We start from the raw sequence: 72,089 nt of genomic DNA on the forward strand, positions 1-72,089 counted from the left end.
ACGAACTGTTACCTGTTCCTACAGATTGAAACGATGTTATATTCTCGTAAAGAAATGAAAATAAGTGATCAACTCGATGAATGGCTACAGTCTATCCTTGACTAAGTACAGCTACACACACTGATTAACCAGAACATTTTGACCACCTACCTAATAGCCGGTATGTCTATCTTCACCACAGATAACAGTGACGATGCATTTTTGCACCGAATCAATGAAGCCTTGATAGATTGCTGGAGGGAGTTGGCACCACATCTGCACACACAAGTCACCTAATTCTTGTGAATTCTGGGGAGTGAGCTGATGCCACATTCAAGTACAATCACATGTCAGTCTGTGTGATGGGGAAAATCAAGTACGTCTGTATGATCACCCTGTGTGAACGAGTTCTTAAATGCAAAATTTAGGACTTCTGCCTTTCTTTTGCCCTCTTCTACAGAAAGTAACCAGCTACAACTCCGAGTCGGGCCTTTATCCGGATTATATAGCAGCCATGACAGTAATTCAGAGTTAGGTGAAGAAGAAGAAAATGAAAACGAGGTAAAAAATGAAGAGGTGTTGGAAAAGGTCATATTTTGATCTAGCACTTATCAGGCATTGGTCCTACATAGGTCTCCAAAACATCTGGTCATTCCATGTGATGGGTAATATTTTCAGAGAAATTCTTAGGGCAATGAATGATTTTTTCTTCTTTCTGTGAATCCATCAGAGGTGGGATACAGGACTGCAGCTCGCTTCAAATTCTTGTGAAAAACCTTGCACCAAAGAGCTGTTTTTCTTTTTATAAATCCTTTACTATATGCAACTAGTTTCGGCATCCCATTAATCTTGAGGCTATATGTAAACCACTGGATAAATATATCACATAGTTGGTCTGCATTGTGCAGGTGCCACCAGTTTTTTTACTAGATTCCATGGACTTCTTCAGACTGACGTGGACACCTCAGTCATAAGACAACTAGTTATATTTCTACAATTATATACAAGGTATCCATTCTTTCAGACATCCGAAAGAACAGTCACCATGCATATAATTGTATCTATACATAGCCTAGCTTGGCATTGGGGAACTTTCTTCAGTTCAGATGCACTCATATACTCAGAGCCATTTGCAGGAATATCTCACGGATAGGGTGAGTGAGATGGACTGCTGTAGTGAGGGTACTACTGCAGTAGTAGTGACATATGGAATTTGGGGTCGGATGGGAGACTTGCTGAGGTAGTCCGCATAGTCGAGGTGGGCACTGTGTCTGGGTAGTGAAGTAGTCAGTGCAACTGCCTTGAGAGCAGGAGACACAGGTTAAATCCCAATCCAGTAAAAATTTTCTTGTGTCACCATTGATATAGCCCAACACAGCAAGAAAGCATTTAATAAAATTATGATAATACTTTTATGTCAGAGGCATCCACATGGAACTGACGGAGACATTAACAGAATCTAATAAAAAACTGTTGGGACCTGCACAATGCAGACCAAACTGTGTAGAGATGTTTATCTGGTGGTTTGTATACAGCCTTAAGATGGCTGCCATTGGGTCACCGAAACTACATGCATGTAATAATGGATTGGTCGTAGAAAAACAGCTGTTTGATACAAGGTTTTTCACAAGAACAAATGAAAAAATTCTGAAAAACCAGACTATTTCTCCAACAGAAAATACCTGATTGGTGATATACGTCATGCAATTTAAGGCACTCTTGAGATTATTATCCTATTCAGCTTTCTTAAAGTAAAAATGTATTTATGATGATGCCTGCACAAGTTTATCTTCTTGTCAATCTTTTTGATAACTTTTGCAAGCTTTATAATAAAATTTATATGAAAAGTTTTCTGTACCTGTTTACTTATCCTGTAACTACAGCTAATTGATGCATAACATAGTGCTATTGTGATGGGTTTACTCATATGTTAATTCAACTGACAGGTTTGGTTCTTAAGGTTTCAAGAAAATATAAGATTTCCATATATTATGCACATGTCAGAACCATTTCAATGTAAACATTTAAATTATGGTGAGGAGTATGTGATTTTTAACATGCTTCACAAGTTTGATTTTAATTGCTTTAACCAAAGAAAACTAAGTCGAACCTCTTGCACAGCCCACTTTTGTATATTATCCCTTAACTGTCACAAAGTTGCCAGCAGTCATGGCAGATGGCTCTGCTGTGGCTGGTGTTGGCCTCACAGCACTTACCATTTTAAGTAATTAGCAGACATTAACTGAATTATTGGGCAAAAACATTCCATTAAAGGAAAATTCCGCTGACAGACATTAGAATTTTTGCTGCACTTTTTAAACAAGACTTCTAGATGCATATACTTCATGCTCATGGTCCCGAAAAGCTGTTAACACATCAACTGCAGTATTGTCACTACAAGCCACCCACCTGATGCCATATGCCTGGTGACAAAACATCCATCACCAAGCATGTCGTAACCGACATGTTAAATATAGAAAATTAGACCAAGAAAGTCAGCAAAATAAATTCTCGGGGACTGTTTTAATATAAAAAATAATAACTGGAAATGAATAAACAATTTTCAGCTTGTCCAAGCAGATTTTGCTTTTTGACTTCATTCAGTTGTCAACTAGAAAACATTTGTACTGGAGGATTCTGGTGAATACTCATACTTTACCTGTGAAAAATAGCGAAACCATTTGAAATGACTATGTACATAGTCCAATTAATGTTATAGTTTAGTAGATATTTCAGTTACATTTTGTTAACTATAAGCAATAGGATAAATGAGTCAAAACAAACACACAAACAGTGACATTTTCTTCATTAAGAACACTCGGATTTCCACATCACCCGAAGGTACCGAGTATGATGCGTTACTCATTCTTTTACATGGCGAGTTTCCCCAGTAGGCTTATAAACCATGATACACAAACATACACACACAACTGTAGGACAGATAAATTTAATTCTTAGAATACGTGTGATCAAAGCCAACATGTACACTAAACACTTCACTGTCAGGTTGCACCAAAGCACTTGCAACATTTTTTTCAGCCAGGATTGGTTTACCAAAGACACTTTTTGGAGTGAAGTTCTGTTTATTAGATGTTCGTTGTACTGGCGCCTTCTCATTGCTGGCACAGTGTTGATCTTCTTTCTTGGAGCGAGAGTTAACAAGTGACAGCAAGTTCTTACCACAGCTTCAGAATTTGCTCACTATCTCCCAGTGCAGTACAACAGTGCACCAGATGACTGAATGCACAAAGAATGAAATTCTATAGTTTTACTCGAAACATTCCTACTATTGAATAGTAAAAACTAATTATTATACGGTGTTTCTAACCGTCCATTGACTGGAATACAATCTTTTCATCCGCAGTTCGAACCATGTGCTTTTTCTCCATATGTGCTCTCAAACTAGCCAATGTATTGAAGGAATAGCTGCAGTCATCTTGTGGGCACTTAATCTCACCTTCTGTATTTGGCTCTACATCATGCATTTTCCTGATGTGCGTGTATAAAGTTTTTCGAAGCTGAAATGCTTTATCGCACACAAAACACGTGTTGGAATCTGCCATTATAGACATAGTCCTAGAACAGCGAAGTACTACAATGAGTTAGCCACACAACATATCGACAGACATATGGCCTCTTTTAAAGAACAGTGCGTTTCAAAAAGAGAAACGATCTGGATTGGCTGGTGTGGGAGACGTCATGGCACGACGTGGCCAATCAGCAAGCCCAATTCCTCGGCGTCCCCTAAACGCAAGTGAATATGAAAGTCATGCGCTGGGAGTCGTTAACATGGCTGGTAATCGGCCGACGTAGGAGCTACGTCGATCATCTTTTTGGGGTACTGTGGGACCGACGTAGGAGCTACGTCGCTCGTCTAGAAAGTGTTAAAAAGGGGTTTAACGGCACATTTCAGTCTCTCTGGAAAAATGCCTTGACTTAGTGATACATTACATATTTCAGACAATACCAGACTTATTATATGGAAACAAATCTTAGAATACTCTATTGGAAACACCATCAAAACCAGAAGAGCTTTTATTCTTGAGCAAATATATGACCCTCTTAATTTCAGAAGTAGAAGTTGGTGGAACATTCATATGATGTAATATTATGAGAGTTACTTCTTCAACATATTGCTGCAATCTTTCTCTTGAACAGTTGATCCATATGCTTTCTACTATGTTTAAGAAATGATTATTAAATACATTTGCTATCGGTGACTTGTCATTTATAACCCTTCCATTCAATTCAACAATAATGTTATCCTCTTCTATGGTTGGTTGTCCTGTCCCTTGCTTCACTATATTCCATATTGCCTTAACACTGTTGTCAGACTACTGATTTCTGACATTATGTGTATGTTTCTTGATTTTTTAATAACCTTTCTTAGTAATTTTGAGTAGTTTTTGTAGTGTGTAACTACTGCAGGGTCTCTACTTGTTCTTGCCAAAGGATACATTTCCCTTTTCCTTTCACAAGGTACTTTAGTCCCCTTAGTGTTCCATGTTTTTTTACATGGCTGTTTAGTGTCCCTTCTGATCAGCTTATGCAGAAAGCAATTTTCAAATACTGATATGAATTTATCATGGAATAGATTAAATTTTATATTGGCATTTGGTTCTTTATAAATTTCATCCCAGGTTGTTTCTTTTAAACTACTCTCAAAGACATTTGCCCTGTAGTCATTAATGATTGTGACTGACGCCCACTGAGGTGTATCCACACTGTAAGGCACTATGTCATTTATCCTGACTAACTGTGCATCATCACACTATTAGTAGCCGATCAACAATCAATCACACATCGTGCTGATTTTTAAAGTTGCTTCCATCATTAAGATAATCCCGTCTTCCCTCTTGCTTATCATATAAAACAAACAAAATTTAATCATTTATGAAAGAGAGGAGGCATTATGACAAGTACTCTGCTATCCAAGGAGTTGCTTCCTCTGTGTAGTGCATAATTCTCCACTCCACAGCACACGTCCAGAAATCTACAGCAAAGACCATCATATAATGGATGGAGCCTCTAATTGAGAACTTCCCCTCATCTTCAAACCAAAAATCCCTTTCATTTCTGGGTACGATAATGCAAAATGTTAAGTTCTTCTTGCACTTCTTAACTGAGGCTGGCAGTCTTCAACATTTCTGCTGGTTGCTTGTATGAAATGACATGCGTCATTTGTGCTGTCATAAACCGCAACTCGAACATGACTGTTCACCGCACCCTCAAGAGCCCCAGGCAGGAGTCCCCTCCACATCTTGGATGAGCCACACATACTGAGCTCACATTGCACTTCTTTCCAGCACAGGACACTATTTCTCTAAGAGGCTCTATAACATGCCTAACATTTGAGCTCCTGATAACTAGCAAACTTGTCCCTCCATATGCTTGCACACATCCTACTGAAGGAGTGGCCACTTGTTCAGTTTTAGAGTGAATAACCAAGGCCAGACAAAGTTTACAACAAAGATAAATCATATACTAATTCAATGCAAGATCTTCATGAAATGGAAACCTATAAATTTTTTTGGTTTCTGAGTACCACTGAAACTAGATTTAATTTTGTCAACTCTTTCTGTACATAAACTGCTTTTTTGATATTAATGTAGAATAGATGTCCCATCAGATAAACCAAAAATTCTGCTTATCAGCACACACAGCTGCTGCGAGTAATTTTGTTTTTTTGAGTATATGAACTGTGTCTGAGATTGCGACCGCCACAGCTTAACAGAAGATCAGCGAATAGAGTGTGTAGCACACAACATTTACATAGATGCTTAATGACATTCTTGATAATATAGGTATTTTTCTTGAGACTCTTGGGCGAGACAGAGTCCCAGGTCAATTGAATTGTTAGTAGCAAGCTTGGCATTGGTGATATTGGGGCAAAGGCTCATCTGCCCTGCAAGCTAAAGTAGAAATTATTTTAATCACCTGATAAATGCCACAGACCTCCCTTTGTGTCATCAGGGAGAAAAAGCTCTTACTGACTTCTGCTGAAATATTGACATTGTCAGATTCACTCATCTAAAGATTACTTGCCAGTAAATGGCAAATTATTTGCTTAAACTACTGAAACTCAGTTCTCAATAAATTGATTCTCTACTCTGTGATTAGATTTCTGTGCATGATTAGTAGATGCGTTTCATCAAACTATGCAATGCTGACTTATCTGTGGGAACAGCAGTTGTTCATTAAGTGCAATCAGTGTATCCCTTACATTTTCTTCCAGCATTAGTTCCTTTTTAGGCAAACAAGCCAGTAGGCTTATCCTATTGTTAACTTCTTTACTGTTCGTTAAGAGATTTGAGGATGTATATGGAGTTGTGTAAATTGATAAGTTGTTTACTATGTGCTCAAATGTTTCAATAAATCCCACCCAACATTCATGTTGTGAACTTGCGTATGTTCATACTAAACAATTAATTCTCTGAAAATATCTTCAATCAAGTCACCTTGCAGGTGAAATTTTGATATCAAAATGTGTTTCATATTACAATACTGTAGGAAATCTTTCCTTTTTTGTTTGTAAAGTTTGAAGCATTATCTGTTAGGAATGCAGTAGACTTACCAAAGGTCCGTTTTGTAGTCCCTAAGAATTCTTCTGATGATGGTAAATAATGTTGTCATCTTTGTGGCATACAGCTTGACATATTTCGGAAAAAGATCATAAAGGCCTACAATTCCACGTCATGCAGAGGGTACTAGACCAGCAACATCAACAGATACTACTCGCCAGGGTTGAGTTGCTAATATAAGGCATAGTTCTGTATAACAGCATTTGTTTGTGGATTTCATTCTGTCACAGATTTGACAACAGTTCTACATTTCTCCACATATTATGAAAATAAAAATGAATATTCAGCTTTCTTAGACATTTTGATGCTTTGTATGCCAAACTAAAGTGTTTGTGCAAGCTTCAGGTATACACACACCAATTATAATTTTTACATCTGTAAAACAATACATTGTTTTGCATTTTGTAGGATTGTATGAATTGTTCACTTGGATGTTGCGTGAGCAATGTCTTGACTTCATATCATCGGAGATGTGCATCTTTTAGCATGGCCTTGTTAGTACACCTGTTTAAATAGTATTACCTAACATGTGAATCTTTCATTACAAGAATTCAGTAATCAGCAGTTTGGTCAGATAAGTCAGCAAGATCAGTCACTCCTAGTATTGTATTGTATTTATTGGTCCTGTTGTCTACGAAAGCATCTTTTGCACAAGACAAGTTATAAATATACTTCTGAAAGTGTTTCCTGGGCATACTTATTTAAGGTTACAATAAAACACTTTATACATTAAGTATTTATATAAAACACTTCATAAATTTAAATATTCTTCAACGAAGTGAAAGCAATGATGCTGTAAATACAAGATTAGAGATTTTCCAAAGATTTCGATCTCAGTAATAGGTTTTATATTCTCAGGAACTTTGTTATAAAGTTTAACTCCCGTACGGAAAGTACCTGTTAAGCACAGAGATTTTTTGATTTGGATTGTATGTAAATTTTTGTTTTGTCTGGTGAAGTGATAATGTATATCACAATAGCTTTTTCGTTTCTTTTTTTTTTTTTTTTTTTTCCAGTCCTCACTTATTACATTTATTTTAAAGAATATATGGGTCTCCATAATGTATACACATGGTAATGGAGGGATACCATGTCTTAAATGGAGGTTTACAAGAGTCTCTAGGTTTGCATCCAAATACGATTCTAATGGCCCTTTCTTGTAGTTTGAAATTGCTATTAGCTGTTTTAGAGTTTCCCCACAAACTGACTCCATATTTAAGACAAGACTGGAAGGATGCACAACGTGCTTTCAATACTCTCCTCTGGCTTTAGTGAACAAAGGAGGTAACATGTCTTGCGCAGTACTGTTTTAAGGTATTCAATATGCTTATTCCATTTTACATTGCTCTGCAGCCAAAATCCTAGGAATTTGGTTTCAGTAGTGTTACTAATTAGTTCGTTGTTGATAGAGACCAATGGGATAAACATGTTCTTGTTTGGAGCATTGTGGACTTTTGGTGCTATGGTTTTTTTACTATTTATTACACACTGCTTATTCTGTGCCCAGCTACCAAGTTGGTTCATGACAGTGTTTACTGATTGCTGTAAGTGTTCTTTGCTGTCTCCTGTTAGCAGAATTGTGATGTTATCTGCAAATATAATTGTTTTATGGGCATCAAAATTTAAGCTGGGGTCATTTATATACAGAAAGAACAGAAGGGGGTGTCATTACTGATCCTTGGGGTATACCATATTTAATTTGTTTATGGTCTGGTAAGTGTACAGGTACAGTTTTTCGGAGGATATTTGTGTGCTTGATGCATGCTGCCTGCATATGATTGCTCAGGAAGGAACTGATCCAGTTGTTGACCAGACCTCAAACATCATATTTTTCAAGCTTTAACAGTAGAATCTTATGGTTCATCATGTCAAAAGCTTTGGCCCAGTCAATAAACCTCCTATTGATTCCTGTTTCTTTGCATTAGCTACTTAATCTTGTGAGACAGAAATGATGTACATTGACTCTCTGTGGTGAAACAAGAGCTGTATCATTTGAGAAATACAGAGGCAAGCGAGTGTGCTGGGATTTACCCTAGTTCACTGCTAGTAGGGCCACATCACAACACGTCTGCTTTAATAAATTAATGTTTAAATTGTCAAATCTCAGATCGATCAAATGAATATTTTCCCCTAAATACGTCATTTTAAGAAAAAATAAGTGACTCTAAATAACAATGCTACGAACCCAAAAATTGGTCAGAAGGTGCAGATGTATGTCAAAATTAACTGGTACAAGTCTCAATGTGTTTAAAGCAATATTTTGGTCAGAATCCACGTTTTTAAGAAAACTTGAAGCCACTAAATATTAAACTTAGAAATATGAAAATTGGTATGATGCTTGAGTTTAGAATAAAAACATTAATTATGTAACCCCACTGAGCTACCACTAATAGTTTTCGAGTAATTTACTGAAAACTAAATTTGGAACGAAAACATCCTTCTTTGTAGTAGATTAAAGTTTTATGCTAGAAAGTTTTGGTTACAGCATATGATGGAACCTATTAAATAACAGAGCTATAACAAATTTCAAGGCCTGGATGTAAATAATAACAAATACAAGCACTCTTTAAAGTTGTAGTTCAGAGGTCAGGTTCTACTGTTAGTTCCATTCTAAAAATTCTGTAGGCGAGCTAAAACTTTTTCTGCGATGATTTTAACCAACTTAACTACACTACTGGCCATTAAAATTGCTACACCAAGAAGAAATGCAGATGATAAACGGGTATTCATTGGACAAATATATTATACTAGAACTGACATGTTATTACATTTTCACGCAATTTGAGTGCATAGATCCTGAGAAATCAGTATCCAGAACAACCAACTCTGACCATAATAACAGCCTTGATACGCCTGGGCATTGAGTCAAACAGAGCTTGGATGGTGCGTACAGGTACAGCTTCCCATACAGCTTCAACACAATACCACAGTTCATCAAGAGTAGTGACTGGCATATTGTGACGAGCCAGTTGCTCGGCCACCATTGACCAGACATTTTCAATTGGTGATAGATCTGGAGAATATGGTGGCCAGGGCAGCAGTCGAACATTTTCTGTACCCAGAAAGGCCCGTACAGGACCTGCAACATGTGGTCGTGCATTATCCTTCTGAAATGTAGGGTTTCGCAGGGATCAAATGAAGGGTAGAGCCACGGGTTGTAATACATCTGAAATGTAACGTCCACTGTTCAAAGTGCCGTCAATGCGAACAAGAGGTTACTGAGACGTGTAACCAATGGCATCCCATACCACCACGCCAGGTAATACGCCAGTATGGCGATGATGAATACATGCTTCCAATGTGCATTTACCGTGATGTCGCCAAACACAGATGCGACCATCATGATGCTGTAAACAGAACCTGGATTCACCCGAAAAAATGACGTTTTGCCATTCGTGCACCCAGGTTCATCACTGAGTACACTATCACAGCTCCTGTCTGTGATGCAGCATCAAGGGTAACCGCAGCCATGGTCTCCGAGCTGATAGTCCATGCTGCTGCAAATGACATCGAACTGTTTGTGCAGATGGTTGTTGTCTTGCAAACGTCCCCATCTGTTGACTCAGGGATCGAGACGGGGCTGCACGATCCGTTACAGCCATGTGGATAAGATGCCTGTCATCTCGACTGTTAGTGATACTAGGCCATTGGAATCCAGCACAGAGTTCGTATTACCCTCCTGAACCCACCAATTCCATATTCTGCTAACAGTCATTGGATCTCGACCAACGCAAGCAGCAATGTTGTGATACGACAAACCGCAATCGCGATAGGCTACAATCTGACCTTTATCAAAGTCGGAAACGTGATGGTGCGCATTTCTCCTCCTTACACGAGGCATCACAACAACGTTTCACCAGGCAACGCTGGTCAAATGCTGTTTGTGTATTAGAAATCAGTTAGAAAAGTTCCTCATGTCAGCACGTTGTAGGTGTTGCCACCGGTGCCAACCTTGTTTGAATGCTCTGAAAAGGTAATCATTTGCATATCACAGCATCTTCTTCCTGTCTATTAAATTTCGTGTCTGTAGCACGTCATCTTTCGTGGTGCAGCAATTTTAATGGCCAGTAGTGTACATTCATACAAAAATTACAAAGATTCTAAATTGATTCATGATATTGTTATAAAATAACAATAATCCGTTTAGAAGCTGCTACCAGGGGCATACAGCAGATAACAGCAGGGGTTCCCTTGGCTGTCCGCTGCACCACATATATAAATACAGCCCGAGAGGCAAGACTACGCTTCACCTCGCACCCAGCCACCGTACGATCCACGTCAGTCAAATGCAGGAGTATGCGCTGCCTAAGATGATGTCACAGACAGGCTGTTAATAAACGCATATTTTCAGTACAAATAGAAAGTGAAATCGCAAGGACTGTACACCGTCCTGTATTGCTTAGATTTCGCAGAAGTAACTGTTAATGTGCTGCCCATAAGGTTAACAAATCAGTGTGGCAAGTGGTGACAATTATTTTCCATTTTTCTGGTGCTGTTTAGAATAGAGAGATTTATTGTTAGTATGAACACAATGAATGTTACAATGTTGTGCATGTGAAACTTTACCAAAAATATCTAGCAATTAGAACTCAAAATCTTCATTTATAATCATAGTCCTGATCCCGCTGGGCAAACAGAGAATAGAAACATTTCTTTCAGTGGGATGGACAAGAATTTGGACTTGCAGGCTGGAGACTATGGTCAGTACGTGCTCCACTGCTTTGTGGCTGACCACAGAAATAGTTTCCACACTCTTGTAAAAGACGGCGAACAATATTCCAATATTTCCAACTTACGAGTACCTATAACATTATTATTATTATTATTATTATTATTTCTTTCTTTTCTCAGACGTTATGTCTGGTCAAAAATGGAAAGTGACGCGGACCTTGATCAAGCGTGACTTCCTTTTAGCTGTACGGTATATGTTCAATTGCATTTAGGAACTTTCGGGTAATTGAACATGTATCAATAATTACGGATTTCTGTAGTCGTATATATAAGTTTGGATGTAGCTGTATTGCATTGATGTACTGGTGGATATTGTGTGGTATGACTCCTGTAGTTGATAGTATAATTGGTATAATGTCAACTTCATCCTGATGCCACATGTCCTTGACTTCCTCAGCCAGTTGGATGTATTTTTCAATTTTTTCTCCTGTTTTCTTCTGTATATGTGTTGTATTGGGTATGGATATTTCGATTAGTTGTGTTAATTTCTTCTTTTTATTTGTGAGTATAATTCAGGTTTGTTATGTGGTGTTGTTTTATCTGTTATAATGGTTCTGTTCCAGTATAATTTGTATTCATCATTCTCCAGTACATTTTGTGGTGCATACTTGTATGTGGGAACGTGTTGTTTTATAAGTTTATGTTGTAAGGCAAGCTGTTGATGTATTATTTTTGCTACATTGTCATGTCTTCCGAGGTATTCTGTATTTGCTAGTATTGTACATCCGCTTGTGATGTGATCTACTGTTTCTATTTGTTGTTTGCAAAGTCTGCATTTATCTGTTGTGGTATTGGGATCTTTAATAATATGCTTGCTGTAATATCTGGTGCTTATTGTTTGATCCTGTATTGCAATCATGAATCCTTCCATGTCACTGTATATATTGCCTGTTCTTAGCCATGTGTTGGATGCGTCTTGATCGATGTGTGGCTGTGTTAGATGATACGGGTGCTTGTCATGTAGTGTTTTCTTTTTCCAATTTACTTTCTTCGTATCTGTTGATGTTATGTGATCTAAAGGGTTGTAGAAGTGGTTATGAAATTGCAGTGGTGTGGCCGATGTATTTATATGAGTGATTGCTTTGTGTATTTTGCTAGTTTCTACTTGTTCTAGAAAGAATGTTCTTAAATTGTCTACCTGTCTATAATGCAGGTTTTTTATATCGATAAATCCCCTTCCTCCTTCCTTTCTGCTTAATGTGAATCTTTCTGTTGCTGAATGTATGTCATGTATTCTATATTTGTGGCATTGTGATCGTGTAAGTGTATTGAGTGTTTCTAGGTCTGTGTTACTCCATTTCACAACTCCAAATGAGTAGGTCAATATTGGTATAGTGTAAGTATTTATAGCTTTTGTCTTGTTTCTTGCTGTCAATTCCGTTTTCAGTATTTTTGTTAGTCTTCATCTATATTTTTCTTTTAGTTCTTCTTTAATATTTGTATTATCTATTCCTATTTTTTGTCTGTATCCTAGATATTTATAGGTATCTGTTTTTTCCATTGCTTCTATGCAGTCGCTGTGGTTATCCAATATGTAATCTTCTTGTTTAGTGTGCTTTCCCTTGACAATGCTATTTTTCTTACATTTGTCTGTTCCAAAAGCCATATTTACATCATTGCTGAATATTTCTGTTATCTTTAGTAATTGGCTGAGTTGTTGATTTGTTGCTGCCAGCAGTTTTACATCATCCATGTACAGCAAATGTGTGATTTTGTGTGGGTATGTTCCAGTAATATTGTATCCATAATTTGTATTATTTAGCATGTTGGATAGTGGGTTCAGAGCAAGGCAGAACCAGAAAGGACTTAATGAGTCTCCTTGGTATATTCCACGCTTAATCTGTAATGGCTGTGATGTGATATTATTTTAATTTGTTTGGATATTAAGTGTGGTTTTCCAATTTTTCATTACTATGTTTAGGAACTGTATCAATTTAGGATCTACTTTGTATATTTCCAATATTTGTAATAACCATGAATGGGGTACACTATCAAAAGCTTTTTGGTAATCAATGTGTGCGTAGTGTAGTGACCTTTGTTTAGTTTTAGCTTGATATGTCACCTCTGCATCTATTATCAGTTGCTCTTTGCATCCTCGTGCTCCTTTGCAACAGTCTTTTTGTTCTTCATTTATAATTTTGTTCTGTGTTGAATGTGTCATTAATTTCTGTGTAATGACTGAAGTTAATATTTTGTGTATTGTTGGTAGGCATGTTATGGGGCGATATTTAGCTGGGTTTGCTGTGTCTGCTTGATCTTTAGGTTTCAGATAAGTTATTCCATGTGTAAGTGTATCAGGGAATGTGTATGGGTCTGCAATGTAACTGTTAAATAATTTAGTTAGATGTGAATGTGTTGAGGTGAACTTCTTTAGCCAGAAATTTGCTATTTTATCTTTTCCAGGGGCTTTCCAATTGTGAGTAGAATTAATTGCTTGGGTGGCTTCATGTTGCAAAATTATCACTTCAGGCATTTGTGGTATCATCTTGTATGTGTTTGTTTCTGCTTGTATCCACCGCGCATGCCTGTTATGTTGTACCAGGTTTGACCATATGTTGCTCCAGAAGTGTTCCATGTCTGTTATGTTTGGTGGATTGTCTATTTTAATGTGTGTGTTATCTATTGTCTGCTAAAATTTCTTTTGGTTTGTGTTGAATGTTTGGTTTTGTTTCCTTCTATTTTCACTTTTTTTGTATCTTCTAAGTCGTTTGGCCAATGCTTGTAATTTCTGCTTCTTTTCATCTAATTGGTCTATCGCTTCTTGTTGTGAGATTTTACCTAACCTTTTTCGTTTTTTTTTTTCTGACATTTCATTTCTTATAAATTGTGTTAGCTGTCCGATGTCTTTTCTCAGTTTTTCTATTCTGATCTGTAGCCTGTGTTGCCATGCATTATTATTATTATTATTATTATTATTATTATTATTATTATTAACCCTCCACCCCATACCTCCACAAGTACTTATTTTGGTTCATTGGCTTGGGTACTCTTGTGTAAGTTTGACTGTGTCATTACCAGCAACACCTGTGAAAAAATTGCTAAATTATTCGCTACTTTGAAGGGATTTGTTACTTTTTTTGTTGTAATGTTAGTCCTTAGAATATTTCATGTTGCAACTGCAATCCAGAAACCACAGAGTAGGGATCGCCACAAACTCATGAGAGTGATTCAATGAGAGCTGCATTGTTAGAGACAAATAGCAAACATACATGAAGACTTTTTTTATTTTAAAATTAATGGAATTGAACAATGTTTCATTACACAACAAGAAATCATAAGTTATTTTTGTATTGTGCTTTTTCAAACGTTCATTTTTGTAGTGAACTGTATGAAATCTGGCTCAATTCGTGAGCACAGTTTGCAAAAGTTGACTCAAATGTTCATCACCTAGTTCATGTCAGTATTTAGATTTAATGAAGTTGAATGCTGATAAATGTGACACACACAAGTGGTCTGTAAAACTGAGTTCTCTTTTCACACTATTCTGTTTGAAGTATTTTTGTTCTGAACTTTCTTCCAGAATTCAGTACATAGCTGAACAACCTGATCGTTTTAGTCCTTTGTCCTCTTGTTCCAGTAGCCGTAATTCTACAGATGCTGAATTCTTTGCAATGGGCCAACCCACACATCAGCAATGAATGGACTTGCCAGGAATATATATGGAAGTCAGTGGCTCAAATCACTAAATATGCCATTTATTTCTTCAGCAAGATCAGGCAATTAACATAATTAATCTCTTTTTTTTTTTTTTTTTTTTTGACAGTTGAATTGACAATGAATTGATTATCTCCAGTTTGCATGAAATATTGTGTGTTTTGGAGATAACTGGCTTGGCTATGTATGTTTGCAACTACAAAAGTTTGAAAAAATTTAAGGTATGATAATCTAATTCATCTTCGCAAATGGACTTTTTAATTAAATGAAGAGGAGGTTCTAAACAATTAGTGCAATTCATAGTCATTTCGGTGAGATGGCCACAACTGCAGCTTTCCAAACTTCACCCAAGCCAGTTATTGCGGTATATACACCACTCACTCGTTATTTATGTTTCCACATGGTAATCTGTTGTTAACATAAGAGAGGGAAAAAATACAACAAAATCCATTACTTGAATAAAATATATTATTATTTGCACCCATACACTTACGATACATCCATCTTATAAAACCAAGGCCAGCAAGAGGAAAGGAAAAGGGAAGTGACAGGTGAAGGATGTCAGACAAAAGATGACAGGGTGTGTACGTGGACAAGGGAAAAAAAATCCCAGATTTTTCCCGGATTTCCTGGTTGAAAATACACTTTTTACATGTTAAATGACAGTATACTTTTCCTCGGCACTGTAAAACTTATCAACCCTTAGAATGTTTATGGTTTTCTACACAGACGTAGAATTTGCCGGCACTTTAGAAAACGAAACACGGGGGGGGGGGGGACATGTTTTGGAAAGATCTTTGATGTGCAGCAACATGTTCGTTTTACGAAGGTATAAATTCGAATTCCACTAAACACTGCATCTTACTTTCCGAAGCAATGAAATCGAGATTGCGACGCGCTTTTGTAAGCCAGTCATAGCTCATGTCACGTGATCTCAGCAGCTGATGACAGCACAGGACACGTAGCGTAGTCAACCAATAGCAAGATCACTCTTAAGTAGCGCGAACACACAAAAAGAAAAGTTAATGGTTTAAATTAATACACATAGTTTTGATAGAAGGAAAACAAAGCTTTCACAAATAATATTAGTCTCTAAGATTAATAAGCTGCAAGAGAAAGCTAAAGTTCCACATATAATGCTGATCATTTTGCGCGTGTCATTCTAAGAAACATCACACAAATGTGCCAGTAAAATTTTTAATTTCGATGTAAATGTCTAATCTTCTGGGCTCGAAATTCTTCTAGATGGTCGTCCTCAAAGAGTTGATTTTTAAATGAGAGTCAAATGCTCTGTGATTTAAGAAATTCATCGTACATTCTCGCACATAGGTCATCTTGCATAAAAGGAAATTTACTTTGAAAGTAACACTTTTCAAACCACCATTCGCAATATCTTCCCGTGACCTGTTAGCAATTGGTTCATTTCAGCAGTTGCCAGAGAGCGCCAGATAACAGGCGTCACTGCGCCTGTGCAGCTACGATGACGCAGGAAGCCCGCATGTTCGTGTAAAATATTAAAACATCTTGCATTATGTCATAAAAGAAATAAGACATCAAAGGATACTTCAGGAGCATCGGAATTTCGTGAACTATACTAAAATGCATAATTCGGCTTAAAGTGCACAATCTTATGTCCGGATTTGGATGTAAATTTTCTTGAGTACCAGTACTGTATTACCTCATGTTTGGTTCTTTATTATGGCATAATACCATGCGAGCTAGAAGATGGAAAACGTGCACTTGAAATGCAGCGAACAGTTGAAACTAGCCAACAGTGTGAAATTAAACACTTCGTTTCAAATAAATTGGCTGCCTCAGCGCAAAATATTAATAAAAGCCAAATCTCTTTAGCAAACCGACAAAAATAACTTCATTGTTCTGCAAGGTGATTAATGCTTGACTGTTTGAAAGGTGCAAATAAAACCTGAAACTAACAACATATTTTCGCCTTCCGTAATTAAGCGAACGTATTTTAATTCATTTGGTAGCTCCCGGCCACAGATATCCGTTTTGTTTTCATTTAATGTGAGAGCAATAAACGAAGAGGAAACAGCAAAATCACTAACACAGGTCACGTGGAGACTACCCACCTCCCCACTACAACTCAGACTGCTCTGTGCATGGATCTACGATATTTCCGAACTGGAGCAATTTAGATAGTGGCGCACAGCCACACATCTGTAGGCAGAAGCGGGAGAAGGTACTACTCATAGGCGACTCAACTGCTGACAAAGGCCTTAATGGCCGAAAGCTATAATGGTGTGAATCTTTTTGTTGTGCCTATCACAACTCAGCATCTCGACTATGTGGTGAGATATAATGTAAACGGATATACAAAAAAATGTACTTACTAAGTGACAGCAGAATAGGCACACAAGAGGGTTTAACTTTTACAAGCTCTCGGAGCCAGTGGGTCCTTCTTCTGGCAGAAGAGTTGAAGGGGAAGAAAGAGGGGTGAAGGAAAAGGACTGAAGAGGTTTTGGGAAAAGGGATACAGTGTACAAAAGTCAACCAGAACATATGTCAGGGGAGACTTACCAGACGGGATGAGAAGAGAAGACTGTCGGGGGACAGCAGTCTGGTAAGTCTCCCCTGACCCGGAGGTCTGGGTAACTTCTGTACACTGTAACCCTTTCCCTAAACCTTTCCAGTCCTTTTCCTTCCCCCTCTTCCTTCCCCTTCAACTCTTCTGCCAGAAGAAGGAGCCAATGGCTCCTAAAGCTAGTAAAAGTTCTCCTGCCCCTTCTTGGTGAGTAGATATTTTTACCTATCCATTTATATTATTTTGTCAATAATTGATTATTTTCATTGTTATATTTGACATCTGAATAGATATAGTTGATAATTTTCAGAACTACCTGCATAACACATGGACACTGAAAATTTATGCTGTACACACAGTATAAAGGAAGCAAAAAGGTTGCTCCTGTACTCTTGTACAGCACTGCCAAGTCAACAAGAGTCACAGTAGATTGAGTTAGAGCATAATGTGCCTAGCCCTGCCATAGAGCCAAAACATTAGCAACTCAATCTTATAGTTCAGCTACATGTGGTACGGGAAAAGCTTTTATTTAATGTAGTCTTACTTTTTTTCCCTCCATCTTAAATGATTTACCTACTAGACGATACACGATAGAATCATCTGCAAACAACCTAAAACAGCTACCCAGATTGTCTCCTAAATCATTTATATACGAGGTTTGGAACTTTAATATTGGCAACTATTTATTTACAGCTCGTACAAAAATGGCTCTGAGCACTATGGGACTCAACTGCTGAGGTCATAAGTCCCCTAGAACTTAGAACTACTTAAACCTAACTAACCTAAGGACAACACACACATCCATGCCCGAGGCAGGATTTGAACCTGCGACCGTAGCGGTCGCGCGGTTCCAGACTGTAGCGCCAGAACCACTTAGCCACCAGCGGCCGGCCAGCTCGTACAAAATAGATACGTGTTTCAAAGTTTTACTGACCTTCAAAGTAGTCACCATCATTGTATATATCTCATTGCCAGTGATGTGGTAGTCATAGGATACTCTTAGCAGTGCCAGTTCTGTTGACAGTTCGAGTGTCGCGGTCTATTGCCCGACGAATTTGTAGCAGTTCGGAAGCGAATGCCGTGAAGTGTTTTCTTCAGTTTAGAAATTGAGTTGAACTTATGAGGGCTTAAGACAGGGGAGTGCAGTACGTGGTACAGCACTTAGCAGCCCCATCAGTCGAACAAATCAGTAACAGCTTGCACTGTACGTGCTTGAGCATTGTCCTGCAAAATGATGCTCAGGTGCTGCAGAGAGTGTCATTATTTCTGTCTCTAAGCTGGCTGTAGGTTGTGTTCCAAAAATGAACAGCATAGAGACAGAACTGATGACACTTTCTGCAGGACCTGACCATAATTTTGCAGGGCAATTGTTACCGATTTGTTTGAGTGATGGGGCTGCTAAGTGCTATACCACCTACTGCGCTCCCTTGACTTAAGTCTAACTTGATTTCTAAGCTGAAGGAAACACTTCACGGCAATGGCTTCAGAACTGCTACAAATTCGTCAGGAAATAGACCGCACCACTCAAACTGTCGACACAACTGGTACCGCTAAGAGTATCCTGTGACTCCCACATCACTAGCAACGGGTTATACACAATGCTGATGACTACTCTGAAGGGCAGTAAAACTTTGAAACACGTATCTATTTTGTACGAGCTGTAAATGAATAGTTGCCACTATTAAAGTTCCAACCCTCATATGTGAAAAACAACAGAGGACCTGTAACACTACCTTGGGGAACACCAGAAATAACTTCTTTTTTTACTCTATGACTTTCCACCAGTTGTTAGGTACTGTGACTTTTCTGACAGGAAATCATGAATCCAGTTGCATAACAGACGATACTCCATAAGCACACAATTTGATCACAAGCCACTTGTAAGGTACAGTGTTGAAAACCTTCTCGAAATCTTAAATACAGAATCAATTTGATATCCCTTGTCAATAGCACTCAACATTTCGTTTCAGTAAAGAGCTAGTTGTGTTTCACAAGAATGTTGTTTTCTAGACCTGTGTTGACTGTGTGTCAACAGACTGTTCTCTTTGAGGTAATTCATAATGTTTGGACACAATATATCTTCCAAAATCCTGCTGCATATTGACATTAATGATATGGGGTTGTAATTTAGTGGATTACTCCTACTGCCTTTCTTGAATATTGGTGTGACTTGTGCAACTTTCAAGTCTATGGGTACGGATCATTCGTCGAGCGAATGGTTGTATACGACTGTTAAGTACAGGGTTGCTGCATCAGCATACTCTGAAAGGAACGTAATATTGCTAGTATTTCCATTGCTGTCCCACAGAGAAGACATTGATAGTGTCTTGCCACTAGCATACTTTACATATGACCACAATCTCTCTAGATTTTCTGCCAGATTTTGAGACAAAGTTTTGTTGCGGAAACTATTATAAGCATCTTGCATTAAAGTCCTCACTACGTTTTGAACTTCTGTAAAAGATCTTTGGGATTTTCCATTTGGTTAAATTTGGCAGGCTTTTTTGTTGTTTCTGCAACAGTGTTCTGACCCATTTTGTGTACCAAGGGGGATCAGCTCAGTTGTTTATTACTTTATTTGGTACAAATCTCTCAATTGCTGTCTATACTATTTCTGTGAATTCAAGCCACGTCTGGTCTGCACTTACGTTGTTAATTTGGAAGGAGTGGAGATTGTCTCTCAGGAAGGCACCAAACAAATTTTTATCTGCTTTTTAAATAGGTATATTTTTCGCTTATTTTTGGACGATTTGGGAATTACGGAATTCAGTCTTGCTACAACAACCCTGCACTCATTAATACCTGTATCTCTTTTGATGCTCATTACTGGCATATTACAGGAACAAGTGCTGCGCTGCGTAAATCAACCATTGTCGTACAGATGAGAGTCAACATACTTTGCAGCTAATGGACAGAGAATTTTGTCCTCTTTCCTTGCAAGGAAAAACTGCTTTACAACAACAGTGACAAAATTTAGATAAAAGAAAGTCATGGTCAATTTTGGTTCTTCAGGAACTGATATCAGAAATAAAATATTTCTGTTAAGGTTTCATAGTGGAACTTAACTATAAAATTTTGCATCACTTTCTTATGATTAATTGATAATATTTTTTATTGGTGCTTACATTTCAAAATAAATATTACACTTTATAGAATTTTTTTAAAATAACAAATAACAAAGGAATGCTAGGAAGAATAACCAATATAAATGCTTTACAGAGACTTTTCCTTCACAATGTTATCACTGCATTTTGCTGAGGATATAAAAGTTTTTGTGTCACCATTTTCCAGTTTCCCTCCTGGTGATTCACTGTCAAGCTGCCCAGAATCTGCAATAGAAGTACTAGAGCTCTGCACTTGCCTCCATGGATTCCAGTATTGCAAGACAACTGGCTGAATGAAGCGGTACCATATAAATAAGAAGAAGGGTACTACAATACAGGGAATGCAAACCATCCCTGTAAAAAGGCAAAACAGAAATACAACCGATTAAATTTTGCACAGACTGTTAGAATTACACTAATGCTAATCTATGAGCAGTAGGGCAAGCCCCAGCACATAACATCATAAAAATTTTTGCTGACTTGACTAATGCACTGTATGTATATATATAAAAAGCAGTTTAAACAATTCAATATAAATTACAAACTTGTTTATTAATGGCATTAACAAATATCCTTCCGTATAAAAATTTAGACAAGTTAATAAAGAGATAAAGAGGAAGAGTAGGAAACCCATTGTTATACACCAAGTTACAGACAGAAAAAATAGCTGCACATCTGAGCTTTCAGCCAAGAGGCCTTTTTCTAAAGTAGAAAACACACACACACACACACACACACACACACACACACACACGGCCAGTTTCTGGCTGCCGAGGCCAGTCTGTATACAGCTACTTTGGCATCTCCATCCATATCAATCCTACCAACCACCAGCAATACCTCCATATCGATAGCTGGCGCCCATTCCATACCAGGAAGTCCTTTTCACAAAGTCTGACCATCTGTGGCTGCACCTGTAGTGACAAGCAGCCCCTCTCCAAATATACCAAGGGTCTCACTGACACCTTGACAGACTGAAATTAAATTACCAAATAAGCTGCAACCAGTTGCAAAATCATGTTTTGAAATCAATTTGCAAAAGTAAATAAAGAAAACATGATTTTGCAACTGGTTGCTACTTATTTGGTAATTTTATGGTTTACGGTCGCTCGGTCGCTGCACAACTTGGGAACCATATGGAGCCCACCATTCAGACTGAAATTACCCTCTCAACCTAGTACAGAAACAGACCTCCTGTGAATTGTCCCTTCGGTCACAAGTAATCTTAGACACACCCATGGCTCAGCCACTAAAGAGCACTCCCCTCATGACTCAATACTAATACTACCCAGGACTGGAACAACTGAACCATATTCTCTTCCAGGATTTCAACTACCTCTCATCATGCCTTGAAATAAGGAATATCCTAGCCACTATCGTTCCCACCACTCCCAAAGTGATATTCTGTGATCCACAGAACCTACACAGTACCCTTTTCCATCCTTACTCCACCCCTGTTGCCAACTCCTTGCCTCATATCCTTGAGGTAGACCTAGACGCAAGACCTGTCCCATACATCCTCCAACCACCACCACCACCACCACCACCACCACCACCACCACCACCACCACAACCACCACCACCTTCTCCTGTCCAGTCACATGCATCTCCTATCAAAGGCAGTGTTACCACTGAAAGCAGTTATGTGATGTACAAACTAAGCTAAAAACACTGTGCTGCTTTCTACGTGGGCATGACAAACGACAAGCTGACTGCTCGCACGAATGGCCATCGACAAACTGTGGCCAAGAAACAGCTATACCACTCAGTTGCTGAACATGCTGCTCAACACTGCACGCTTAACCTCAATGACTGCTTTTCACAGTATGTGCCACCTGAATCGTTCCTACCAACTCCAGCTTTCCTGAATTGTGCAGGTAGGATTTCTCCTTGCAATATATCCTATGTTCCCATAACTCCATGGCCTTAACATGTGCTAGTCCCTGCCCTTCACCTACCTTTCCCTTCCCTGTTGCCACCGCAGCACTACACAACCTTCTATTCCACCAACGCACTGACCAGGCATTTTCCCCTTCCTCTACTTTCTCCTTTTCTGGTTACCCCCCCCCCCCCCCACCCTCAAACCTCCTGCCTACACCTAGCAGCCCTGCACTGTCCCCACCATGTCCCTGCATATTCCCACAAGCAGCACTACACCTTTCCTCACCCCTGTTATTCCTATCCCTCCACACCCAGTCTCCTCCTTACCACTCCTCCCCCTCCCGCCCACAGATTGCGGCAAGTTGCAAGTTGTGTGTGTGTGTGTGTGTGTGTGTGTGTGAGGGGGGGGGGGGCATAGCTAAAATGTATAGCAGTCTTTCTGCTGTGCCTGTCTGTGACTCAATGTCTCCTCTACATTGTGAGTACCAAATGTCTCCTCTACATTGTGAGTACCAATCTATTCTTTTCACAAATTTGCAGTCTAAAAATTTTAACAGTATATCACAGTAAATTTTTTTAAAAAGGTTCCTTTTTAAAATGCTGTAATTCAGTGGATAATCATTACAACCATAACACTTCAGAGAACCTTCTATTTGTTCTGTGCACATTCTGAAAGATTTAATTAATTTGGTTCACTATTTTAAGTTCAAGAGCCACTCAAAGTCTTCAAAACATTTTGTTCCAATAACACTTCTTACAAGTTTCAGTATCTTGATTTCTGTCCTTTTGACCTTGTTGCTTAGTAGTTTGTGCATAAAACCTGCAAGGTTTTTTTTTTTTTTTTTTTTTTGTAATAATTATTTTGAGGCAGGTGCGGTGATGTCAACGGTAAGAAAACCTGCAAAGTGTTTTACAAACCCTTGTATCTCAGAATGGATGCCGGATTCATATTAACTGCATTAACAATCATTTGAACAAGGATTTTTTTCTCTCTCTCTACAAAATGTCAAGTTTGCAAGTTTTCTATCTTCCACGAAGATCTTAAGTATTTAGCAAAGTTCTCATGTAAATCAATATTTCAGAGCATCATCAAACACAAGAGTTTTGAAAGCAGTTGTCAGTAACAATAAAACTGAAAGCTTACTACCAGTTAATAAATGACCCAGCCTAGAGGTCATGTGCAACAGCCAGGAAAAGTCAGATGCAATTGGATGACTTTTTGAGGTTTCAAAGTCAACGAGTGGGATGCTTAACAAGGATTCTCAAGTTTTTGAGGTATGTAACACAGGTCCCCAGGGCTCATATTTAGTTATCTTTATGATTCCCAAGCCTACACAATATCACTGCTACAGTGAACTAAATCTTTCAGCTTTTTTGTTTTCATCTGAGAAACTGTACTGCTGATCCAATGATGTCTTAGAAGGCACTGGTAGATGTGTAATAATGTGATGATCTGGGATCTATAATATATCTCTTTGAAATGGCAAATCAAAAATCTCAAATGATTTTTCTCTAACACTGGCAACCCACTATCTGTTGTCACATACATGCCCTCAACATATTAGCCATCAGCAAGATGCAGTGTTGAAACTACAAAAAAAAAAAAAAACTGTTGGAGGCCTTGAACACAAACCTCATGGAGAATAAGTAAAATGTTACGTTGTGAAGTGCTGTCATATGCCTTATTTAGGTAAAAAATTAGTACAGTGAGATTTAAGCATTTAGAGAGAAAGCCTATAGGATGTTTCTCCAATGTCCTTCTCAGAAATTTAACTGATAGGCAAACAAAAGGCCTCCTGAATGGAGAACCCAGCATAATACTTGGGCTACAATCCTTTTACGCAATCTACTGAGCGTGAGGTTAATCTGTCAATAGCTGCTTTTCCCTGGCTTAAGGACTGGAAGATAATACTATCTCTAGATTGTGAAGGGAAGATACTTCTAGCCAAACAAAGTTGAGGGCCCTGATGAAATGGAGTCTGTGAGACACATTCAGATGAGGGTCTTATCAATTTTGAATCTAATCACAGCCTAGAACTGTGCCATGGGACAAGTTAAAAGTCTGAACCAGTTCCCAGTTAGTGAAAGACTCATTATACAACTCAGGGTTACACAGAAGGGGTTGGGGGTGGAGGAGAAGAGGATGCCTCACTTTTGCAAAGTGGATTTGAGGTTTTCAGCATAAAAGACATGTTGGCAGTATTACCACCATGAAGGAGGTGAACTAGAACAGTTCATCTTCGGTGGACCAGTAGACAGTAGACTCCAGCCCACACCTGGGATAAAGAGACGCAAGTTTCCACGAATGAGAAACTGCACTCCCAGCTGCCATTTTTACTGCATTTAATTAGGTAGTGAGCGTAAGCACACAGATGTTTAGCCCCCCTAGTACCACTGGATTCAGCAGGATCTCAAAGCACATTGGAAACATGTAAATCCCTTTTTCAAAGTCATTATTTTAAAAATATGACTTTTACCTCTGAGTCAATTGTATCCAATGATGCTTTATTCTTTAAAATGTATTCGTAACTTTTTGCACTAAGTAACACTGGTGTAATATGACCTCCATCTAAATTTCTTTTTGTTTCTTGAATGTAACATCTATGAAAATAGAATGATGACTATTACACTGAACTGCTGTAAGGCACAATTTTACATTACTTCATTACTATACTGCCAATATATGCCATATAAATTACTTGTAGTACTTATGGTCATAGTGGTATTCAGTGAAAGCATAGTGGTACTCAAAAGCAACAGCTCAAGCATCAACTGTGCACTTCCTGTTTAGTTAGAGGCTACTACTGTGAAGATAACCTGTGATCTCTTACATGGGCATGGATGTAGGGACCAAATGTGAGTTAACTGAAATGTGTTCTACAATAAACAAACAAAATGGGTAAAGCCACTATCTACGTCCTGCAAACATGCCATGTTGTCAATAGGGAATATGTTCTCCAGATCAGTCCTGAGGAAGGACTTTTACAGTCCGAGAATAAGACTGGAGCAAGGGAACGAAAGAAGTACTACACTGGCTCCGGGCCCCATGCTCATCATGCATTTACTCACAAATGAGTTGGGAGCCTACTGGAGTGAGTAATTTTCTTCTTTTCAATGACGCTACTAACAAGCTTCAATGCATTTTGGTGAGTGGACATCTGAAGAATTAACAGTAAGACACCATTTCAGTGGCATTCACATAAATTAGAAGAGCCTTTTTTTCCATGCTTTGTTTGTTCAGCAGTAAATATTTCTTTTGAACTGGCTAGAAACAGTCATTTTTGTTTCTAAACTTTTATTTCCCCATTCATTGCAGAAACAAATTCCTTAATGCCGGAGCATAACATACGTAACTCATCATCCTCAAAAGATTAAAGTACAGCTTTTTTAGTGGATCTGTCAGAGGCACAAAATGTTGATTAGTTTTTTAATACACCAACTGCTCTGTGGCAATGTAAGAATCTTAATTTCTGCAACAAGGGATGATATGCACATTTTTTTTTCCTTCCTAGCTTGACAAATGCTGAATATGTATACTGAAAGTAGTTCATTCACTCATGTTTTCCTAGACATTCTAATCGCTGTAACATCATGATCAAAGCCACTAGCAGATATCTATTGACAACTTATTAGCTATTGTGCCTGATTAACTTTACTTTTGACATTTTTTTTTAGTCATTTTCACAAACTGCCTTAATTCTATCACAGGAATCTCCAACAAAAGAGCAGAACTAACATTAAAGATTTTGCACACTTCCATCTGCATATCATGATAAGATGAAACTGAAGCTGTTACAGAAGCCAATTTGTTACATAGGTTGACACAATACTTTGTCCAAATGAACCATATTTACTGATTTTACAGAGTTTCATTAACATGACTCAATTATTTTTAAGTAATGATCCTTCTTTGAAACATGAGTACATCTTGATCTTTGAAAGAACTGTTTTTCAAACTAGTTTTATGGTGAAGATGAAATGTAGATATCATACATTACTGAAGCTCTGATCAGAAAAACTCAAGTGATCCTTATGTTAAGGAGAAAAGTATGGTCAACTGACAAATAGGATACAACTTGTCTGGTCTGACCAATGTCATATTTTAGTCATAGATATTAGTTGTTTATTTTTGTGCCATGGATAACAAATTGGTTATCTTCTGTGGCAAAGTGCCATAACTGAAAATAAAAATAAATAACTGTGTTATTAAGAGATAAATATTGTGTATACTTTTTGGCACTGGTGGTAATTTTAAGTCATTTTGAATTATACCTTTGTCTCATAGTGAGTTGTTCCAGTTGCTGTTTCCTCTGCATTTGATTTGTACCCTACACTACGGAGGTCAACTGAAGAATAGGATACTGGCAACAGCAAAGGCAAAAAAGGCAGCATACATAACACTGGCATCTTGTGTCCCAGCTGAACTACAAAGGCTGTATCCTATTCTTCAGTTGATATATAGGTCAACTGAAGCACAAGATACAAATTGTGTATTTGTTGCATTTTTTCACCTTTACTAGTACTAATATCCTATTCTTCAGCTGACCTATGCAAATAAAAATACAAGATGCAAATTTTATGTTTGTCACTTTTTCTGTCTTTGCTAGTACTAGTATTCTATTCTTCAGTTGACCTGTATAGGTCAGCTGAAGTACAGGATAAAAATTTTATGATTTTTGCCTTTTTTCACCTATGATAGTACTAGTCTCCTATTCTTCTGTTGACACCAGTACTAGTGAAGATGAAAAAAACCAGCATACATAAAATTTGTATCCTGTACTTCAGTTGACCTACATAGGTCAACTTAGGTACAGGATACAACCTATATGTTAGCTGAGGTGCTCCATGCTAATGTTACCTATGTCACACCCCCCCCCCCCCCCCCCTTTTTTTTGCTAGCACCAGTATCCTATCCTTCAGTTTATCTATATAGGTCAAGTGAAGACTAGGATACTAGGACTTTCTACTGTGAAAAAAGCAATATGTGTAAAATTACATTCGAAATATGGATATACATGGTACATGTCTATGTTCTGTTTTCTCTGTTCTACGTTCCTTTGTTTCTCAACATTCATCTGTGTCTGCAATGCACCATCTGTGGTAACTTGTGATGTCATTTTTTAAAGACGATGGGTTGTATCCCATTCTTCAGTATTCACGAAAAGTCTCCAATGTTCTGCAGCCTTCTGCTGGAACCAAAGAGCAACAAATAGTAACATGGCATTCACCTTACTAACAGTACACTTTGGCAGGTTTTCTTCACTTGCTGAATTGATCAGGTTATCAGAGGAATAGTATGAAATATTGTTTGCAAAAATATAATTTGATTAAATCTTCTAACTGTCTTTTTCCTTACTTAATATAGTTCTTCAAAGTTGAAAAGTTAGAGAATAACTCTTGTTTCATTTTGCATTCAGAGCATACTGAGTTTCTGCTTTCATTTACTACTGCCTTCCAACAAACTTCATAAATAGAGGTACTTAATCCAAGTACGGATGGAAAACCCCCTATGAGTTACAAGGGTTTAAAATCCACATATTTTCACAGTAATTTTTTTTTTATACAATTCATCTCGTCTATCTTGAAAACTATGAATCCAAAAGTGAAAAACCTTTGGTTTTATAAAGAAGATACTATGCAGTAAGTCCACAAAAGATACAGAGGGATCAAAATACTTAAACTTTGATTCATTAGATATGACAAAATATGTTGAACACTACGGATTACATGGCACTTAAGTGGTGAACCAAATGATTTAGTACTTACGGACTGTACACTATGAAAACTATTTAACTAACTTGCCAAATTTTGCAGCTTTATATAATTATTCACTCAATTACAGAATTTCAAACAAAGCAAATTTTTTTTGAAATGTCACAAAATTTTGGCAAACTTAACTTTTGAGTCTCTTACACCAAAAGTATTAAAATGTATATATTTTCTTTTGGCCATTTAACAAAATTAAACAAAGGTGGAGATATTCAAGTGAGGATATGCAGGTCACTTGACATGGAATTATCCTGATTCAACTGCATATATTACATGCAAGTAATAGTTTCTCAGTGTTGTCCCTTATGTTCTGTTTACAAGTCTAGTAGTCACAAACCCATATGCCTCATGCCTCTCAGAAGCCCTTCACACAAAGAAAATGTGTTAACATATCCCTGCAAAAAGAAACTGCAGAATTTCAAGTGGCTGCCAAAAACCTTAAATAACTTTGTGCTTCTTCAACATTACAGCAAGGACAATGACAAAAAGGAAATTGAAAGAACTGATTGAAAGCAGTACATGCTTATAAGTTAGGAATACACCAGCCTTAGTAACACAGAAGAAACTATGCTTCAGGGATGAGACAAACTTATCTACCAGTACTAGGTAAGTTATGTACAGGACATTCCTGCAAAGCAGACACTTAACATCAAGGTCCTCTCTAAGTTTCTTGTTGAGGTTGCGCTGATGCTAAAGTTAGAGAACCTACTCAAATACTTACAAAGATCTATTCTAAAGAGACTAAAAGAGACTTTAAAAGGTTCTTGATGCTTCTGTTGGGTCACAAATTTTAAAACAAAAATTTCTGAAAAATTTTCTCTGTCGCTTGTCATTATGATCACTGAAAATGACCTGTCACAGAAAAATTCTGAACATGCTGAAAAATGTTTTATTTAAAAACGAGGAAAGCAAGTATTTGGTACAATGGCTCATTAAAAATCTTTCCTTTCTTTGGTTGTATTTCAAATCTAAAGTGTTCGCTAACAAATGGTTTTCTGTAAGAATGTTGTTGATAATGGACATTTGTTACATAGAATTAGTTTCCAAACTTATTTGTTGGAATTGTAAGTATTACAATGGGAAATAATTTTAGGAGGTTCACGATTTCTATTGTTTTAAGGACCCAGTGGTGCATACAGAAAAACCTCAAGGAGGTAGCCCTAAAGATATCTTGAGCTACCTTTACTTTTACTGCAATAAAATATAATCAAGTCTCATGCAAAGTTTAAGAAAGTTTTATTTCAACTGAATATACACATATACAGGACAATGCCATCTTATGATAAAAAAAATTTACAATTATGATTCTCTTCCTTAAATGATGAATTCTGTGTGTCTATTCTTCCTGACAAATTGGTTAATTACATCGTCAAACACAGTAACACGGACACGCGTGCTACACCGAAAAGTACACCTATTCGATAACTCTATTCAGTCGAGTCGACTGACGAAAGAAACGAATGAATAGCATGCGGGCTGACTGGTGGGGGCGGCGCAGGTGGCAATGTGGACGGCCCTGCAAATGGGCGGAGGGGTTGCACGCCCCCCTTATGTATCCGCCACTGTATGGATCCCCACATTGCTTAATCCACAATCTGTCTGTCTAATTATATCATCATAACAAGGACTATAGTCCAAATTCCAAATAAAATTACTTTGTGATTGTCATTTCAGAGTTGAATGGTAGGGATCAGCTGCCATTCAACCTTAGTTCTTTCTTGAGTGCCACATATATGCTGTGTTGCTTGTTTTGCAGCCACATGCAGGATGTTGTGAAGCATGACTGGCTGTGGGTGGCTGCATGCCAGCAACACTGTCTCTCCCACCACTGCATTGTGTCAGTCACAAAGTAATTCTAATCTGAGTATAAACATATACTTTTGAGGCATTGTGTATGCAATACAATGCACACTTCTCCTTAATGTAAGCAACAACATTACAAAAGGAAGGCAAGATGACATGTCTTCCCCTCTTGCTCATCCACTCACATAGAAGCTAGGGTACAACAGTACAATATCATAAGTGACAGGTTTACCAATTACACTGTAGGGAATATACACTGAAGTGCTAAAGAAACTGGTATAGGCATGCATATTCTAATACAGAGAAATGTAAACGGGCAGAATACGGCGCTGCAGTCGGCAACGCCTATATAAGACAAGTGTCTGGCGCAGTTGTTAGATTGGTTACTGCTGCTACGATGGCAAGTTATCAAGATTTAAGCAAGTTTGAATGTGGTGTTATAGCTGCCACAGGAGTGATGGCACACGAGCGATAGCACACAACATCTTCAAGGTAGCGATGAAGTGGGGATTTTCCCGTACGACCATTTCACAAGTGTGCCATGAATATCAGGAATCCGGTAAAACATCGTATCTCTGACATCGTTGCAACCGAAAAACATCCTGCAAGAATGGGACCAACGACGACTGAAGCGAGTCGTTCAGCGTGGCAAAAGTGCAACCCTTCCACAAATTGCTGCAGATTTCAATGCTGGGCCATCAAGTGTCAGCATGCGAACCATTCAATGAAACATTATCGATATGGGCTTTCAGAGGCGAAGGCCCACTCGTGTACCATTGATCACTGCGTGACACAAAACTTTCTGCTTCACCAGAGCCCCATCAACACCGACATTGGACTGTTCATGATAGGAAACATGTTGCCTGGTCGGACAAGTCTTGTTTCAAATTGTGTTGAGCAGATGGATATGTAAGGGTATGGAGACGATCTCATGTATCCAAGGACCCAGCATGTCAGCAGGGGACTGTTCAAGATGGTGTAGGCTCTGTAATGGTGTGGGGCGTGTGCAGTTGGAGTAATATGGGACCCCTGATACGTCTAGATACGACTCTCACAGGTGAAATATATATAAGCATCCTGTCTGATCATCTCCATCCATTCATGTCCATTGTGCATTCCGACGGACTTTAGCAATTCCTCCAGCATGACAATGCGACACCCCGCATGTCCAGAATTGCTACACAGTGGCTCCAGGACCACTCTTCTGGGTTGATACACTTCTGCTGGCCCTCAAACTCCCCAGACATGAGCATTATTGAGCATATCTGGGATGCCTTGCAATGTGCTGCTCAGAGGAGATCTCGACCCCCACGTACTCTTACAGATTTATGGACAGACCTGGTCTGTCATGGTGCCAGTATTCTCTGCCAGAGAAACTATTTTACAATTGGAATTTCAGTCTTGTGGGCCACTATCAAACAGTGAAAAGGCTTTGTTCTGATGATGGCTTGTATGCATGTTGGACAATTAAAAAGTCGGACATACTGAAGCAATATTTTTTGCAGTACCACTTGGTAACAGCTCTAAGACAGACTAGAATTGTGAAATAAGTAATTTCTACAGTCACTGGCAAATATGATGTCCTTTAAATAAAATTAAGGGTTAGGAAGCAATTCCTGAAGGTAATTTTAGGGAGTGAACCATGGACAATAAGTAGTTCAGAGAATACGAAAATAGTAGCTTTTGAAATGTGATGCTACAGAAGAAGGAAATACAGAATCGTCTGATTCCACACGTCTGCTTTGAACCATGGCGTCCCAAAGATGGCGGAAACGACTATACACGACTCCAATATGGCGCCTATGACGTCATTACATAAACATGACCACAAACACGAAAATACATTGAAAAACCAACACACACACACATTCCACAAAAAACCCAATGAAACTAACAGGACAAGCGTGGGAAATTGGGGGTTTTTTGTGTGGGGGCAAAGTAAATACAAAAAAATTTTGACACACACCACCATACCAAATCAAACAAAACGATGAAAAAAACCAACAACATAAAACTCGCCAAATTCCATTAAACACAATATCCTCGAATCGGACATTTCCCTTGACCTATATAGCTTAACAGCTGCTCCCGATCCCGCAAATTTGAATCGAACACTTCCCATGACCTATATAGATCAACAGAAACTACCGATACCAAATCAAAAAACCCAAAACTACAACCACGTCCACAATCATCACTACCTCAAAAAACACAACAAAACAAAATTGGAATCTAACACTTTCCTTGACCTTCTTATGACATCTCCACATATGGCCATCCCTGCTCCGAGACGCTGGAACTTTAGTATGCCTCATTTCTTCACGACACACTGAACACTTCACAACTTCATCCAAAAATCCGAATAGTTTAAGAAATTTTATTAGACACAATGTACTGTCGCACATCATCGCCAAAAACTGTTTACCTTGCCAGCCATATCCATACCTATGAAAGACATAAAAAAAGCAATTTACCAAAATTCATACACAACGAACACAAAAAAACTACAATAACGTCGACATAACAAAACCAAAATCGTTAACTCACTGATAAATATTCCGCTGAAAGCACAATCACTACCAATACCACAGACGTGCAATGCTACCACGCAAATGAACCCCATACGCCACGTAAAACAGTACCCATAAACACACCACCAGAAAGAACCACTGACCACAACAATACGCCACCTATTAACATGCCACACACGCAAACTAAACCAAAAACATCACCTAACACACCACCAGAGAGCACCACTGATCACATCAAAACGACACCTACAAACACACCACTCTCACAAACTAAATACCGAATTGTCGTAACATCACACACCACAACAGCCTTACGTCACGGGTCAAATCCGACAGGTGGGATCGGACGCTTCAGTCGACCCCAGAAGAATGCTGAAGATTAGATGGGTAGAGCGAATAATGAGGATGTACGGAATTCAAAAGGGGGAAAGAAATTTATGGTACAACGTGAAAGGATCTGTTGGCAAGATACACCATGGGACATCAAGGAATTGTAAGTCTGATAATGGAAGAAAGTGTTAGGGGCAAAAATTTTAAAGGGAGACCAAGGCTCAACTACAGTAAGAAGGTTGCACAGTATAGACTAGAATGGAAAGGTGCATCAAATCAGACTGAAAGCAACATCACAGCAAGGGCATCCTAACACTGCAATTGTGGATTAATAAAATGTGGAAGTCTACAATACAGTATGTGATGAATGGCATTTCAAAGTGTACAAAGTAGTTAATGCTGTAAGCACATCAAGAGGTAGATCACAGTATATTTTACATTAAAAAGTATGTTATATGATAGATACCACATTTGTTGAATGCTGATGTACAGCAAATTGAGAAGCTGAGACCGCTAAAGCATGTCCAATGAAGCTGTTATCAATGGGTCCTTCATCCTTAATCTTCCTTCAGTATACTGTACAGTATCATAAAAACGATAGTTGCTACTCACCACATAGCGGAGATCCGCTTTACGGTGAGTAACAGCTATCATTTTCAAAACACTGTTGCATTTTATCCTGGATTTTCCATTGCTCCATTACACTGCAACAACTTCCACTGTTATTGCTACAAAAAGAGGCGAATTTCCTTTGTTTGTGTCATGTGACCTATATACTGGAACAATCATCTACAGTCAATACAAAAGTAGCAGCTTGCATGCAAGGTATCTTGTAACTGGTTGTGCGAGTGATGGATGAGAGCATGTAGAGTGCAGCCTCACCTGTGGTTGTGATGTGATAGAAAGGAGGGTGAAATCTGGTACCAGCACTTAGCCGCCCCCTTTCAAATAGAACCAACTAGGCCACTAAATTTCAGATTCACATCCAATGGGTGTGTTAATATGCCCTTACTTGACAAACACTGGACAGGTCTGGCCTTTAATCCAAGGACTGGTGCAAAGTCAGGTGACTAGGAATGTAATGGATGGAGAAAGGTTTTGAGTTTATAGTGTACTTTTACAGTTATACAGTGGATAACTATTATATACATTTTCTACTTATATTTATGGGTATATAGTTACCAAGTAAAAGTTTTAAATTTCCTTAGGTCTTGTTGAACATCTCACAATAGTGCAAAGCAAAACAAGAACTGTACAAAAGGAAAGAACAGCAATCAATGTCTCTATGTTATTAGAGATGGTAGACAAGCTCAGTTTTGACAAGAGATTTGGCAGTGCCCTCTTAAGAAGCACCACTCAGGCATTCACCTTATGGTAATTTAAGAAACCTACTGAAAACAAATTTGTAAACGCTCCAGTCAAAACAGCACATGTAGACCGCGAATAACTTTTTATTATAAAATTTGAGAAATAATAACAACTTAATAAAGGGAAAGTAACCAATTTGGAATTCTGACTGGAGTTTTATTACAATATAAAGATAAGTTAAACTACTTTGGGAATGTTTTTCCACCATGGAAACACACGAAATAACTTAATACCTGCAACACTATGTATTACTAACAGGAATCACATTCCCTTATGGAGTTTCTCCTTCCGCCAAGTATTCCAAAAACGCCAAAGATCTGATACGTTACATAACAGCCTCTGAAAATCCCTGTGTAAATGGAGCATAATATGTAAAGCCAAGGCTCCCTATCACGAAACTGAGCAATGGTGGTATGTCTGACCTAAACGGATCATCTGAGTTCTGTATAACGCGAGCAAACAACTCCTTCAAATTCGGTGAGTACATAAGACACATCAAGTTTGGTAAGCTTTGAGGTGCAAACATACATGGAGACGCGACGCAGCTTGATGAATTACTCGTTTACCTTCTGATAGGTGCATTTCATTCCACGGGACGAAGTACGGGCAAAATAACGTAATATACGAAAAGTATTGCGATAAATGAATCGTGCAATTTTGTGCCCATTCTTGTTTGTACAAGAATACATCGTAAATGAATGCGTTGACTTATTTATCGGCATATCTCAACTGCTTATTGGAGCAATCGCCTGGAGGGCAATAGATTATCAATGAATTTTTTTACAATTCACGTTTAACATTGTAATTAATGTGAGCAGCGCGCATGTTACATTATTTACCTGTGGATTTTCAAGGCTGTCTCCGTAGCGCAACGATGTACTACAGAAACTACGAACAACAATTTACATTTAACAACAGTGCAACCACATCCTATATCACAATCATCTCGTGCTTTTGAAAATGCGCAAAACGCTTGTCATCTTTCAACATGAGACAATTACCGCAGTGTTGCCATGCGCTGAATCCAAATGTACCTAATCCCTGTCTTGCAAAAAATTCTCTAAAGACATATAGGCATATCCCAATGCGCTATCTCTACTGCACAGAAAGACGACGGTAAGCACTATAACTATTTGTTACTCTTCAAACTTCCATTCAACAATTTGACAACGAACCCAATCACAGAGAACTGTCAAAACTGAACTAGCAAAGAATAACTACGTTAAAACTCGGCCGCTCGCCCAAAAAATAATACAAATGTCCAAGGTTATTTAAATGTCTCTCTATTGCCTTCCGTTGCAGGTGCTTCCCATAGACAGCTCAAGTCGATCCACAGCGGAAGTCAATGAAATGAAAGGCGTCACCATCAAAAGGACTGGTGTTTAGGGTAAACGGAATGTCAACAAAACGTCACTTCGTTTGCATAACGCTGAATGATGAAAGTGATTTGATTTTTTAAGGTCGATTCGCACTCACGTGACGGAAAGGAACGGAACATCAAACATTCCACAATTCATGTATCAATTTCGTATTCACTTAACGGGAAGAAACAGAACATCAAGGTCACAGAACAACAAGATAGAAGTATTCTGCCCAAGTTTTACGATACGGAAGCAGAGAATGACGTCACTACTTCTAGTTGACTGGGGGTGAACTTCGAATATGGGAAAATATTACTGCCTTTCGAAATACGAGTATTAGTGCGTATAATTACGATGAGAAAGGTAGGAACGAAATTTTCAAAAGTAACAATCAATCGGATAGCCATGGGCGTGGACTCGCAAAAATTTTACGATATGGACATGGCACAAACGTATCTAGTTACGTGAAACCAGGGGCACCTATGCACGAAATTACAAAAAAACATAAAAGCCGGAACTAAATCAAATGCAAATGAATGCACAGTGATAGCGGCGAAAGCCAATGATGTTTACCAACGTGAATTATCGAGTACCGTCGAAAACTAAAGGAAATACTGGATACCAATCAGAGTAAACCCATGTTCATCATTGGAATTCCGCATAGACAAGACCTCATAAACGATTCGTGTGTAAACAAAGAAATCATGAAAGCCAACAAACAGTTCGAGAACATATGCAAAATGTATGAAAATTTCTACCTGTTACCTACCTAGAGAGAGACAGTTTTACAAGACCTGGTATGCACTTAAACGGTATAATAGTACATCAACCACCGCCAACTACAGCAGTGAAACCATCAAAAACTACAGCAAGAAAAAAACCACTGTCAATATCAGAAACAGAAGCACCATCATCAGCTGAAACAGCACAGCCCTTACCAGCGATAGAAAACAGCATCGAGTGAATCAAGACAATCCTCATCAGATGTGGCAGGAACTACAGATGCAGCAACATCATCTCAATCAACAGCAGAACCACCATCATGAGAGACAGCAACAGAGCCACTGTCACAAGTGATGATAGCATCAGCATTGCCAGAATCAGGACTATCATCATCACATGAACAAGCAACAAGGGAAGAAGCAACAACAGAAGAATCAACAACATCAACAGAAGTAACAACAGCAGAAGAATCAATAGGAGCCACTCATAACAAAAGAAAAACTTCACCACCACGCCATCTTAAGGATTTTTTAGTAGAAACTGGGAGGAAAAGACCATTAAGATAAGTAATCTACAAAAAGTTGTGTCTGGCCAGTTTAGAGTAGATAACTTTGATAACATCACATCCAGAATAGCAAAAAATACCTTATTTTGTATTTGAATATTGGAGGTTTATCAAGTAATCTGGTCAGTAAGCTTCATGACTTAGAACTATTTCTAGAGAGAGTAAAATGGTCTGTAAAGGTTATCCGCTTAAGTGAACATTGGCTTAGAGATGAAAACATAAATTTATTGAACAAACTTACAGCTTAAGAAGTAGCAGCTAGCTTCTGTAAATACAATGGGAATGGTGGTCCATGTATTCTGGCCATTCATCAGTAAAATACCAAATTAAGCAAAATTTCATTTATTTAAATGAAGAACGCACATTTGTGACTTTCTGCGTAGAACTTAAGGACTGTAACATGCTTATGTTCAACATATATCGTACTCCTGGTTACTCAATCTCCTACAGTTTTCTGGTTAAACTTGAGAATTTACTCCACCAACTCAAAACTGAAAAGCTATGTAAAAACGTTGTTTGTGCTGATTTTAATATATATGTGAGAAAAAATGACAAATTTGCCTTTAAGATGAAGGAGCTGATGTTCACACATGGTTTTATTCTAAATTTTGTAGAAATGAGAAGGGTAACTGCTTCGTCAGCATCCTGCATAGATAACATTGCTAGTAGCTTAAACTACAGAGTAACAGAAAAATGTGTAGTAAGCTTATGGATCTCAGACAACAGTGCTCTGTTAGTGCCGATACCCTGTATTAGCTGAAAGCACCCATTCAAGAAAATCAGAAATTTTAAATAAGAAAATATAGAAATGTTTGTCAATAAAATCAGCCTCATCTCATGGCCATTTACTGCTAAGTCCTCAAAAAATGAAAATTTCAATAACTTTTTGGAGGCCCTCTTGATGGTGTTTAATGAATGCTTTCCTTTTATAACTATAAAACTGACACACCTAAAGAGTGTTTATGGATAACAAGGAGTATTTAGATTTCAAGCATGAGGAAAAGAGAACTTCATATGGAGGTGAATGTCAGTCGAGACACAGAATTCTTAAATTATGTATGGCAATATAAGAAAATCTTTGATAAAGTTGTCAGGCATGCCAAAAAAATTGGCGAATAATAATTACATTTCAAACGCTAAAAATAAGTCTAAAGCAGGATGTAATATTATAAAGAATGAAATAGGGGAAAAAAGGCAGACAACGGAAACTTGGACTGGTGGTTGAAGGTGACACTGTTCAGGACCTTACAAAAATCTGTGAAGTGTTTAACAGCCACTTCATAAATCCGTGTAAAACTGATGAACTTTCACTGCCAAACGCGTACCCTGTTTCCAGTTTGTGTAACCCCACTACATTTGAATTCAGCCATATACCCTGTTGTGAAGCAGCTGATGTCATAAAGTCCTTGGAGAATTTAAATTCTGTAGGCTGGGATGAAGTTCCTACAAAAATAATAAAGGCAGTCGCACATAGTATTGCACATCCTCTGTTCCTTATAATGAATCAATCTTTCGAGGAAGGATGTTTCCCTCATAGATTGAAGTATGCTGAAATACGATCCATTTACAAAAAAAGCAGACATGATGAAGTGAGTAATTATCGACCAATATCATTGTTATCAATATTTTCCAAAATACTTGAAAGAGCTGCATGTAACCATGTAGTTAACTGTAATAATCTGCATAATATTATCAAGAACAATCAGCATGGTTTCCAAAGAGGACACTGCACAGTGCAACCCATTAATTAACTTATTATAAAAATTAGCAGTAGTCTAGATAAAATATGGATGTATCAGGCTTATTTTGTGACCTAAGTAAAGCTTTTGACACAGTAGATCAAAACCTACTACTTTTCAAGCTACAAGCATATGGTTTTAGTGAAAACTGGCCAAGATGGATCTCATCCTACCTATTAAACAGGAAGCAAAGAACAGTAATAGAAGAAATTAGTAAGAGATTCTTCTCAAGTTGGAAAAAGACGGAACAAGGTGTGCCACAAGGATCTATCCTTGGGCCAATATTGTTCTTGTACTATATAAATGACCTGCCGACTAACATAAATTCAGAAACTATTCTTTACACTGATGTCTCTACAGCAGTAGTCTGTTGCAAGAAAAGTGAAAATTTAATTAGTCATCTTCAGCAGTCTCTGGGCGAAATTGAGGCATGGGTGAAAATAATGGTCAGAAACTAAATCTAACAAAGACACAAATCATTCACTTTACCACAAAACAAGGTGAACAGGATATACTAGAAATACCTAGCCACCACAAACTGCAAGGATTATTTGCCCTTCAACATAGTGGAAAGCAAACATTTCCAAAGTTCTGTAGGCAAACTGAATGGTACTTACAGAATGCCAGCTCGGAAGACCATTTCCAATACACTACTACAACAACAGTACGCCATGATGAAAGAAATTGTGAGAGTCAAAATTAATTAGTTGTTGTGCTGACAATGGATGGGTGGACCTCAACCACAAATGAGAGTTGTTTGTCAGTGACAGCATACTACGTTAAAGACCTGGAGCTGGCGTCTTCCCTCCTAGAGTGCATTAAATACGAAAAAAGGCACATGTCAGAAAAACTCTCCGAAGAACTGTGACGTGTCACAAGGGAATGGGGGATTCAAGAAAAAGTTGTGTGTGTTGTTAGCGACAATGCTGCTAATATTGTGGCAGCTATAAGACTCACAGCCTGGAAACACATCCCCTGCTTTGCACACACAATCTATTTAATTGTTCAGAATGGGCTTCCGCACATTCAACCCATTCTGAATAAAGTAAAAAGAATTGTTGATTTTTTTAAAAAGAAGTTCGCAGGCCTGCACGAAACTGAAAAAATGCAGGAACAGTTAAAAGAGCCAGTTCTGACACTAAAACTGGACACTGTTACAAGATGGAATTTAACCTGTGATATGCTGCAAAGAATAACCAAGGTTAAGAATTCCCTAATGACAGTTATCACTCTGAATTATCCGTATCGTCCAAATCTGACTGCAGAGGACATTGCAAATGTGTCACAACCCTGTGACCTGTTGAAAGTTTTCAACGACTGCACTGAGGAAATGTCAAGTGAAACGTTGTCACTGCTTCTAAAGTTATGCTCCTTAGTCGCTCGTTGAAAAAATGGTGTTGCACGTTTCTTAATAACATTGAAATTCATGTAGACGTGCAACAGATGGCCGAAAAGTTAGCTGAAGACCTAAAACGACGATCTCGAAATGTAGAGGAAAATTCCATTTTCGTAGAAGCAACTTCATTGGATCCCTGGTTCAAATTACATGGTTTTTCTGATAAAAATTCTGCTAAGAACGTATAATTAATCCTGATCAGGCGCAGTGAGAAATTTGTAATGAACACATCCACTGCTACTGCAACAATCTCAGTTCCAACCACTGAATCTACTTCTAGTCTCCGGCTCGAATTTGATGAAGTGTTTTCCAGGCTGCAGAGTAATCCACACCCGAGAGCTGCTGCAATAGTGGAAGTGGACAAATATTTACAAGAGCCCCTGCTAGAGAGACAAGGCAATCCACTTCATTGGTGGTCTGAACAGCTGTCAGTATACCCTCGCTCTTTGAACTTGCAAAAATACGATTGTGTATTGTTGCAACCTCCACACCGTGTGAAAGAGTGTTCTTGAAGGCAGTACACCTTATAACTGACAGAAGCAGTAGCCTGACAGGAAAAAAGTGGAACAAATCATATTTTAAACGGAAATCTCCGAACATTCGCCAAATCTGAAGCATGTGTGGAATCCATGCTTGAAAGGTAATCATTCATGTAGGAATGTTTATCTGACATTTAGTGTAATTATTTCAATAATGTGTATGAGATAAACATTCCTACATGAATGATTACCTTTCAAGCATGGATTCCACACATGCTTCAGTTCCAGACTCACAAGGTAAGCATTTTATTTTCATGTTGGCTGTGCGTGCTCACACAGCCAGACTCTTCGTTTGTATCTTTAATATTCATTTGTCTGCAAGCGCTGCCAATGGTAGGCTACCCGTAGACGCGAAGTATTAACTGCACATACAGTCATGGATAATGATGTCAGCACTGCAGGAAGCAGCTGACGGTGCCTTCCCCTCGCCTCTCACCATCCCAACCCTTCCGAAACCTATCGTTCCCCACAAACACCGCGCGATTCGTCGACAGGCAGTAGATGGAGGACTGAAGCGAAGGGAGAATAAGTGACGTAGCGTCGATGTAGTGGGAGAGGGGAACAGAATGAGTGAACTAGAAAAAAGTGTGGAGTGTGCTATCTGTGAAGAGTTTGAAGTACCAGTTCGTTGAAATTGAGTGGTTAGTTCACACTTCACTGGAGTGAAGCATTGACTTGAACGACTCATTCACGAGCTACCCATCACTAGTGGAAATACCGCCGCCAGAAGTGTCTCGACGCTGGAGGGTACTATTTTGAAAATTTTTGATTATTTGTACGAATATATTCAATAAATGATTTTTTTTGAATTTGGTTTTGAAGTACAAACTGCCATGACAGTTACCCAACTTCTTCTATAATTTGAAGGCACCCTGCTCTTCAGCACGTGGGTGCTATCCAGTTGGTGAAAGGTGAGGGAGCCAAAATGGTACATCTGCCTAATATCGTGTAGGGTTCCCATGAGCATGCAGAAGTACCCAACATGATGTGGCATGGACTCGACTAATCTCTGAAATAGTGCTGGAGGGAACTGACACCATGAATCCTGCAGGGCTGTCCATAAATCTGTTCAATTATGAGGGGGTGGAGACCTCTTCTGAACCGCATGTTGCAAGGCATCACAGATGTGCTCAGTAATGTTCATGTCTGGGGAGTTTGGTGACCATCGGAAGTGTTTAAACTCAGAAAAGTGTTCCTGGAGCCACTATGTAGCAATTCTGGAAGTGTGGGTTGTCGCAATGTCCTGCTGGAATTGATCACTTTCCATTATGTAAATAAAATGATTCTCTATTTACACAATCTCCTTTTGAAGAAAAGAAATGCATTGTTAGTAGTGTAATGTATCTCTGCTGCTGTAAATATTCTATTGTTGATCACTTGCTGTTATGTAAATAAAATCATTTCACTTACAGGCAATATCTTTTTTTTAAAAAAATGAAATGCAATCTTTCTGAGAGTAAACAGTTATTTAAACTACTATACCTGTGTCATTATTACTGGATCTTTTCAGCATTAAAGCTATTTTAGGATGGAAGCAAAAAAGAAGAACTTTATAAAAAAAATTTCATTTATACGCACTCAGTCATTCAGCTTCACAGAATTATCCAAAGAACTGTTTTTATGTGCTTTGAATTCAGCCTGAACTGTATTCAAGCGATTACATACATGAACATTCCATGCGAAAATTCTGCCTCCACTGATTTTGTAATTACAGTCTCAACACTTAGGTACATTGGTACAGGGTGGATGCAGGCATAGATGCAGTACTGCAATTGATGAATATTACACTGTTATTGTGCCAATACTCAGTAGATTCATAATGCGGCCCTCTCACATATGGATGTGAAAAACACAATCTATCTGTGGCAATCGATAATGTGCAATACAGGTCTTTCAGTTTGGTGAGACTTAGATGTTTTAGATATACATTCATGTACCATTGTTTCACATATACACACACCCATTATAGACACTTTACTGCAAAGTGTGTGAATATCATTAGGGGTGTGAGATGTGTCATATGCATGTATTACATACCTATCTACATATTGCACACATAGTCCCACTCATACTGTGAATGTGCACTTAAGCACCAGCAAATTCTGCATTTTCTCTCTCTATAACCACTTCGAAGTCAAAACTACATTTAAACATTTACAACAAATGACAGTTGCATTGTATGTGTTAGGAAATATCAATACTCTTTTGAGACATGGCTGCTGTCATTATGCTATGATGTATTCAGATGAGAGCACGTGCAAAATATCGAGATGACATCCTGTGGGCTGTGACTACGGAAACATCTGAGTGTCATGCTTAATCACTGAATCAGATGCTCATTGCAGCTACTCTACTCATCCTACGGCAAACTCTAGCAATGCTGGACATCCTGTGGGCTGTAACCATTGGTGTGTTGCCTGTAACAATTACAGCAAAAAATTAAGTATCATGAAGCATACACAGTATAATAATAATAATAATAATAATAATGATAATGATAATTATAATCATAATATTTAATGGTGTCACTATGTACTGGACAACAAATGGCAATGCATACACTATCACATTATTATAAAAAATTCTCAAGGGGTGAGGAACTGAGTCTGCATGGCATTGGCAGCAGTGTGGGAGCACTTGTGCAAGGGTGTGTTTCATGATAACTGAAGTATTATAGGGGGAGGGCCCCTCTCCTCCTTGGATATGTCATGAGACTGGATGTCACGATTTGTGGAATAGCCTTGGAGAAAATGAAGTGCTGATGCTGCAGTCAGTGAAATATGACACACACAATTGTGTCTGCTGTCATATGACACCAGAAAGAAAAGTTCTGGCACAATGCATCAGCGGTTTTACCGAGAACTAGCGGTGCCCTCCTACTCACTCATACCACATCCTTTCTGCAGCATACCATGTCATAAGCCATAGGCACCCGCATACCTACTGAGACAATGTGTCATCATCGGCAACCTCCTATGACAAACCTTACTCCTCTTCTGAGAATTTTGTTACCCTGTACCCGTCTGACCATTGAACATGATACATTCACATGCCATCAGTAAATCCAGAGACTTATTAAATGATAAAACATGCTGAGGCTGGTGCCAGACATACAACAGACTCAGTCCTACAATTCCAATCAATTCTTTCAAGCAATGGAAAGCACTGTATCGACTCACCAGCAGTAATTAGAACCCTCACTATCTGCTCCTCCACAACAACCATCCCCTGCCTGACAATCTGGGCGAAGTCGACTCCATTATGTTCTGTCTTTCTTACTTAAATACCAATTTACCCCGGAAGCATCCATCAACATCTGAAACAACAGCACCTGAAACTTCCTAGTGGATTAAAACTGTGTGTTGGACTGAGACTCGAACTCAAGACCTTTGCCTATTGCGGGCAAGTGCTCTACCGACTGAGCTACCCAAGCATGACTCACAACACGTCCTCATAGCTTCAATTCTGCTAGTACATCGTCTCCTACCTTCCAAACTTCACAGAAGCTCTTCTGCGACCCTTGTAGAACTAGCACTCCTGGAAGAAAGGGTATCATAGAGACATGGCTTATCCACAACCGGGGGGGATGTTTCCAGAATGAGATTTTCACTCTGCAGCAGTGTGTGCACTGATATGAAACTTCCTGGTCTAGAGCACTTGCCCGTGAAAGGCAAAGGTCCTTAGTTAGAGTTTTGGCCTGGCACACAGCTTTAATCTGCCAGGAAGTTTCATATCAGCGCACACTCCGCTGCAGAGTGAAAATCTCATTCTGGAAACAACAGAATCTGCTTCGAGTCGAACAGTGTGGTTTGTGTCCTAACATCTTCTGTGGTGACTAACTCCTATGTAACCAAACCAACTCCATCAGCCCACATCTTTTGATGTGATGATGATACCACCTCCCTAGCCCTCTACCCTACAGTTCAGATATGCCAACGATGACTCTAAATTGACTTTTACCTCCTGGTACAACCACAGGCTCCTCAGGTTCAACCTTTCTAAAACCTACACAATAATTATAGGAAGCACCATCTGCAAAATCTTCCTTCACCACCTCACCACTTACAAGTACACTAAAATATCTGGCACTCTTCCTTGACTTGTAACTAACATGAAAACCTAACCTATTAACTATGCAACTGCAAGGAAATAATAGACTAATTGTACTAAAATTACTAACTGGCCGAGCTTTGGGTTGCACCCCTCCACCATCCTCTACATGTACAAAATGTCGACTTGACAATCTCTCCTATACAAACATTTAGTGGATATCTGCACCATTATCAGCCCTTCGAAATCGTTGAATGTGGTGCACTCTGCATTGGTTTCTGCATCTGCTTATCTTCTCCCATGAGGATCCTCTTCCATTCCATCGAATTCCATCTACCCTAACATTTGTCAGTCCTACCAGCTATAGCTCCTCCCCACCATCACACTCCACATATGGGCTGCTCTTCTCTCTCCATCCCTGGTGCTCTGTCCCTGTCCCTTCTCTTTATACCACAGCCTGTCCACACATCGGTCTGTATGTCTTCCCATTATCCACTTCAGCACCTGATTGCATCTTCATCTTCATAATTACTATCTAATGGACTCCTATATTTTCAAAAAATGGCTCTGAGCACTATGGGACTTAACATTTATGGTCATCAGTCCCCTAGAACTTAGAACTACTTAAACCTAACTAACCTAAGGACATCACACAACACCCAGTCATCACGAGGCAGAGCAAATCCCTGACCCCGCCGGGAATCGAACCCGGGAACCCGGGCGTGGGAAGCGAGAATGCTACCGCATGGCCACGAGCTGCGGACTCCTATATTTTTTACCCGCATACTTGTACCCTATGGAACTCATTTTCTCATCCTCAGACTTGTCACAGTGTACGTCCTTTACCTTTTTAGTGTAAGTGTAGTGCTTTTTAATGAATATTGCTATCCTTTCCAATGTATTTTAAATATTTGCTTTTTCTTTTTATCCTCATTGTTTTATCAATTTGTTTGTAATTTTTAAAAATGAAGAAAAACAGCAGCATAATTTTTTCTAAGCCGTGTTAAACATTCATCTTCTTAGAGATATTAAAAAGTTTATTAATACATATCATTTAACTTTGTTTGTTATGTCTTTGTTTATATTTTTGAAGTATTTGGCTGAAGAGCAGGACGCTGAACTATGGATATCCAACTCCCGGACATATGGGATGAAGGGAATGAAATAATGATAGATAAAAAATTTAATATTCTGACAACATATTATGAGGACATGTATGATGTGTAATGATGTCGCAAGTAATGCTACATGTATTTGTGCTTTTCATTTGTAATCGCTTTATAACATATACATCTTATCATGCATAATGTTCATTGTTTCCAGTTTCCTATTTGGCTCAAAAAATGCAAAATCGCGATAGTGGAATAATAAAACCATACAGTGAAATGGGGCCAGAGCTGTCTTTTTCCATAAAAGAAATTATACCTATGTTTCACATTACTGCATTGACCTTTTGGTTCTAGTATCACAGTTCTGCGTTTTGATACAGTGGCAATTTCATTCTGCATGTATCATTACCACAAATTTTTGTAAACCCCCGTCCCCAGTTTTGTAAAGGCCTCATTGCTACTGCTGTGGAGGCCGAGTTGCCACTGTTGTTAACAGTAGGCCGAGTTTGTGGATTTGTGAAATGGCTTCTGGTGCAGTACACCGCTAAGACAATTTCTGCCTGCACTATTACACAGTTATGCCCCAGTGTCAGGTAACATGCCAGAAGAACGAAGGATCTACAACACTCAAAAAAATTATTAACAAAGTCACACAAATGAGTTAAAAAGTTTTACTTATCTTTGTGACTTGTTGAATAACGAAGTCTGCAACACTGAATGTAATATAACAAAAAAAGGGTCTCAATAGCTAAGTACGAAAAACTGTAGGCAAACTTCACAGCACATAGCAAATGCAATTTACAACAACTGCCTGTTCACTTCTAAGGGTTCACTATATGACTTTCTCTATATGAGTCAGCCCTGGACGATGATCTATAACCAAGTGGGCGAGATTTGCTCTTCTACCTTCCGAGTAGGCTTCTGTCCGTTCTCGTCCGGTCATTTGCGGATTGTACTCGTCCGGCAATTGGCCGAGGCAAAGTCGATACCTTCATCCTCAGTGCTGAGTCTTTATGGCACTGGCACCAGCTCGCATCTTTGAGCGTGTGATGTTTCTGCCCTGGCTGTGTCTTGTTCGGACGACACAGCACAAATCTAATGTACTTTAAAACGTTCTCCAGAACACACACACACACACACACACGCACACGCACACGCACACACACTTGTAGATCTGAACTCGTCAGATTAACATGTCGAATGCCAACTGTAGCTTCTGTCAGTCATTATGTACCTCTGTTCCATGGATCAGTGTTTTTTGCGATTCATATTGTCTTCGCCACCATCCGCGCTGCAACCAGTGCCTTCATCTGTGCTGCATGTCATCGCGGACTATGCAGGACATATTTTCCATTATTCTCAGGCACGGTCATGCGTCGTCACCTGCCTCTCTTCCATTCTGATTCATCATTCCTGTTTCCCGTGCATCCCGACACTTCCACGTTTGGCGCATATTTTCACAGTATCCGCTACATAAACTTATCTTTACACAGAGGCGAGTGTGTTGCCTGTGTACTTACCCACAGTTTTGGTGATTTGCTGTTATGTTCAGCTTAAACTGTGTCTAATACAACAAACTGTTTTCTGCAGCAAGTTATCAAATACCAAGTTCCAAAACGACTCATTTGGAGAAACATGCTTTTGTTTCTGATGCTATAGACTGTTTTCACTCTGGATGGATTTTCCTCAACATTTCTAAAGCACAACGTAAAAAGCTTCCGTCAATGTATGATTCTTTTGCATTGATGTACATGTTTGACTAATAATAACAGGTAACCTGAGCATTAAGTATAGTCTGACTATACAAATTCAGTAATATAATGAGATCATTGTAAATAATTGCCATAGAATGTATTTTCTGTCTGATGATACATGGTTACAATAGTCTAATAATAATCATATGCACCTCAGTGTATTGAATATCTACATGTTTTGTGAGAAATTTTGTTATTACGTGAAATGAAATTACCTTTAAGATTTTTTGACATATTCCACATCCATGAGCACCATTCCACTTGGGATTTGAGGAAGGTGCATTAGCATACTTATTTTTCTTTGTAAATATTTATTGTGCTGTTTTGTTTTCTAACATGTTTTACGTCCTGGAGATCTCCTCTCACTGGATCTGTTGCAACTAAAAGTATCCCTGATCTAATCCTCACAGTGTTCAAATGTGTGTGAATTCCTAAGGGGCCAAACTGCTTAGGCCACTGGTCCCTAGACTTACACACTACTTAAATTAACTTATGCTAAGAACAACACACACACACACACACACCGATGCCCGAGGGAGGACTCGAACCTGCGGCGGGAGGGGCCGCACAGTCCGGATCATGACGCCTCTAACCACGCGGCCACTCCGCGCGGCTCCTAACAGTGTCGGCAGCGCTAGACAACGTTCCGATGTTCCACAGCTGATTTGCTCAGCTGTGGGCGGCAGCCATGCGGGCTGCTCCCTTAGCTCTGGAAGCATGGCAAACACGTGTAAACAACAAATTTAATTTACTGGTTCCGCCTAATTACAGTTCCATTTGGCTGTTTTGAAATTTATCAAAAACCATGTCAAACTTAAAAAACGCAGATTAATCTCTCAAATGTTCAAATGTGTGTGAATTCCTAAGGGACCAAACTGCTGAGGTCATTGGTCCCTAGTCTTACACACTACTTAAGCTAACCTATGCTAAGAACAACACATACACCCATGCCCGAGGAAGGACTCGAACCTCCAGCGGGAGAGGCCGCGCAATCAGTGACATGGCGCCTCAAACCGTGCGGCATTAATCTCTCCACATGTTGGATCTTTAGTTTCACCGTTATTAGCATCGGTTTGATTTGCTCTTAGTAATATCATATACACAGGACCATAGTATTAAGACAAATTGTTTCACATACACAGATGAGTGTTGCGCAAAAGGATTTGAGTTTGCAAGGGCAGTACTGATTACAGATCAAATACACCAAAGAGAAAGGAGACAACCATCGAACATAGAAGTCAACTGGTTGACTCTTGGCACAGAGGGATGGAGTTGTCAGTCTGTGTAGCTCAGTGGTCAGCAAATTTGGCCACTATGTGGAGGACCCACAGTCGATTTTCGGTTCTGGTAGGGATTTTTGATCGGTGGGAGAGCTGGAACGGAGTGCACTTAGCCTCATGATGCTATATGAGGAGCTACTTGATTGAGGAATGGTGACTAAGGTGAAGAGAGCCAACAATGACTGGGATAGCAGTGTGCTGATGACATGCCTCTCCATACTGCATCTGAATGATGCCATTGGTAGATTATAACAAGGCAGTCGATTGGTCCTTATTCGTTCACACGGACCAGAATGTGGAACATTGGTTTGCTAATACTCCAGCCCATACTGTTATCGTTACATTTGCCATGAACTTTGCCTTTCAGTTGAACCAACATATAAAGTGCTATCGCCCCCTTTGAGTACATAGAGCGAGGACCACAGTGGACAAGTACTAAATATTTGGCCAGAATTATATTAATTTTTTCCCACGACACAGGTAAGATCATTTATTCCATATTTGACTGGTCCTACACATTCGTTTCACACTTGGTGGGGTTACATATCACACTATTCTCTCTCTCTCTCTCTCTCTCGTGTGTGAGTGTGTATGTGTATGTGTGTGTGTGTGTGTGTGTGTGTGTGTGTGTGTGTGTGTGTGTGAGAGAGAGAGAGAGAGAGAGAGAGAGATTTGTAAAGAGTTGCAGCACAGTCGATGTTAAACGCTACATTGTAAGACAAACCTCCCAGCCCTCCCCACATTCCGCTTCGTCCCATCCCTCCAAACTGATTGAATGAGCCGACCGTAGGGCTGTTGATAATAAACGATTGTTGTGTTGTATGTCCCTTCTAGTTTATATATTGTCTGTGTTGTCGTAGAAATGCTTTATATATTCCTCCTTGTGTTGGCAAGGAAAATTAGTGGCATACACTATCCAGAACTGCATTAGTGATGCATATGTAACTCACTGATGCACAACAGGTTAAACTAACCAGAACTGAAGTCAACAATTTACATAAAATATGTTACTGTCTATGGTTCGAAAGTAAGTTTCAGACAGATCAACAATGAATCGTGCCTCTATCCATAGCGTTATAAAAGTAAGCTGATGGAGAAGATGTATTTAGCTTGATAAGTCATGGGTGAATGTACTGCTCCTATTTGTCCTAACAACTGCCTCACTTCATTATAACTTTGTACTCACAATCTGCAATTTGAATAGACTGCCATGTAATGAAGAATGACATAATGACAAGATGTGGAGCTTGTTGATGCGGTTTTACGTCATGTATCCCGTGTATTCATCACGACATTAACATCCAGTTTTGGCCAATATGAACTCTAAAGAGCGCCAGTTTTGCCCTGCAAACTATTAAACCTGTGGTTCACATTCATATCATATATATAAATTATCATATGCGTAAATGAAATTATAACAACACTGGCTTTTTCGGCACATTTTGCAGACAGAATCCTCTCGAATTAACAGCAAAGTTGCAGTATCATTTTGAAGTGTGGGAAGCTTCCATAGATAATTCAAATGTTCAATAGTCCACAACATTTATATTCCTGAAGATGCTTTGCGGTAATAAATATCCAACAGTGTGAGCTAGGAACATAACTTTCAAAGTTTATGTGTTTCTGTGACAACTATGAAATTAGTGGACTGCACATCGTCGAGGATATTGTTGTAGGCAGAAAAGTCAGTAGCGCAATGAGAAAAATCGGGAATCTCTCTTTCAGAGCTATGCAAAGTGTAGACTGTACTGACCTTTATAACACCACTCCATATACACGAGGGTTGGAACTTTAATAGTGGCAACTATTTATTTACAGCTCGTACAAAATAGGTACATGTTTCGAAGTCACAGCATTGTGTATAACTGACAGCATACTTTTATTCAATCTGTCCTACAGCATTTTCTTTCTAAGAAGCGCAGCTAAGATCTAAAAATTGTCCATTCTAACACTGAAATTCTAACAATTACACCCTAAAACATTTACTCCCTAATGGTACTTGTGATTAATAATGAAGAGTGAATTTACTAGACACGTGTTTGATTTCCGAATTTTCTGAATGTCAGGCGAGACATTCATATGAATTCTTACCTGCTATTTCAACATCTTTTTTTGCAAATGCAAATTTCCCTCTGTATCTCCAGTTTTGCTGCATTTCTCTTCCTGTTTTTACGAGTTTCATCGCTATATACTTCAGTGACTATTTTTAGTCAACAACTCCATTACTTAACATCTCAACATGTTAAATGAGAGTTATCGTTGAAGAAGCCTTCCAACAGCCACTACAACAGTTACTAAGTTGCATACAACACAGCTATGAAACGAAATCTGCCGTTTATAACGTTCATGAGCATTATACCGGACCAAAGGTAGCCCCTGAGGGCCAGCAACCCATATTACACCACAGATGACGAGGTTGTCTATACTCAAGGCATACCAAAAGCAACGTGGTAAACACTGGCTATTTACATACAGACATGCCTCCTGCAGGAGGAGCTCGAGCCATGGCCTGCAGGAAGTATCACTACGCCAAAACCTGATTGGCTGGAGACAGCTATTTAGGAGCTAGAACCAGCCCCGAAGTAGAAGACTTTTACTGGCATCGTTATTGTTAGGTCATCAACCTTGTGAACTTACATCAATAAAAGTTGTGTTTGTGAAAAATTGCGAAATGTCTGTCACAACAATGAGTATAACACTACATGTGCAGCTTTTTTCAGTACATACGTCACAGTATTAAATAAATCCTATACATTTATATTCTATGAGAAAATACGATATTCTAACCACAATCATTTTAACCGATCAGTTTTTTTGCCTCCCAGAATGTGAATTTATATTACGTTTCCTGTTTCCTCTCCAAAAATTTTGCGTTCCGCTTTTCGTCTCTTAGAAATCACAATAGCACAAGGCCTATTACTGAGTTACTACAACAGTTTTTTTTTTTTTTGCTGAAGTCTCCCCATTCAGGACGACATAGAATACTTTCTATCCAACAGCATATGTCATTCGATAGACCATAAGCGTGCCCTTTTTGGAGCAAGCGACAGTGTGGAACTGAGTCGAACGCCTTTCGAAAGTCGAGGAATATGGCATCAACCTGGGAGCTCATATCTAGAGTCTGTTGTATATCATGCACAAAGAGGGCCAGCTGGTTTCTGCAGATGAGCTTCTCAAAGTCTAGAAAGGTCATTATGTCTGAACACAAAATATGTTCCATGATTCTACAACAAATCGATGTCAGTGAAATTCTCCGGTAATTATGTGCATCCGGTTTTCTACCCTTTTTGTAGATTACTATGACCTGGGCCTTCTTCCAGTCCCATGGAACTTTCCGCTGTTCCAATGATCTCTGATAGATGATGGATAAGAGGGTGCTATATTTGTAGCACAGTCAACATAAAATCTTACGAGGATACTGTCTGGCCCAGATGCCTGCCTGCCATCTAAGGATCCTGACTGTTTTACAGTCCCAGATACACTAAACACTGTTTCAGCCATCCTTGTGTTTTTTCAATAATTGAAAGGGGGAATGGTGCTGCAGTCCTCTATCGTAAACAAGTTTTTGAAGGCTAGGTTTAGAATTTTGGGCTTCTGTTTATCATCATCCGTTACATTACCCGTACTGTCAGCAAGTCAAGGTACTGAATTATTTTGAGCGTTCATAGATTTTACATATGACCAAAATTTTTTGGGGCTATTTTTAGAATCTGCAGATAAAATATTGCTTTCAAATTTGTTAAAGGAATCCCTTATTGACCCTTTCGACTGCTACTTTCATTTCGCATAATTTCTGTTTGTCAGTGGGGCAGTGACTACGTTTAAAACGACTGTCCAAAATTCTCTGCTTTCTCAGCAACTTACTAATATGTTTGTTGAACCAAGGTGGATCGTTTCCCTACCCTATATTTTTGCTAGGTACATATTTCTCTAGCACATGGTGAACAATACCTTTAAATTCCGACCAAAGATGCTCAATATCTTTGCGTCCCATGGTGAATACTTGGAGCTGACTATGAAGATATTCATTAATGACACTTTTATTTGATTTCCTAAACAAGAAAACTATGCTTTTTCTTTGGTTTATAGCAACTTCCACTGACACAGAAGCCACAACGACATTATGGTCGCTAATACCTTCTTCTAGATTAACTTCCTCAAAAAGATCAGGTCTGTTTGTCGCCAAGATATTTTCCGATCTCAAGTTGGTTTCCTAACCAAATGCTCAAGGTTGAATGTTGAGAGCGCTCCTAGAATAACTTCACATGAGTCTGTGATTCTGCCCCTTGTGATAAACGCGTAATTTTCCCAGTCAATGGACGCCAGATTAAAGTCTCCACCTATAACTAATAGATAATTTGGATATTTATTTTCTATCTACTCAAGACTTTACCTGAGACGTTCTGCGACGTTTGTTGCAGATGCTGGTGGTCTATAAAAACATTGCAATACAAAAAAAATCAACGATGGGTGCACATGTCTCATAAGTTTTTCCTGCACGTGGTACCACTGTGTCTTAGAAAGAGAGGCATAATGGTCTTACAAACTGCAAGATGTTAAAAAACCTGATCGCAAAAACTACTGTATGTTACTGTCACAAGTGGTCTTTGTGCTGCAGGTGCATACAAGTATACCATATTAAAGCAATACCAGCATTATAAATCGAGTTATGGCATTACCTCTCTATGAAGTGGTTTTTTTTTTTCAGACAAATACTGTGACACTGCACCTGTAGAACAAAGACCACTTGCGACAGTAACATATAGTAGTTGTTGGCCCCATCGTTGATTTTCGGTCAGTATTATTTCGTATCGCAAGCAATCAGTTATAGACGAGGTATTATACTTAGTAATAGGGGAAGCATTATAGGTTCGCCTTGAGCATCAGGCTTATTGTAATAGGGGAAGCGTGATACGAGTAGGTTCGCCTTGAGCATCAGGCTTATTAAGTATCTGTTTGTGTTCTGGCATGTGCAAAGGAAATGGCTATGTGCAGTCGTAAGGGAGGTATGGATTTGATGTGGAATACTGTGATAGCAAAGGGAAGAGTATGTCAAGTTATTAGAACAGTACAGATATTTTTATTTCCAGAGCCACAGCCATCAGCAGGGTGTATTTCCGATACTTCGTTCATTGTCGAATGTTGAACTGAGACCGCAATCATAACATTTAACTGTAAGTATAGTGATCAAATATACAAGGTGGTCCATTGATCGTGACTGGACCAAATATCTTACGAAATAAGCTGCAAACGAAAAATCTACAAAGAATGAAACTTGTCTAGCTTGAAGGGGGAAACCAGATGGCGCTATGGTTGACCTGCTAGATGGCGCTGCCATTGTTCAAACGGATATCAACTGCGGTTTTTTTAAAATAGGAACCCCCATTTCTTATTACATATTCGTGTAGTACATAAAGAAAAATGAATGTTTTAGTTCGACCACTTTTTTCGCTTTGTGGTAGATGGCGCTGTAATAGTCACAAACATATAGCTCACAATTTTAGACGAACAGTTGATAACAGGTAGGTTTTTAAAATTAAAATACGTAACGTAGGTACGTTTGAACATTTTATTTCGGATGTTCCAATGTGATACATTTACCTTTGTGAAACTTGTCATTTTTGAGTAGGCCTACGCATCCTGTTGCAACATGATTACCTGTAAATACCACATTAACGCAATAAATGCTCAAAATGATGTCCGTCTACCTCAATGAATTTGGTAATATGTGTAACGACATTCCTCTCAACAGCGAGTAGTTCGCCTTCCGTAATGTTCGCACATGCATTGACAATGCGCTGACGCATGTTGTCAGGCATTGTTGGTGGATCACGATAGCAAATATGCTTCAACTTCCCCCACAGAAAGAAATCCGGGGATGTCAGATCCGGTGAACGTGCGGGCCATGGTATAGTGCTTCGACGGCCAATCCACCTCTCATGAAATATGCTATTCAATACCGCTTCAACCGCACGCGAGCTATGTGCCGGACATCCATCATGTTGGAAGTACATCGCCACTCTGTCATGCAGTGAAACATCTTGTAGTAACATCAGTGGAACATAACGTAGGAAATCAACATACATTGCACCATTTAGATTGCCATCGATAAAATGGGGGCCAATTATCCTTCCTCCCATAATGCCACACCACACATTAACCCGCCAAGGTCGCTGATGTTCCACTTGTCGCAGCCATCGTGGATTTTCCGTTGCCCAATAGTGCACATTATGCCAGTGTACGTTACCGCTGTTGGTAATGGCGCTTCGTCGCTAAATAGAACGCGTGCAAAAAATCTGTCATCGTCCCATAATTTCTCTCGTGCCCAGTGGCAGAACTGTACACGACGTTCAAAGTCGTCGCCATGCATAGAAATATGGTACGGGTGCAATTGATGTTGATGTAGCATTCTCAACACCGACGTTTTTGAGATTCCCGATTCTCGCGCAATTTATCTGCTACTGATGTGCGGATTAGCCGCAACAGCAGCTAAAACACCTACTTGGGCATCATCATTTGTTGCAGGTCGTGGTTGACGTTTCACATGTGGCTGAACACTTCCTGTTTCCTCAAATAACGTAACTATGATGTCGTCCAGGATACCGAGCAGCATACATAGCACACACCCATTGGGCATTTTGATCACGATAGCCATACATCAACACGATATCGACCTTTTCCGCAATTGGTAAACGGTCCATTTTAACACGGGTAATGTATCACGAAGCAAATACCGTCCACACTGGCGGAATGTTACGTGATACCACGTGCTTATACGTTTGTGACTATTACAGCGCCATCTATCACAAAGCGAAAAAAGTGGTCCAACAAAAACATTCATATTTCTTTACGTACTAAACGAATATGTAATAAAAATTGGGGTTCCAATTAAAAAAAAAACCGCAGTTGATATCCGTTTGACCAATGGCAGCGCCATCTAGCGGGCCAACCATAGCGCCATCTGCTTTCCCCCTTCAAGATATAAAAGTTTCGTTCTTTTTAGTTTTTTCGTTTGATGCTTATTTCGTAAGATAGTTGGCCAGGTCACTATCAATGGACCACCCTGTATATGTGACCGATTATCAAGGACGAATCTGTGTAGGGGTGTGTGGCGCGCCGGCGGTGGCCTGTGCCGGGAATGATTCATGTTTCCCGTTAACGGCAGGAGCTGTCTGAATGGAAGGGCCTGTTAGAATGCAGGAACGTAGCTGACTTAAGGCGTGTCGTCCTCTAGACTGCCGAATAGCAAACTAATATTTAGTATGTGTTTGACAGCTTTCATGATCACATTAAAATTTGAGAATATTCAATATGGACACGTGTTTGCGTTTGGCCATTATTCCCTCCCATGTAAATTGTGCGACTGACTGCTTCTTCACATTCCCCGTCTTTATTTGGTTGAGAGAACATCGATTGTGGTGTGTATTGAGTGCATCTAGCAGGTGAAAGACGGATTGAGGACACGTTTGCTGGCTCTCTAGACATGAGAAACACCTTAGTTGAATTTGTAAATTGCAAGGATGTTTTGGAATCTGTTATATCACCAACATCGGTATTCGCGAGTGGAAATATCAGTTTCCTCTATTTTTTCCATCTTTCACGTAAAGGCCTTCACAGACAGGATAAGTTTCTAGTTACACAATGGTTTACAGTACGCTCCACCTCGCTAAGTTTCGGCTTTGTCGAGAAATAATTTCTAGCCTATATCTTCGGAATTAAGTTGCGCGAGCGACCGGTAGCATACTGCTATGTGCTTGATATCGAGAAGTATCACGTGAATGGCATAATATTCTGGCAAACAATGTGAAAATACATATGTTCTTGTAATCCAAGAGTCTGGAGATGGGAGTAGCAAGCAAGCAAGCAAGCAATTAGGTCAGGGCCAGAAACAGTGACGCCTTTGTGTGGAAGGGAACCGACCAAGCCTTTGTACAATGGTCTTCACGGTGTATGTACGAGTGTCTGGCGGTCGCTACTGCATGTCCTATCATGAGGGAGGTATACATTCACTTCGATAGCCATTAGGTGAATGAAAGATTTTTTTCTTTTTACGTGGAAAATTATGTGCACTATAGATACTGAAATTTGTTCAATAAGCACAGCTGTCAAGAGGAGATATTTCCAGTACATTGCTCGATGTCAGACTGCCGCAGCAATCCTATTTAACTGTAATTACACTGATAAATGTCTACCTGGTTCCCAATATTCCTGTGAGTCTGGAGATGGCAGTATAAAAGCGTAGCAGCAAGCAAAGAGGTTGGAGCCTGAAACAGTAACGCCTTTGTTCCGAGATGGGGCTTGCCCATCCTATGTACATCAGTTCAGAGTGTCTGAGAAAGCGTATGACTCATGACAATTTGGCTCGTGGCTCCCCCTGGGCGGTTGAATAGTGAACTAATACCCAGTTCGCTTTGTGTTGCCTTTGGGATGGCATGTGTCATGTGTATACTCTATGGGAATTTGAGGAGATTCAATATGATGAGTGTTTGCACTGGGAGTATTGATAGCGTTCTCCTGGCATGTCGGGTCGTCCACGGCTAGCTGGCCTCTCTCTCTGGCTGACACGCTCTTCTGCGGCTGCAGTTATGGGCTGCGTTTAGGGTGGTAGTTTCCTCCGTTGACGCTGCACAGCACAGCACGGTGAATATGTGGGATGTGTTTGGCGATCTGTAGATCACTTTTGCAGGGTTTAACTGTCAGTGCAATATGTTGATCTGTACAAAATACGAGGGCTATCCACAAAGTACATTACGTTTTGGAATTAATAATAAATAAAGTATTGGAAGTTTTTTATTATATACAGATGAAAGCCACACTTAAATACTACTTTTCTACATAGTTGCCATTTAAATTAAGGCACTTATCGTAGCGATGGACGAGCTTGGAAATTCCTTCGTCGTAAAATTCGACCGCCTGCGCCTTCAACCACGTGGTTACCTCTTCTTGAAGCTGTGCGTCGTCATCAAAATGCTGCATAGCCAACCACTTCTTCATTGCTGCGAATAAGTGGAAGTCGCTCGGTGCCAGGTCGGGACTGTACGGTGGATGAGGGAACAACTCCCACTTAAAATATTCGAGAACTTCACGAGTGGCATTTGCCGTGTGGGCCCGGGCGTTGTCGTGAATCAGCAAGATCTTTGAGCCCAACTTTCCCCTGCACTTCTTTTGTATTGCTCTTCTGAGGTTGTGCAGAGTTTGGCAATACCTTTAAGAGTTTATTGTAGTGCCTCTTTCCAGGAAATCCACAAAAATCACACCTTTTCTGTCCCAAAAGACAGTCGCCATCACTTTCCTTGCCGACATTGTCTGCATGCATTTCTTGAGTTTTTGGGGGGAATTTGTGTGTCCCCACTGCATTGACTGCAATTTTGTCTCGCAGTTCACATGCTTAACCCATGTTTCGTCACCAGTAACGATGCGATCGAGTAATGAGTCGCCATTTTACTCGTAAGCGTCCAAAAACGTGAACGCTTCAGCCATTCGCTGATTTTTGTGAATCTCTGTCAAGATTTTTGGTATCCATCTTGCACAAAACTTGTGGTAACCAAGCTTTTCGGTAATGATTTCGTGCAACAAACTTCGTGAAATTTGTGGAAAACTCATAGAGAGTTCCGTTATTGTGAAATTACGGTTTTCACGGACCGCGGCATCGACTTTTTCGACAAGTTCGGCAGTCACTATGCTGGGTCTTCCACTTCACTCTTCGTCGTGAATGTTAGTTTGGCCATCTTTAAATTTTATGACCCATTGACGCACTCCACCTTCAGTGATTATGTTGTCCCCATACACTTCACAATGCAGCCGATAGATTTCTATCGGTGCACAGTTTTTTGCAGTCAGAAACCTTATTACAGCACGCACTTCACACTTCGTGGCATTTTCAATTAACGCTGACAATTCAAACTGTCACAGTAACTCAACGGAGTACAGCACGAACCTCTCACTAGCACGGCAGGATGCCGACTGAGCGGCGGAATGCCATGACACCAAGATGGCCGCGCTAGCCCCGCCCCTAACGGACGCAAACCAAAACGTAATGTACTTTGTGGATAGCCCTCGTAGTTTGTTGTCGCTGAAAGTCTCTTTTGCAGAAAAAAAGGCGGACAGTCCTTCCACACCGGCAGCATCAGTAATTTGGCGGGTAAATTCAGTAAGAGCCATCGAAATTCTCCATTCCTTCACAAAACATCCTTTGTGCTGGGGCATAGGAGCCTCTACATAGTAGTGAGAACGTTTGTGTTTTGGAGATGTTTGTTGAAAACAGGACTTAACGATTTCCAGGAAGGGTAACATGTGATGGATGGGGTGCCTCATTAGGACCACCAGGAAGAATGCGATCAGTGTTATTTTGGGCTATTTTCGTGGACAGGTCCTATCAGGACAGCAATATTCATTAAGGCAAGCTGAAAGTGAGGGTTAACTAGTTCTGTGAAAGTTCACCAATTCCTAGAAGGGACTGATAAGTAATGGACAGGCTGTCTCGTTAAGATCACGAGGGAGAAAGCATTTGGTGTTATTCTGGGCTATTTTCGTTAACAATTTTTGAAAGCATTGCAGAAGATTTCTATAGCGCATACAGAGGTGGGCTTGGCTGTTATTTACATAGACACGAGACATCAGTATAAAGTTGATAGAATTTAACTGCACTTGCGTGGGTGAGTCGCTATGCAGACATCTCTTGCTTGGCAATTAGGCCTGCGCTGGACTGGCAGGTAAGTGTGGTGGCTGGGTAACCACATACACGGCCAGAGGCGTCTTGGATGTCCCGTTACGATCGCAAGGACAATGCAGCCTGTGCTATTCTGGGAAGCATTGGAACAGATTTCTATAGCGTGACCTGTGACGTCATTATCCAGAGGTAGAGGGGTTTCACGCCAGCAGTGGTAAACCATGTGCGGCCCATAGGGTGACTTGCCTCTTATTTACACATGTGAAGTCAGTAAGCACACGAAGAACTCTAACTGTAGACATGACTTTCATGATAGTTCGAACGCGTTTTTCTACGTGCAATTTGTGTTTGTGCACTGCATTATTTTTGGCTGTTTAAGCCTTATGAGTGTGTTTGCAGAGCCTTTACATGCATTATTTCGGTTATCTACGAGTAGTTTGCATGTCTGTATGCTGTGTACTGCATTATTTCGGTAATTTACGAGGTGTTTGCGTCTCTGCACATCAGTGTACTGCATATTCTGTAGACTATTTAATGCGACCTCAAGCATGTCACGGTGAGTGTTTTGTTTCAGCGTAATAAATATTCTATATCAAATCCGTCCCTAAATAAATTGTTCCAAAATAAACAAAACATAATGTATGGCATTGTACAAAGTGTGTTACAGCAGAAAAAAAACAATATTTCAAACAATGACACAGGGTCACAGGTCTCTGTGACTTATAGTACGGTTTGTGGGATATAGTCATCCTCCTACATTACAGGCGATGCACCTTTACACTGGTCCATGCAATGTATGAATAGCTGTGTATTTAATAAGATCGTCACATGTGCTCGATGCCGGCATGGATTTTCTATGTATGGGTAGAGAGAGATGTGGTATAAATTTTATCATAATTTTTCTCTGTTAGATGGTACAGAATAATGAAGATTGCATGTTGGGGTGATAGACATGAAAAGGCCCTGAGGGACACGGATCTGCTTTGGACAGCAGTACTTGTATGGACTTTGGGGACACACCACAACACAGTGGCAAAATCTTAGTCCTTCTCCTAGTTTCCATACTGTCTTTTATGCCACTTTGTGTTGCAGGAGAGGGATTCATTTGCCGCTGACCTTACACATCGTGCATTGTTGGTGGAGCTATGACAATATGTTCCCATTTCCATCGAATGGTCAAGACACAGTCTTGTCACACTAACTCAGCTTAGTTTGTTTCTACACCGATTGCTGAAGGTGGTAGATATAGCGACCAAGCAGGACAGGGCCAGAAACAGCATCTCAGTGGACATTTTTGTTCCAAGATGGGGCTTGCCCATCTTTTGTACATCACTTCAGAGAGATCGTGAAAGCTTTTGGCTTATGACAATTTGGCTCGGCGCCCCCCCTGGGTGGTCAATAGTGAACTAATACCCAGTTTGCGCAGTCGGAATAATTAAAGAAATGCGATCGATGTAACTACTCACAAGACCATATTTCCAAACAGCAGAGAATGATGTGTAAGAGAAATCAAAGCCCCGCATACTGATTTTCTTATTAAAAAAAATACTCTTGAAGGGCCGCCAATTTCCAGGTGGAGGTGGGGATGGGGACAGGGGAGGGAGCGAGGGATAGCGTGGTGGGGGTGGTGATCGATTTCCTGAAAAATTCTTTAAATAAATAAATAAATTTATTTTCTTACACTGCCTTGAATCCCCTAAATTGTTTAAATAAACAATATTCCAAACATTGTCAAAATTATTTAAACAATATTCCATACACAGCAATCGATTTCCAGACAAATTCTTTAACTAAATAAATAAATTATATTTCATACACTGCCATAAATAACTAAACAATATTCTATATATTGTCTATATTGTTTAAACAATATTCCATAAACTACAATCGAATTCCTTCCAAATGACCGATCAACTAAGTCTTTTTCCCGCCAATTTCTTGGAGGGAGGGTGGTAGGGGCGGGGGTTTACCCAAGGGGAGAGAGATTAATTAACTGATCAATTCAATTAAGTAGTCGATCAAATTGATCAGAGTGAGAGGGGCTATTCATAAATTCTTGGAAGCTAGTTGTGTATGCAAAGGTATGTGTCGAGTGTATCCAAGATATGTTTACATGGAAACCAGGGACATTAACTTCCTCAAACAACAGTATGGCGTATTCTGAAACAAGGCCTGCAAATGAAGCCTTACAATTTGCAGTTACAGCAGCAATTGTTTATTTATTTATTTATTTGGCCATATAAATCTCATTTTAAGTACATATATTGTACACGGGATATTGGACAGAAAACCTTGTTAGCTATTGGTTTTTCAAATGTCAAACATACATTTTATAAATTTTTATGACAAATTGGATCTAAACAGTTAATAATTAAAATTTTTTGAAATACTGTATATTTATAACTTATTTCTACAATTAAAGTTACATAAGATAGTGTGAGATTGAATAGTAGCAGTTTTTCAGAAGGTGGGATGTCGCAGACTTTTTAAAGCTTTGTAGTTCAGTAAGAGATTTTATATGCCTTGGTAATCTGTTGTAAAGTTTTGTTCCTACATGATATACACCTTTTTGGCATAATGTGGTGTTACAATGATTAACATGTATGCCACTGTCTGACCTGGTACTGTAATCATGGACACTTTCGTTTTGAGGAAAAAGGTTTTCTTTTCTTAGTATGCTTTTCTTGACATGCGTGACTACTTCCAGTATATAAATGCAGGAAAGCATTAGGATCTTTAGATCTTCAAAGGAAGATTTGCATGATTTCCTGCTGCTCACTAGTTTCATTATTCTTACAATTGCCTTTTGTTTCCTGAAAACTGTTATGGCCTGATACACATTTCCCCAGAAAAGGATGCCGTACTTCAGTATTAAATGTACACAAGTGAAGTATACAGCCCTGACTGTTTCTGCACTAGTATTGTTGCAGATAATTCTTACTACATAACTCTTTTTGCTAGTTTTGAGTTTAGGGATGTGATATGAGTGCTCCATTTAAGATTTTCCTGTATATGAATCCCAAGAAATTTAGTTTCATTGACAGCACTAATGTTTTAATTATCTATACATATTACAGGTTGTGCTGGATTTTTATTTTGATCAATGTGGAAATACATGAGTACCGTTTATTTGGGGATTAACTATTAGCCGGTTTCTGGCAAACCATTCAGACAATCTTTTTGTAATAGCTTTTGCAGATGCAGTAATATTTTCTTCTTTATTCCCTTCAATCAACAGACTGGTGTCATCTGCAAACTGTACTGGTTCAGAATCCCTAACGTGTGATGGGAAATCATTAATGTAGACCAAAAAAGAAAGGGACCTAAAATGGAGCCCAACAGAACACCATGACTTAGTTCACACGGTTCTGAAAGGTGTACCTGGAGTTCATTTCCTTCCATGTACTTAATTTCAGTTACCTGAGAGCGATATTCGAAATATGATTTAATCCACTGATTTGGCACACAACTTATGCCATACCATTCAAGCTTCCTCAGGAGTATAGAATTATCAATCACATCAAAAGCTTTTGTTAGGTCCAAGAATAAACCTGAGACATTTCTGTGGTTGTCCACTGCATTTAAGACATGGTTTATCAGATTGAAAGTGGCTGTTTCAATTGATCACTGTGGTCTGAAGCCATGTTCACATCCAGAAATAATATTCTTCTTGCCGAAGAATGTAATTAGTTTTGAAAGGAACACTTTTTAAATAATTTTTGAAAACCCTGACAACAGAGAGACAGGCCTATGGTTACCCATACATTGGTGATCACCTTGTTTATATAGGGGTATTACTTTTGTCATTTTCAGTTGCTGAGGGAAGACACCACATGATAAGGATAAATTGCATATGTCCAGTAAAGGTGAAAGTATTTGTCTTGCTGTTATTTTTATAATATAATCTGGAATATCATCAACACCATTTGAATACTTACTCTTCAGTGAATTCATGGTATTTAGGAGCTCTGTTGGGCTTACTGGACTGAGGAACATGAATATATATTATTTATTTCAATAGATGAAAGTTCTTTCCATGTAATATTAGGTGGATTTCCAAATTTTTTCTTCACTAATTTTCCAGCAACAGTTGCATAGCAAGAATTGAAGCTGTTTGCAACTGCCCTAGGGTCAGTGACATTCTTGCCATCATGTGATATCACTATATTTTTGTGAGTTGTCTTCTTCTCCGTAAGATCCTGCACATCTTTCCACATGGACTTAGTTTTATTGCATGACTTCATAATATATTTGTCATTTTCCTTAATTTTTGCCTCCTTTATGACACGTTTCAAAACTAGCTTGTATTTTTTGAAATAATTAATAAATTCTGGACTGCTGTGAATTTTTGACTGCAGAAAAAGTTCCCGCTTCGTTTTACAAAGTACTCTGATGCCTGGTGTAATCCAGTTTTTGAATCTATCTGCGCTTTTGGAAATCACTTTCCTTTGTGGAAAAGCTATGTCAAAATTATGCTTGAAAATGTTCAAAAAATGTTCCATCTTTTCGTTCGTATTAGAGGTATCATATACTTCTCTCCAAGATTGTTCGCTGATTAGGTACGGGAAGTATTCAATATTTTTCCCACTATAAATCCTTGTATTGATAACATTTTCTATACTGGTCGAAATGTGGTTCACAGGTATGGTCAGTAATTGCGAAAGGTGGTCACTATAGCTGGTATTAAAGTTTTCTGATGTACACTTGTCCATGTTTACACATACCTGATCAAGGAGAGTGACACTAGTTGTATTTACATGTGTTGGAGAGCTAACAGTAAGACAAAGATTGTAGGCTTCTATAATATTTAAAAACGTTTCCCTGTGAGGGCTATGGCTCAGAAAGTCAATATTAAAATCACCACATAGTACCACTGTTTTTCCAGTTGTCTTAAGTTTGCCTAAAGCAAGGTCCAATTTTTTGAAGAAAAAAAACACCTATGTTGCTAACAGGAGATCTATACATACATAAAATAATAGTGTTTTCAGACATTAACTCAACAGCTGAGATTTCAACGTCTCTTTCACAACCAAGTTTGCAAACAGATGCTATACTCTTATAATCTACATTTTCTTTTACATATATACAAGTTCCCCCATGTTTTGATTCCATTCTTCAAAAGCAGTTTGCAAGGTTAAAATGTAATATTGTTAAGTACTGAAAATACTCATTTTGTAACCAATTCTCACAAAAACATAACACTGAAACATATTTCCATTCACTATTGAGGAGTATATTTATTTCATCAACTTTGTTTGTTAATGACTGTACATTCTGGTGTACAATCTTCAGTCAATATTTGCAATTTAATTCTGCATCACATTTTTTTGTGATACAGTCTACTTCCCAAAAAAATGTCTTTCACCCTTTTATAAGACATCGCATCTTTCTTTATGACCCATTTGTCCAAAGTACAGGGTTATTACAAATGATTGAAGCGATTTCACAGCTCTACATTAACTTTATTATTTGAGATATTTTCACAATGCTTTGCACACACATACAAAAACTCAAAAAGTTTTTTTAGGCATTCACAAATGTTCGATATGTGCCCCTTTAGTGATTCAGCAGACATCAAGCCGATAATCAAGTTCCTCCCACACTCGGCGCAGCATGTCCCCATCAATGAGTTCGAAAGCATCGTTGATGCGAGCTCGCAATTCTGGCACGTTTCTTGGTAGAGGAGGTTTAAACACTGAATCTTTCACATAACCCCACAGAAAGAAATCACATGGGGTTAAGTCGGGAGAGCGTGGAGGCCATGACATGAATTGCTGATCATGATCTCCACCACGACCGATCCATCGGTTTTCCAATCTCCTGTTTAAGAAATGCCGAACATCATGATGGAAGTGCGGTGGAGCACCATCCTGTTGAAAGATGAAGTCGGCGCTGTCGGTCTCCAGTTGTGGCATGAGCCAATTTTCCAGCATGTCCAGATACACGTGTCCTGTAAAGTTTTTTTCGCAGAAGAAAAAGTGGCCGTAAACATTAAACCGTGAGACTGCACAAAACACGTTAACTTTTGGTGAATTGCGAATTTGCTGCACGAATGCGTGAGGATTCTCTACCGCCCAGATTCGCACATTGTGTCTGTTCACTTCACCATTAAGAAAAAATGTTGCTTCATCACTGAAAACAAGTTTTGCACTGAACGCATCCTCTTCCATGAGCTGTTGCAACCGCGTCGAAAATTCAAAGCGTCTGACTTTGTCGTCGGGTGTCAGGGCTTGTAGCAATTGTAAACGGTAAAGCTTCTGCTTTAGCCTTTTCTGTAAGATTTTCCAAACCGTCGTCTGTTGTACGTTTAGCTCCCTGCTTGCTTTATTCGTCGACTTCCGCGGGCTACGCGTGAAACTTGCCCGCACGCGTTCAACTGTTTCTTCGCTCACTGCAGGCCGACCCGTTGATTTCCCCTTACAGAGGCATCCAGAAGCTTTAAACTGCGCATACCATGGCCGAATGGAGTTAGCAGTTGGTGGATCTTTGTTAAACTTCGTCCTGAAGTGTCGTTGCACTGTTATGGCTGACTGATGTGAGTGCATTTCAAGCACAACATAACGCTTTCTCGGCTCCTGTCGCCATTTTGTCTCACTGCGCTCTCGAGCGCTCTGGCGGCAGAAACCTGAAGTGCGGCTTCAGACGAACAAAACTTTATGAATTTTTCTACGTATCTGTAGTGTGTCGTGACCATATGTCAATGAATGGAGCTACAGTGAATTTATGAAATCGCTTCAATCATTTGTAATAGCCCTGTACTTTGGACTGCTTCTATATTAGGCCTATTGTGACTCCAATTTGGTAGTCGACAGATTTCTTCAACCAAAAATTGTTTCCCACTGTGATTTAAATGAAGGCCATGGCTGGTGTGCATGGACCTGTCTAACATGCTTACATTTATTAAGTTAACATACAGAAACTTTTTGCATACAGCATCTATCTCTTTGTTTACTCTTTCTATTAATTTATTTACACATGACCAAGGAGGAAGGTCGTAACTGCGTGGTTGATTTACAACAGCTACATTTGTGTTGCCTAATGTGGGTAGCACGCTTTCAAGAACAGTGATGAGTTCACTACCTTTATCTCTGGCAACATCATTCGCACCGGCACAAATTACGACACAGTCTTTTGGGTTAAGGTTTTCACACGATTTTACCACTGTTTTTGTCACTTCTACAATGCCTGCTCCTGGTTTGACAAACGCTTGGACACTTGTGTTAGTTTGTGTATGAGCTACCTTTTCTGCTATCTGACGTCCATGATTATCGGCAAAAATCAACACTTTTTATTCTCTTTTGCACACTTGAGGCCAGTCAGCTGTATTTTTAATCACATTTCTTTGTTTAGGATGCGACATGCGTGAAAAATTTACAGTGCACGGCTGTTGTTGCTTGTAATTATTATCTGGATTCATATGTTCCTGATTGACATTGTTTGTGGAATCACATTTGTCATTACAACTATTTGATGTACTTACTTTATCATTTTGTACTGGTTTCCACAGTAGTTCTTCCTTTGATTACATCACTCGTAGCCGATATTTCTTCCAGGTTCAAACGATGCTCTGTTTATTGAGTTTTACAGCCAAGATGTTGCAGCAGAACATAATAATTTTGCATTTCATTCTCCAGGATATGTCAAAGGACACTTTTTCTGAATGACTGATCTTTTCAGACGAATCGACGTTTCATCTATCTGGTAAAGTAAAGTGCTGTAATGTAAGAATTTGGGACTCACAATACCTTGGTGTTGGAGTAAAATACGAAAGAGACTCAGCGAAACTGAATTGTTTTGTGCCTTTTCTATTCACAAAGTTCGTGGACCCTTCGTTTTTGCAGAGGAAACCGGACAGGAATGTCATACCTGAACATGCTACAAAACTGGTTATTTTCTCAACTTCATCAAGATTCCAAAGATTTCATTTTTATGTATGACAGCTCCAAGCCTAATTTTCATCTTGAGATGGGGCATTATCTTAACAACTGCATCCCACAACATTGTACTGGAAGAGATGGATAAGATCTTGTTCACAGCTTTTGGGCTCCCACGTCACTGGAGCTCACACCTTGCGTTTTTTTCTTCTTCAGGTATGCCTAAAAACACCTTATGACAGCTACTCTTGAAGAGGTGGGAGGTCGAATTGTTGAAGCTGTCACTTTAATAAACAAGGACCTGTCGATTTGTATGTTTCAACGTTCTTGAGCAATGGTTGGTGCTCATGTAGAGTGTACGGTATAACATCTGTGCGAACTTAAAACTTTGGACCTTTGCCTGTCCAGTGACATGAGGTAAGTGTTTATGTGATATGCCCACCTAGTGCCACCCATGTGGTGATGCAGCCTGTACAGTGCGGTGGGCTGCGGCGACAGCCCAGAGCCGTGGTGCTGGCCAGCGGCCACGTAGGATGCAGCGGGCCGTTCTGCACCACTCTGGTGGGAACGTTCCTTTTGTCAGGAAGCATTCACAATAAACCACAGTACATTAAACCACATCCAGAGATGGATTGTTGCTTTGTATTACCTGTAGTGGCGATACATTGGTCGAAGCAACACTAAATGGTGATGTCGCAAAGTGTGGAGGTATGTATTAAAGTCAAATCATAAAACCCTTCCATGCAGGCACTGTAGTATATGTATTAACACTATACAACTAACTCATAAATTAATTGCGCTAGCAGGAATAATAGTATAACATGTAGCATAAATGCAGGGCCATTATTACACATTACACAATGATCCCTGAAAGAGCAAGTATTGTAACAGACTCCCAAGCATTTCACGAGTGTGGACGATTTGTGTCAAAAATGTTGCATTCCTTGCATCCTCCAATGCCCAACAAGTAATAACAAGATATTTCACAACTGCTGCTTCACCTAAACTGCTTAGATCACTGCACTGTGCTCGGAAAGTGGCGGTGTATTGACACAGTTTTATCACACAAATCGCTGAGGCGATGGAGGGTGGTGTTATGGACATCATGGTTTTATGAAGGCTTCAGGAACTGTACATCTAATATTCAATTGGCTTACCAATAAATATTTTTTTTTAAAAAGCAAAACTTAGTAAGTATGTATGTATGTATTTACTTATTTGTTTCCTATTTTCCTTCTCCACACTTCAGGGGGTTCAGGTAAATATTTGACTTGCACATTCCTGCCACACTGCCTATGGCAGGTACAATGATTGAAGAATGCCCTTGCGAGCAGACACGATCGAGGTGTGACTGATAATCAGAGACCTGCACCCGCAGGTACTGACAGGCAGCGGTACTTAGAATAGGTTAAGCCAACTCACTCGAAACATTATCACTGTACCTCTTATGTGCACATAGCAGCACATAGAGGTGAATTGGATTACAAGTATTGTGAAAGTGGGCATAGTACCTGTCAGCAATTTTATGTATGTATGCATGTCAACTACAGCCAACTCCCGCACTCACAAAAAGCTCAAACACAGTGGTACATACAGACAAGTGCTAGACATGCTAACAGCCACAAACGTCAGTCCACATATTTTAAATTTGCTAGTAAATGTTGTACATTTAAAAACACTTAGAGCAATTGTGCTACGTTTCTCACCCGGGGCTGGGGGGGCTACAAGAGCTACGTGGGCCAGGGCTCTGGCCCCGGTCCCTGCTCCCCCCCCCCCCCCCCCAATGAAAATAAATACCTTAGGAAAAAATACAAATAGGAAGTGCAGGGCAGCCATGGCGATATGGCTGTGGGGTACCTCCCTACCTAGTCAGTGACAGGTGATGGACTGGACAGACTTGTAACTAATGGAACAGTTCTGTCAGAACATGATGGGATTTCGAGACCATTATCAGGGGCAACTTAATGTGGTAAAACTCTTACTTGTCAAAATCAGGTAGCTTCAAATGTTATATATCAAAGACTGGAAGATACGTGATAATATGGTGGGTAGGTAATACTCTGAGTTGAGAGGTGAATTCTATACCCCTTCTTCTAAGTGTTGTGGACAAATATATTACAGCATCTCACATAGTAACTGCAATGAGAAAATTAGAGGCTAATGCAAAGGTTTTTAGTTAGAAACAATCTGCAGCAGAAGTTAAATAATAGGTAATATTATTTCATGAGTTTTGTGTGTGTAAAAATGGATGGACTAACATCTTAATAGATAAATTTACACCTACATCTATACGCATACTTCCCAAGCCATTGTAAAGGGTATGGTAGAGGGTGGCCTGTACCACATTTCCTTTTGTGTTCCACACACATATAGAGTGAGTGGAAAAAAGGGCTATCTGCCTCCGTATGAGCACTAATTTCTCACATCTTATCTTTGTAGTCCTCACGCCAAATGCATGTTAGTGGTAGTAAAATCCTTCTGCAGTCAGCTTCTAAGGTCAGTTCTTAGTAGTGTTTCTTGAAAGAACATCACCTTCGCTCCAGGGATCCACATCTGAGTTACTAGGCAAATGTAATATGACTTCAGGGGGAAAAAAATTACTCACCATGCAAAGGGACTGTCATGATCAACTTAATTAATTAGTCAATCAATTTTGAAAGAATGACATGCAACCAAGCAGGTGGAAGCAAAGCCAGGAATGCCTCAGATATGATTCATGAGTTAGAGTGGTAATGAGAGTGTTTCTCACTGCTGCTAGATCTTTTAATGAAATTTCAATCTCCCACCTGCACAGGCAGAAATGGTCAGCTTAACGAAATCAGATATATTACTGAATTCATAAAGTGATATGCAGGATTAACCTGATATTTACAATTCCTTTGTGCCACTAATTGATTACCTTAAGGGACTTTGTAGGTGATGAGGCATTTGAATACCTTAAGAGGGTTTGAATGTGAGGAGGCATTCTGTGACAAAGACAGAGCATGCTCTTAGTACTCTGCAACAACTTTTTCCCACCAATTCACTGTTGGGAGAGGGGAAGTGGGGGGGGGGGGGGGGATGGGGGGAGAATACCTTGGTGTACAGGTCTGAGGTGCAGGTGCTACAACAGAAGTAGCCACTTAAAAGACAGCGGATGTGGCTCAGAGGCAATTTCTAGAGTATTAATGTTTAAATAAATAAAAACATTTTGTTCGAATTTACCACGCATTTTGCGTCATCAGATCCTTCAGTCCAGCAACTCGGCACAGACTGAGTCTTTTTCCCACCAATTTACAAGTATGGAGGGGAGGGGAAGAGCCTTGTCTCCTGCAAAATATAAAAAATATGTAAATTGAATTGAACAGTATACTGATCTGTCAAAAGACACTGATTTGAATTTCGCATCATGAGATCCTACCACACCAACAGCTCTGCGCAGACTGAGTCTTTTTCCTGCCAATTTCCAGATGGTGGTAGGGAAGAGGGAAGTGGGAGAGGGGAGTACTGGCAGATTTCCCAGGAGAAGGAAATGTGACTCAGAACCGAACTGGGGAGAGGCTGACAAAAAAAGTGTCACTTTTCCCAGAGGGGTGGAGAGGATGAGAGTGAGAGAGAGGGGGGGGGGGGGGGTGGGCTTCTCAGGAGGACAGATTATCCCTAGGGGGATCATATCTTACTTAGCATAACAACAGGTTAAGGGGAGAGGGAGGAGGATTCTTCATCCCTGACTGTATGCTTGCCCCTGAACGTATGCAACCCACACAAACAAAATGCAGCAAAAGCCCCTTTACCGCACTACTAGTATGAGCATGTCAGCTTTCTCTGCGTTGGTAAATCCCATCTTCCACTCACGACCTAGTAGGACTGCTTGGACCGTCCCACATTAACTGACTAACAAGTTGCAATGCACTCAAGGAAAACACAAGCACACTGTAAGCAAACACAATAACATCATACCTAGCAACTATGCAGGTTAAATAGCAAAAACAAGGGTCAGTGTGGAAACTTTTCGAAATACGGTATCTCACAAATGACTCGCACTAGAATACTACAACAAATATCACTTTATTCTAATTTAGCTTACTTTTAGTTTGTGAATGTCAATAGGCATTGTTCGATTTAAATAGGTGTATGTTTTCACAAAGAATACACTTTCTAAATATTATTACAATCTGTTAATTGACTAACAATACGAGCCCCAGAACATTCTGTGAGAGCTTCACATCAACAGCACTTTCCATTTCCACAATAGCTGCAGTGCAAATGTTAGGTGATTCATCCTGTATGTAGATATGGTAAATAATAAATGTTTTCCACCATAAATAATGTTTGATCATAAATAATGTTTTACCAAGCAGAATCAGTCAAGAATCAATTAAAATCATAAATAAAGGGCTGGCCTCAAACATTTTGATAAGTGTTTCCTCTGAACCTATGATTTTTCTCTAGGTTGTTTCAATTTTTGAAATTTTTGGTTACATGAGCTTGGGTAACGTTTCCAGTTGTTTGGCAAGACATTCAAAAATAACTGAAAAACTGGCTTCACATGACCACAGTTCCTTGCAAAGTCGGTGAAATTCCCTGCCATGTTGTTATTTAGTGATAGTTTTATATTTTCACTTTCTTCCTTTCCTCACTATGCGTGCAAATAAAGGCAACAGTTGACCATCGTCAGAGCTGCTACTCACGTTTACTGGACTGCAGCTGACTCGCTCTCAATGACTGCCATTTGACAACTAGCCGTGCTACCTGACCACAGCTGACTGCAGCGCGCA

General features: G+C 39.3%; 1 long non-coding RNA gene across 1 annotated transcript; it reads right to left on the reverse strand.

Annotated features, from left to right (window-relative positions):
• Positions 1–20,581: 20,581 nt before the first annotated feature.
• Positions 20,582–35,823, reverse strand: LOC124622204. Its single transcript, XR_006980601.1, has 2 exons — positions 35,113–35,823; positions 20,582–20,945 (listed from the first exon to the last, which is right to left on the reverse strand). It is a non-coding gene; the product is annotated as an uncharacterized LOC124622204 (long non-coding RNA).
• Between the last annotated feature and the right edge of the window lie 36,266 nt (positions 35,824–72,089).

The sequence above is a fragment of the Schistocerca americana genome, chromosome 7 (genome assembly GCF_021461395.2).
Source record: "Schistocerca americana isolate TAMUIC-IGC-003095 chromosome 7, iqSchAmer2.1, whole genome shotgun sequence".
Classification (NCBI taxonomy): Eukaryota; Metazoa; Arthropoda; class Insecta; order Orthoptera; family Acrididae; genus Schistocerca; species Schistocerca americana.